Source organism: Panthera leo, chromosome C2, assembly GCF_018350215.1.
Source record: "Panthera leo isolate Ple1 chromosome C2, P.leo_Ple1_pat1.1, whole genome shotgun sequence".
NCBI classification, from domain to species: domain Eukaryota; kingdom Metazoa; phylum Chordata; class Mammalia; order Carnivora; family Felidae; genus Panthera; species Panthera leo.
The window spans coordinates 102,498,749-102,570,837 of record NC_056687.1 but is presented as its reverse complement, the minus strand read 5'-3'; positions in this window follow the sequence as shown (position 1 = coordinate 102,570,837).

Genomic DNA, 72,089 nt, shown 5'->3' with positions numbered 1-72,089 from the left:
CCTGGGCTTTGTGAGGTTATGCGTTTTCTGTTGCATTACTTTATCCTTTTCCAGTGCTGTTTTTTTACAGCAAATATAAAGAGTATCCTGGGAGGTACTCCTTTGCTGTGGTCAGTCATCATGGCTTCATTAAATTATAAAACTCTGTGAAGTATATGGCATTATCTTTTATAGACACGTCTACCTTTGTTTAGTCCTAAAATCCTGAACTTTCATCATTGGCAGGAACCCAATGCAACAAATTTATGCAAAAAGGAAATATTCTGATTCATGAAGCCGGGGAGGATGTGGGAATAGCTCAGTACAGGTAAAAGAGACTCAACTACTGGAACAAGGGTCTTAATGCACCAAAAATCTTCTTTCCTATCCCCACTTGGATTAATTTTGTATAGTTTCCGTATGCATGGCAGGGACCATGACAATTGGCAGTTTCAGGTTCTTACTATTCCAGCAAGTTGCCTCTGAGGGAAAAGAGTATCTTACTCCTAGAAAGCAGATTACTAACTTTAGAGGACAATGTAATTGAGCATATGTGGGTTAGTTGGCAGTGGACCAATTAGAATAACAGCAGTCAGGGGCGGGAGAATTTTCAGGTGACCGTTCTTATAACCTAAGGAAACAACCCCACCAGGACCATAAAAAATGAAGAAAGTCTTTCCCAAAAGAAAGTTCCACTGTTTAGAACACAATCAGGATGAGACCACCACAGAGCTCCCCAACATTCTGCTCTATACTCTCTTCCCCTTCTATAGACTCCGATGAGTCTCCTCATGCCATTAGTACATGCTTCTAGCGAATTCCAACTTTCACCAGCCTGGGACAACAAATAACAAAATAAACATAATGCATATTTCATTGGCTTCAAGCCTCCATCTGTCAGCTCAGCAAATAGTTTAATTTTCTTTCATAGTTTTTTGGGGAAGAGTTTATAGAGGGCAGAGAAAAGCCATATGGGTTACGGTAATTGAATATCCATTACATGAAAAAAAAAATCAGAAATGGTGAAAGTTACTTCTGTGGCATTTCTTTAATGTCTAAATTAAACATTTTGTCATTCCATTTCACACAAACAAACACAAGATTATATCAAACCTCTTCTTTATGCTTCCAGAGCACTGTTTTCATGATGTAAAGAAAGATGGAGAAGTCTAGCCGCTTCCCCTGCCCACTTACAGAAGGCTGATCAAATTAAGCATTGCATAAAACCAAGGCCCCCAAATGAAGTTTAAACAACAGATAAATCATAATATCTTCTCCTTTACCTTTAGTCGTGTGAGAGACTTATGAATGTATCTTATTAGGCTTGGTGTCCTGTAGTACAGAAATGGTGGAAGAAATCTTCTTGGACTCATCTTAATTGCTTAGATGTTATAGGATAACCTTAAAACTTTACTTAGGAATATTCTAAAGAGCAGTGTCTGGGTGCTTTCTGGAATGAACATAAAATACCCATCAGTTCAGTGTAATGAAGAGTGTATGTGGTTTCAGTGCTGATATGTGACCTGGAAATTATAGGCAGTCCCAGATTAGTTAAGGGGTAAAGCCTCTGGATTTCACTTTTGAAATTTTGTTCAGGGGGGTGAGGAGGAAAGTCTAAAAACACCTTTCTCATGAAAATTTACTTGACACATAATCTCTCCAAGCCATGTCCATTTATCCGCACAAGCCATTTAGACACGTCCCAGAGTCAGGGTATTACAAGGCATTCAGTGGTTGGTTAACATTTCCCAAGTACTGCTTCGATCATGAGTGAATCTAAGATGTGTAATCATAATCTATTCATAAGAAGAGACCCATACATGATTCACTGGCAATAAATAATAGGGCACATCTCAGGGTTAAGTATTTTCTGTGATTATTTTATTCCTTGACAACCTGGTATATAATCTTATAGTAATATTTATAACATTCTTATAAATATATGTGTGTCCTTATGTGCCATGAGCTAATAACAAACATTTTGGAAACATTTTTATAAAGGTAATATGTGTACATATTTTTGAAGGCAGTAATGTATTCACAGTTAATATGAAGAGTCCTAGGCTTATGTTAAAGACATAAGAGCAAGCTATTGTGCCTTTTTTTTTTTTTTTACCATTGAATTCTTATCATTTCTCATAATGACTAGGTCATAGATTAGTAGGGTTTTTAATAGATGGATGATTTGTTATTTATTTTTTATCAAAATAAGATCATGGGCATACTCAGAGTTAACCATAGTGTGTTCTTTGGGTCTCTTTGTATTCTTTTAATAGCAGAAAGCCACCTATGCAGTCCCTTCTATAGGTCAAACTGAAAACATCTTTAAGTGACTCTCAAAATGATTTGTAATAATCGTTAGGGCTTCTCAAAAACATTCTGGTTCTTTCTCTTCTAGATGCGGTAGAATTTCCCCGCTTCTTAGAATATACATAAGGGCATGAGACTTGTTTTGACAGTAAAAGATGAATGTAGGTGATATATGTGATTTCAAGTGGTGGCGTTAAGAGCTTGAGCGTACAACATGATTTTTTAAGTTAAAATGAACTTTATTATAGAAACAGTGAAAATGAGATAACCAATCAGTATGGAATATTAATAAAAAGATTAAATTATGAGTAAGATTTAGAGAAATGGACTTTTTATGTATTTATTTTTAATTTTGTATGTGAGTATAGTTGGCATACAATGTTACATTAGTTTCAGGCGTACAAGATGATGATTCCGTGTCTCCATACGTTATGCTATGCTCACAAGTGTACCTACTATCTATGACACTATTACAATATCATTGACTATATTCCCTATGCTGTTTCTTGCATTCCTGTGACTTTCATTCCATAACTGGAGGCTGTATCTCCCACTCCCCTTCACTCATTTTGCCCATCCCCTGCCCCTCTTTCCTCTGGAAAACATCAGTTTGTTCTCTGTATTTATGGGTCTGATTCTGCTTTTTGTTTGGTTATTCATTTGTTTTGTTTTTTTGGATTCCACATATAAGTGAAATCATATGGTAGTTATCTTTCTCTGTTTGACTTATTTCACTTAGTATAATACTTTCTAGGTCCATCCATGTTATTGCAAATGACAAGATCTTATTCTTTTTTTATGGCTGCATAATATTCTAATACATAATACAATATAACGTAATATAACTTAATATATATGTATACACACACACATCTTCTTTATCCATTCATCTGTGGCTGGGTACTTAGGTTGCCTCTTTATCTTGGCTATTGTAAATAGTGCTATAATAAATATATGAGCGCATATATCTTTCAAACTAGTTCTTTTGTTTTCTTGAGGTAAATACCCAGTAGTCAAATTACTGGATCATATAGTATTTGCATTTTTAACTTTTTTGAGGAACCTCTATACTGTTTTCCATAGTGGCTGCACCCATTTACATTCCCACCAATGGTACACAAGAGTTCCCTTCTTTCCACATCCTTGCCAACACTTGTTTTTTGTCTTCTTGATTTTAGCCATTCCAACAGGTATGAGGTGACATCTCATTGTGGCTTGGATTTTCATTTCCCTGATAGTGATGTTGAGCATCTTTTCAGATACCTGTTGGCTATCTATCTGTAGGTCCTCTTTGGAAAAATGTCTGTTCAGGTCCTCTGCTAGTTTTTAATCAGATTATTTGTTTTTGGGTATTGACCTGTTTAAGTTCTTTATCTACTTTAGATATTAACCCCATTGGTATACCATTTGCAAACAGACACAGTTAGTATTTATTAAACCCATAATCATGCTTTGAAATTATAAATAGGCTTTATGTTGTTTTGCCCTCCTCAGACACAGAGACTTAAGTTGTACTAGGCTAACAATAGCTTCTTCTTCTAGCTCTTATGAATTATGTACCTTTTTAGAATAATGTATAGTGTTTGCTAGATTACAGATGACCACTTCATTATTCATAATACTTCGGTTATCCATTACTGATAAAAGTTTCTCTTGCTGCATAAGGTCTTGTTGATAAAATCTCTCTTGCTGTTATTCCTTATATTTATAGTTTTATTTTAAGGTTTTTTTTCCTTTTGTTGTATTTCTGCTTCTTTTCACAAAAAAGTAAAAGGAAAAGATCTGTTACTCAAGATTCCTTTTCAATTGTATGACCATCTACCTTCAATAAGAAAACTGTTTTCTGTTCAACTTCAAGCAAAAGCAATTTCTATTATATCTTTCTATTATATCTTTTCCTTAAGCTCTCTCCTGATGACTCTTAACAAATAAATAACGTGTTGTCATACATTATGTTTTTTCATAAAGAAATCTAGTGATATTTAATCCACTCATTTTTAATTTCCATAATGGAATATTTAAGAAAAAGATCTTCATAAGACCCATTAACGTACCTTGGTGTATGTATGGATTAAAAAATAAACTCTTCGTAATCCCAGGAATTTTTTAAATCAACTTATTGTTCAATATGTACTTATAACATTTGTTCTTCCTGTGTTGATTTCATGTCCCTGATTAGACAAACTTTTCCATCAACTACATACATACAATTTGTTTCTCTCTAGTAGGTAAGAATTATGTTTCTTTACTTTTCCAGGACTACTTCCAAAACCTGTTTTCTAATTCTGCCGTACACTTTACTGTTTGTCTCCCTAACAACAAAGTTATAGACAGCTTGGAAATTGGGGCACCGTTTTAGCTATTAATTTTTTAAAGTTGATGTGGTTGTTAATGAAAAGATCTTAGAGCAGAATTATAAAATGTTGTTGAGAGTAATTAAAGACTGATCCCCTTTAACATGGTGTTTCCTAAGACTACTCCCACGTTTTATAATTCCTTAGAAGGACTCATATGACATAGCATCTAGTCAAACTTATGGCTAAAATATAGTGAAAGATACAAAGAAAGAGCACATAGGTCAAATTCCTTCTGAAACTGGGCACAAGCATCCCAGAATATGTCCCATTGGAGTTTTACAAGCTGTGATTAAATTCCTCCAACAAGTTATGACAATACATGAGTGTCTTCTGCCAGAGAAGCTGATTAGAGACTCAATGCCAAGTTTTATTGGGTCATGTAGGCACTTTTGGCCTATCACATACCAAAATTCCAGACTCCCAGAAGCAAAGTTAAGTACTAGGGTGAATCGTATTATTTGTATAGTTTATACACAATGAGACACTCTTATCATTACGGAACATTTCATATCAGTGTGGGTGCCCTGTTTACCAGTCAAGTTTGCAAATGTAAGCCGAGAACCAACCCTAGTGGCTGGCCTATTTAATGAAGGCAGTCCAGGTCTATGCTTTTAATTTTTTTCTGTACCCACATTCTGCCCTTTTCCCTACTTACAACTCCCTTGATTTGTTTCCTACATGTTTGAATCTATGTGTTTGTCCTCAAGTATTATTTTTTTCAGTATCATCATCAACTTTTTTTTTATTGTTCCTACAAAATATCTTCTGGATACAAGGTTTGCTTTTGGGTAACAAAAATGTCCTGAGGAGTGCCTGGGTGGCTCAGTCAGTTAAACGTCCAACTCTTGATTTCGGCTCAAGTCATGATCTCATGGTTTGTGAATTTGAGCCCCATGTGCTGTGAGCACAAAGCCTGCTTGGGATTCTCTCTCCCCTCTCTCTCTGCCCCTCCCCTGCTTGCACTCTCTCAAAACAAATGAGTAAACATTTTTTTTTTTAATGTTCTGGAATTAGTGGTGATGGATGCACAACTTTTTAAGTACATTAAAAACCACTGAGTACTATACCTTAAAAGAGTGGATTTCATGGTATGTGAATAATACCTTAAATATTTTTAAAGACACCTTTTCTTTCGGATGTATTTGAAAAGTTTCCTTGTTTGCTTAATGATGCTTTTTTTTTTATAACAATACCATTATACTTAGTTCCCCTGGTTCCAGACTAAATGTTTTCTAATCCAAAGGGTTTCAAAGAGAAAAGTATTCATAAAACTTTGACAGAAGTAGTACCTTAATTTTGGCATGTATTTTGTACTTCACAAAGGATTTATGAACATTATTCAACTCCATCCCCCACAACCACTCTCTCTCTGTTCATTAGGCAATTGGAAGACCAAACACATGATAGTCTTATCTATTAATGCAACGGTTTGTTCACAGGGCATGACTAGACACTTGTCACTTAGAGAGGTCTTCAGAGTCTGATGTCAAGACAGGTCTCCAGCTTTGCACAGAATTGTGTCAATTTCTTTGAACAAGCAGTTGAGAGTTCTCCCAGTTGGGTACAAGGAACAGGTTACCCAGGCTGCTGAAAATGACACAACTCTGTCATTCTGGTTATTAATCGCCGCAAGATACACAACCCCAAAACTGAGTGTCTGAAAATAATAACCATGTTATATTAGCTCAAGTTTTTTGTAGGTCAGACATTTGGGAAGGGCTTGACTGGGTGATACTTCAGACCTACATGGCGATGGCGCAGTAAACTTGGTGCTATTCAGTGCCAGATGGACTGATTTGGAAGGCCCCTGTCAGTTTCACGTAAATGCCTGGCATCTTGGAGAGGAGAGAAGAGGGACTGCCTGCAGCTGCTCTCTTCTATCTCTACGTGTAGACTTCTCCTTCAGGGTGGTCAGACATTTTACATGGTAGCTTTAAGCTCCAAAAGAACAAAACAGAAGCCCTCAGTCCTCTTAATGGCTGGGCCAAGTGTTTCCTGGTGTTACTTTGGTTATACTCTCCCGATCAAAGCAGTCCCACCCAGCCTACCTTCAAAAGAAGAGAGCACCCACTATGTCACAATGCAGAGCGTCAGAGAATATGTGGTCATTAGAAATCCACCACAGTTAATTCACACGTGATTTTGTGACCTCAATTATGCTTACTTTCAGGGAATCTCAATGCCTTCTTCTAGATCCTTAAGCATTCAGCAGCGGTCTAGACTTGACAGCCTAGAATTTTTCTAGCATATCCTTGGTAAGTAACGGGGTACGAGCATGTAAACTGGTGAACAAATCACCCAGAACCATTGCTGAAATAAACCTTTAGGATCCCCCACTGCTGCTTTTCATGGTTTCCCTTGAACCACACTTCCAGGCACGCATGCCAAACTGCAAGTGAAAATTTAGAATAAACAATTCAGCAAATTTTTGCTTATGTCCGGTTAAAAGTAAGGATTTATCAAAGATCAGGAAAAATATACCTATTGCACTGAGGGAGCCACTGTCTCTGCAGTGCATGAGGGATTCATTTAGCACATGACCTCTTTGGAGCCCTCGTTCAATGAGATAAAGGGTGAATATACTTTAAAGATTTGAAGAAAGTTGAAGTACAGATTTAGAATCCATGAAAGTTAGAATTTCAGGTAAAAAAAAAAAAAAGAGCAGGAGTTAAGTTCTGTGGTGTCCAGGACAAGGCATTCGTTAGGAAATTGTTCTGAGAGAACGGCATCACAAAGAGGCAAATATTTACTTTACACTTTTACACTTTAACTATGACATTCTCTGCCTGTGGTCTGAGGTAAAATACTATGACTTAGTTTAAATATTTATATTCTCTGGGGCACTTGGGCAGCTCAGTCGGTTAAGCCTCCCGCTTCACTTCAGGTCATGATCTCACAGTTCGTGGGTTCAAGCCCCATATCAGGCTCTGTGCTGACAGCTCAGAGCCCAGAGCCTGCTTCGGATTCTGTGTCTCCCTCTCTCTCTCTTTACCCTTCCCCTGCTCGCACTCTGTCTCTCTCTCAAAAATAAGTAAACATTAAAAAATATATGTATTTACATTCTCTAACTTTTCATGCTTTGTAAATGGGGATGTGATCTTCAATTATGACTTATATTAGGAGTTTTGCAGGTCTCAGAGTCAGTGAATATTGTTGAGTCATTGGTGTTTCACCATAAATTATTCTAGATATCCTTTCAATATTTCCCAGTATTAACCTTTTCTATAATTTATTTAATATATATTGAGCCCTCACTATGTGCAAGGCCCTGTAATTAAGTTGAAACTGGAAATTATCAGTGTCTACACCTTAACCATATAAATAGTTTCTTTTCTTTCTTTAGCATTCTTTCTATATTTGTTGTAACTTTAGAATAGAATGAGGCTTTGAAAAAACTCTTTGACCTTCTTCAAGAGGTTTTTTTCTCCATTAGAGAGACCTACACTTCATGGCTGATACCTGTGACTGTGAATTATGCACTTGCCTAAGGTGCTAGAAATATTGTCATGTCGTGTCTGTTAGCATTTAAAAATAAACATGGTCATGTCCGAACAAGTGGAAAAAATAGCTATTCCTGCTGTACTTCCAGCCCTCTTCTCTGTTTGCTGTCCAGAAGCTCTGCCTGAGGTTGAAACGCTGAATGGTTCTCAGATATGTCTAAACGCGTTCCTTGCTGTGAAGCAGGATGGAGACTGGATGCTTCTCGTGGACTGAATTTCCTTGCAATGTTATTAACTTTTTCAGCTTTTTCTCCCAAAGGCCATGATAGAAAGTAAGCAAAGAAATAAAGCACATCCTTTGGCATGTAGCATATTGTAGCTGCTCATTTCCACGTCTTTTGCTGTGACTCCCTATGAATCTGTGACAATATGCTCTTTCCGGAAAAGTTCTCCTGGATGTTCTGTCCTAGAGTTACTTCACTCAGATCCTGTTACAGTATTCTACTGCATGTGCCATGTGCCCCTCTGAACAATATTTTTATCTCCTCTCTGTTATAAATTATTGGAGGCCTTGGAGTTATTATTTCATGTCAATTTTTGGTAATTGGTTATCTAGAAAAAAGAGACGGCATTTTTCAAAGACCTTTGCTGTATATTTGAAAAAAACAGTTTTTGAGCTATAGCTATGGATACTTTTAAAAAAACAATTAGAAACCCATTCACCACGAGAATTCTGTACACACAAACACACACACATACACACATACACATACACACACTCTAAGATAAGATACAAATAATGAGTCAAGAGTTAAAATTGTTCAAATCTCTAAGTATGTGTAAAATCTAATATCAGTTTAATGCAACGATGAATAATTGGTGCTGTAAGAGATAAGGCTGAGGTTATTAAATGCCTACAGTCTCTACATAATGTCTAGTCTCACATTCATGATTGATTCCTAGCCCTAAATTAGCAGCATATTTGGAACTAATTGTCAAAGTTCAGAGGGTAAATACAAATTGCATTGTTGCTATATAAAACCGTAGATATGATGTTGGAGATATGGAGTAATAAGAAATGGAGAAAAAAGCAAGTTTTAGTAGGGAAAGTCCTGGACGATGGAAGTGACACCACTCTCTGTCTCCCTACATCTACTCCCCTGTTCTCCTGAGCTGCCCGCATCTGCAACAGCCAGGTTCCAAGGAGTTATGCAAAGCTCCAGTTCAATTTCAGGCATGTGTCAATATATAAGAAAGATCTAATTAAGAAACTAGTCAGGAGTGTGACCTTATGATTTCTGGAAAGTAGTGTGACTCTTTATCAATGCAGATAATGTTGCTTATCGAGGAAGCCAATTTGGTATGAAATGAGAGGGACTAGAAATTAGATACAATCTCCTAGGAGATGGAATTGGCCAAAGTGAGAGTAGCTATCCATAGTCCAGAAATACAGAGAGTCGAAAACTTACAGCTATCCTGCAAACACAAGAATGAGGATACCCAATATTTTAAAATTCTACTCATATTTATTGTCGCAGGCACTACGCTAACCAAGTATGAAGGATGAAGTAATAAAGAAGACAAAAATGCTCCATCTTCTATTGAATGCTAATTCTCACGGGAGACACAGACATTGAAAATATAAAGAGATAAAGTAAAACTTTAATATATGACAGAAAACAAAAATATAGCAAATTATCTGAAACCATGAAGGAGAGTTATTTTTTGTTTGTTTTTCATTTACCTATGGAATTGGGGAAGGGGAGGTGAACCAGGAAATGCTGCTAATGTTGCAAGGTATCATGGAACCATTGCCTTTCAGGTGACAAGCCTAAGGCCTGGAGTGGTTTCTGTCTGTTTTTAAGCCCCTTTTCCAGAGCTCGTGTTCTGCCCAGCTAGACTTCCTGGGTGCTGGGGAATTGACTGTCTGATCACTCATATATCTGCCACAGACTTAAGACTGAAGATAAAATTACATCGTTGACTGACTCCACAAAGAAAATCTGATTTTCTCATGGAAGAACTTTGTCCAAGGTACAACATATGATTGCAGTAGAGAGGGAGTCTGTTGAAGGTTGCTGTTCTTTCTCCTAGCCTATTTCCTATATCCTCCTTCATTTCTTTTCGTTCTACCAGCAATACTCATTCTTAAGTCTATCACGACCAATGATAAATGACTTACTAATGATTCTTGGGCATTTAGAAAACATTCAGAGTTTGCTGTTAAAATACCACGCAGACATTGTGGCTTTAACCACAATTAACCAATTAACCAAAAGTTAATTTCAAAGACACTTTTCAAGGTCTATAACATAGCTGTTAAACTGTTTAAATAACCATCATCTCCCTGTTAAATTAATCTAAGGTGCTAGTTGGAATAACACGCTGCCTTTGTTATGCTGTCTACCGCTATTTAAATTGATAAGGTAATAGGTTTGAGGCATTCTGTAAGGTAACATATATAGGTTAACATTTTGACTAACTTGATGTTAAAATATATATATATATATATAATATATATACATATATTATATATATATATATATTTCTCCCTTAATATTTAAATTTTCAATGTCTCTGTTATTATAAACTATGTTTCCACCCTCCCTTCCCCTTTGGTATGTGCAATTAACATTTTCAGCCAGAGTGAAAATAGGAAATTGTCATGGCTAAATTGCTTCTTTCTAAAGTCACCTTCCATTCCAGAGTATGTATAGTAAAACCTCAGTGTGCTCAATCATCTCTGGGAACACAACCACTTTATGTTTTTCATCCATTTTCTTTCGGAATTTTGCTTTGATTAACCTGAAGGTGCCTGAACACTGGTTTCAAAACTGTCTCAAGTATCTTATGTCACTGGGGTATAGAAATGAAATATACACTTTTCATGTTATCTTAAAATGCAGCATCCAGATTTTTAAAGTCCCAGTACTTCTGTGATATAGCTGCTGTTTTTGTCAGATTCAGACATCTCTAAAATCCACAAATAAACATAGCTAGATTTCCAAGTGAAGGAAACCATTTGAAATATGACTTCAGTCTCTCATGACTGAAATATATTTGTAGTGTTTTAAAGGTTTGTTATTAAATTTTCATCCCGAAAACTGCTATTCTGCCATTTAGTCAGAATGATTCTGCTGTAGTGAAATAATTACATTTACTATTTGATCCTTTACGCATATGCTCCCAGAATTACGTGGCATAAGCTTAGGTTTGCTCAACTTTATCAGCCGGGCTCTATGTTTCTCACCTCACCTCATTAGCTACGAGACTTATGCAAGTTCATTAACCTACCTGGACCTCAATTACTTCGTTTATAAGAGGAAGGATTCAGATTAGAAGTCATCTATGTTCTAATGCAATACTGATGTTCTATGATGAATTGTGGCCTTTTGGTTAATAGTGAACCTCTTTCAGTATTCTGATTCTAAACAATTGCCATACTAAACAAAATTGCCATGCCATACAAAATGCCATACAAAATAGTATATAAGGTATAGTTTCAGAACATCTCAGTAAGTTACAAATTTAGGGAACTTAGCAAACTATATTAGCTCATTAAGTAAGGTAATATTTCAATATTCTGAATATCTATAATGTATTTTTTTCCAATCTAAATAATTGGCATGCTCATATAAAACTAATTTGCTCACATGAGTGATGGGAGTTCTGGGGGAGCCCATTCATTCACCTTCCTCTACTCCAGAGACTGAACAATTGAACAATACATTAAGGAGCTAAGTGGGAATTAAAATACTCTGAGCACTCCATTGCTCGTAAAGCTGTATTTAAGCACTTGGCGTGGACCTGAAGCTCATGCTTTCTCCCCTTAAATGTGAACGTTAGGACCTGCCAATAAGAAAAAAATTCGGTCTTGGGCTTCCCAGACACAAGGAGAATAATAACTTGTAATGACATTGTAGAAGAGCCCTTTTCCAGTGAGGGCATAGTGAGGCAAGAGAAAAGTAAGTGTGTGTGTGTGTGTGTGTGTGTGTGTGTGTGTGTGACAGAGAGAGAGAGAGAGAGAGAGAGAGGGAGAGGGAATTCTTGAAAGTCTAAAAGGACAAGTAACTACTCTCCCCATCGTAAACTTAAGAAGGCACGAGAATGGTCTGATTTGTGCTGAAGTTGGTCAGCACCCACACTCATTCCCACACTCTGCTGGCATTGTGTCATCCCTAGCAAGTATGTCTTACAGGCACAAAATAGACCTGTATTGCTGCATATGTCACAGCTACTAAGCAAGCCTCCACTTGACCATTAGATGCTATCTTACCCTTTGCAAAGAGAAGAGCATTCTCAGCAATCAATATGATTCTAGGACCTGTGGGTAACCAGTGTAAAAACAGATGCAGTCAAATGGACATTGCTTCACTTTTTTGAGGTGGTAGTCTATGTAAAAAATAGAAAAAAATGTATTTTGCAATACATTTTCATGTCAGATTTAGGATATCGAAACTAATTCTAATCCTAGTTTTTCTTCTGATAAGCACCAGTGGGGAATGGGTTGGACCATCCTGAGTACATTGCAGCTTGATCAGTAACATCCTTGGATGTACCCCAACAAAGGGGTTGCTGGAAGGCATACAATCTCTGACCAGGGTTGTGGATAGATCAATATGAGGTAGGCATAATCTGTCCCAGTGTCTCAGTGATTTAACTTTTTTCATTGTGCAATCTATTGAACAAGCCTAGTAATAAGTGCTGTCAGGTTCCTTCGAAGAGAATGGTAGTTGCCTCAAGCCATAGGGTTCACTGGTAGGAGAGGTCAACCTTGTCTTCACTAGGCTAACAGACTCCCCTTAACCAATCTGAAGCTTGGGAAGCACACTGGGAGACCCATTACAAGTTGAAGTTATGTTTTCATAAAATGCTTTTACTATGCAAAGATTGACTTTATAAAATGACCAGGTTAAAATGCATGTAGATTGAATTATATTTCTCAGTGAACAATGCTGCAGCAAACTTGCCTTGGAGCAATGCCTGAGCAAGTATTTATTTATAAGTGAAGTTTTTTTTTTTTTACTTAGTAACAATTTTTAATATATTTAAATATATATTATATAAATGCATCTATCATATTTATATTTAATTGCAAGTATTATATGTTATAAAATATAGTTTAATAAAATAGCTTAAAATGCTGCTTAAGTTAAGCAATATATTAATCTTGACAGTGGTTAGCCTACCTTGATATGTTAGCTTGTTGGAATTTAAGAATAGTACTATTGGGGCGCCTGAGTGGCTCAGTCGGTTAAGCAGCTGACTTCGGCTCAGGTCATGATCTCGCGGTCCGTGAGTTCGAGCCCCGCGTCGGGCTCTGTGCTGACAGCTCAGAGCCTGGAGCCTGCTTCGGATTCTGTGTCTCCCTTTCTCTGACCCTCCCCCGTTCATGCTCTGTCTCTCTCTGTCTCTCTCTGTCTCAAAAATGAATAAACGTTAAAAAAAAAAAAAAGAATAGTACTATTATTTCATGAAATGGGACGGACTAGGGTGACCATTAAGACCAATAGCAACAGGTACAAAAGAAGAGTAAAGAAAAATATTAATGATTATATTAGAGTTGTCTCGTTTTAATCTTTGCTATCATTTGGGAAAATATCTTAAGGCATGCCATCTTAATAAAAATTAAGAATGTTTGAAATAAAGGATCTACAATAAAATGAAGCTGATGTTCTGAGTGAAGGACAAGAGGGCCATAGGAAAAGTCTAGCTTTTAAGCATGAAGATTTTATTTTCAGGACTAGCGTGGAATAGGTTGAATGAAAGACTTGAGACTCTACTTCAAATGGCAGGACCATTAATTTCTGTTTCCATTATCCCTGCCTAGGTTGTACTTTAATAACATGAGCTACGATATTCAAAGTATGGTATATTGAACTTTCATAAGTTTCACTTGTATGGGAAATAAAATTGGGAAGTGTGTAATTAAAATACATGTATATTTTTTTCTCTTAACGTATTTTCTCTTTTTAAGTAAGAATACAGACAAGGAAACTAGAGTATATAAAATCATTTATTTTAGTAAACACTGAAAAATACACAAGATGAAGGAACAGTTAATAAAAACTGAAATAATTTAATTATAGGGGATTTAAGACTTTTTTGTGATTTTCATTTTAGAGATAAAAAAAGTTATCTTTTCAGAAAAAAGTGCTATTCTCAGGAGAAAAAAAGGTACTGATAATCAAAGTCCCTATTATAATGTGAATTACAGTAAGACATACATGCAAGTAGACATTTTATATAAAGAATCACAAAATGAGATGAAATCTCTGATTTCAACTGGTGACTTCTTTATCAAATCCTTAAGTCTACTCTTTCATATTTCAAGTTTTTATTTAATTCCAGTTAGTTAACAAAGAGTGTAACATTAGTTTCAGGTGTAGGATTTAGTGATTCATAACTTACATATAATACAAGTGCTCTCCTTTTTTTTAATGTTTATTTATTTTGGGGAGAGAAAGAGACAGAGCTTGAGTGGGGGAAGGGCAGAGAGAGAGGGAGACACAGAATCTGAAGCACGCTCCAGGCTCTGAGCTGTCAGCACAAAGCCTTACACAGAGCTTGAACCCACAAACTGGGAGATCATGACCTGAGCTGAAGTCGGACACCCAACCAACTGACCCACCCAGGCACCCCCAACAAATGTCCTCCTTAACCCATCACCCATTTAACCCATCTGCCTGTCCACCTCCCTTCCAGCAACCCTCAGTTTGTTCTCTATAGTTAAAAGTCTGTTTCCTGGTTTGCTCTCTCCCCTCCCCATATGTTCATTTGTCTTGTTTCTTAATTTCCACATATGAGTGAAATCATATGGTATTTGTCTTTCTCTGAATGACTTAGCATAATAGTTTTTATTTCCATCCATGATGCTGCAAATGGCAAGATTTCATTCTTTTTTATGACTGAGTAATTCCATTGTGTGTGTGTATGTGTGTGTGTTTGCATGTGTGTGTATACCACATCTTCCTCACCCACTCATCAGTCAATGGACATTTGGGCTGTTTCCATAATTTGGCTATTGTTGATAATGCTGCTATGAACACCAGGGTGCATGTATCCATTCGAATCTGTATTTTTGTATTCTTTGGGTAAATACCTAGCAGTGCAATGGTGATATCATAGGGTAGTTCTATTTTTCACTTTTTAATGATCTCCATACTGTTTTCCAGAGTGACTGTGTAAGTTCGCATTCCCACCAACAGTGTAAAGGGTTCCCCTTTTACCACATCCTTGACAACACATGTTGTTTCCTGTGTTAATTTTAGCCATTCTGACAGGTATGAGGTAATATCTCATTATAATTTTGATTTGTGTCTCTGTGGTGATGAGTGATGTTGAGCATCTTTTCATATTTCTGTTGGCCAACTGTAGGTCTTCTTTGGAAAAACATCTATTCATGTCTTCTGCTCATCTTTAACTGGATTATCCTTTTCTGGTAAGTTTGATAAGTTCTTTATATATTTTGGATACTAAAACTTAACAGATATGTCATTTGCAAATATCTTCTCCCATTCTGTAGGTTGCCTTTTAGTTTTGTTGACTGTTTCCTTCTCTGTGAAGAAGCTTTTTATTTTGATGAAGTCCCAGTGGTTTATTTTTGCTTTTGTTTCATTCGCCCCAGGAGACATATCTAGAAAAAAAGTTGTTAACAGCCGATGTCAAAGAAGTTACTGCCTCTGTTCTCTTGTAGGACTTTTATAGGCTCAGGTCTCACATTTACGTCTTTCATCCATTTTGAATTTATTTGTGTGTGTGGTATAAGAAAGTGGTCCAGTTTCATTCTCCTGTGTGTTGCTGTCCAGTTTTCCCAACACCATTTGTTGAAGGGACTGTCTTTATTCCATTGGGTATTCTTTCTTGCTTTGTCAAAGATTAGTTGACTATATAGTTGTTGGCCCATTTTTGGGTTTTCTATTCTGTTCCATTGATCTATGTGTCTGTTTTTGTGCCAGTAGCACACTGTCTTGATGATTACAACTTTGTAATATACCTTGAAGTTCAGAATTGAGATGCCTCCAGCTTTGGTTTTCTTTTTCAAGATTGCGCTAGCTATTTGGGGTCTTTTGTGGTTCCATACAAATTTTACAATTGTTTGTTCTAGCTCTGTGAAACATGCTGTTGATATTTGGTAAGGATTTCATTAAATGTGTAGATTGCTTTGGGTAGTATGGACATTTTAACGATATTTGTTCTTTCAATCTATGAGCATGGAATGTTTTCCCATTTCTTTTCAATTTCTTTCATCAGTGTTTTATAGTTTTCAGAAATACAGATCTTTTACCTCTTTGGTTAGATTTATTCCTAGGTATCTTATTGTTTTTCGTGCAATTGTAAATAGGATTGATTCCCTGATTTCTCTTTCTGCTGTTTCATTATTGGTATATAGAAATGCAACAGACCAGATTTCTGTATGTTGATTTTGCATCCTGAGACTACTGAATTTTCCGGTGGAGTCTTTTGGGTTTTCTATATAGAATATCTCAAGTGTATTCTGAAATATTATTGGAAAAGAAGGTTCAATATTCAGATAATAATAACTCCATAGTTGAATACCATTTTTGAGGATGTTCCTCCTAATATTTATGCTAAATATTTCTGCTAGGAATGTAATGTTGAAAGAGTAAAATTCCAATACAAAACATTTAATATATTTCAGTTCAGGTGCTATTTTTGAAATATGTGATAACAATCTAAAGAAAGGAAGATTTTCCCATAAATTTAGAACCAGAAATATGGATGGCTGTGTAAAGGAAGATGTATCATACAAACACCAGTTGGCAGCAATGGGAGAGAAAGAACAGCAAAGTTCTGGCTCTTTCAAGGTTCTAACCTTGAGAAACATAATATTGTTGACACCTCCTTGGAAGATGACTAACATTAGGGTTACCTACAAGGAAGGACTGCTCGGGATCAGTTCAGGTTAGACTAAAGCCTCTGAGATTCCCCATATTACAGTGTAAAATTTTGATAATGAAAAGTGTTGGCATTTCATTTTGATAATGAAAAGTGTTGGCACAGTGTTGTATCCAGAGTCAGGAAAGATTCCCTAAAAGAGGATATGGGTGGAAATGTGGGTGTGGTAAGGAAAGGTGGTTGTTGTGGGATGAAGGTTTTACCGTTGTTTTGTTAGTGTTTTGATTTAATAAATCCAGTCTGAACGTGTGTATTTTGAATCTTCTCAGCGGCTGCAAGGCCTCTTCACAGGCCCAAGAACCACTCACTGTAAATAAATCAATGGTAGCACATTCATATTGCTTTGACTCCTCTACTGATTTGAGTTACTACAAACATATTATGCAGGGAAAAGGCAACCTTTACTTCCTTAGCAGGGCTTTGTGGTTGCAGAGATTGTAACAGCTTACACCTGCAATGGACCCACTTTCTCTTTTCCTCACTGCAGGAGTGCCAGGCCATCTTCAAAGGGAAAAAAGAGTGAGTAATGAAAATCCAGGTTAAACTGATCCTCCCTCCATTAGTTTCATACACTTTGCAGTCTAATAGGTCACCTGAAAGATATTAACTATGAGGTCACATCTTAAGCTAGGATGACATCTGTGCATGTAATGCCACCAAGTGACACTAGCTGTGGCTTGAACAATGAAAGTAACTGAGTTTTTTTTATCCCCAAAGTAGGCGTAGTATATTTGTGAGGCTCTAAATATTAAAAATTTCTTCTTTATTCCATAATGTTCAATCCTATCTTACTGTAGCTTTTATCTTTCATCCTAATTTCAATCCCTATGGCCAAGCACTGTGAGTCCAATTTCTCTGAAGACATATTTCTCTGAAGACAAATTTCTCCATATTTGTCCGCCTGATTAAGTGCCTCTAATTCCTCCAAGCAATAACTTCTAATATGATAGGGTTTCTATTTTTCTCACCACGCTGCTACCATCTGGCAGGTGTCATTTGATCAATATAGGGTATTTTGAGGAGTGAGCATCTCTGCTATTGTGTTGTTCTCCTTTATGGTTCCTGGCTCACAACACCCATGATCCTTGGAATTTCCTGAGCAATGAGGGCAATGAGGACATCTTTTGTCAGAATATTGTCTCTTGTCCTCAATTCCTTATACTGCTTTATAAGGGTGCAATAGGTTTCTTGTTATTCATAACATGTCCCTTTTCACCACATCTGGGTTTGTGTCAGTGAGGCAGCTTTTGGAAAGATGGGACTGGTTGCCAGGAGAATCAACTATGAATAGAGAGTTGGAGCTTTCATGCCTAACCCCTGCCTTCCAAGGACGGCAAAGAGTTGGAGGTTGAATCATTCACCAATGGCCAGTGATTTACTCCATCATGCCTGTGTAATGGAGACTTTAAAAAACAAACAAACAAAAAGTGAAAAGGATGGAGTTCAGAAAACTTCTAGGTTGGTCAGCACATCCACATCCCAGGAAGGTGAGGCATCTCTACTCCACAGGAATAGAAGCTCCGGCACTTGGGACCCTCCCAGACTTCGCCCTATGTATCTCTTCATCTTGCTGTTTGTATCCTTGAATAAATGGGTAAATGAAAGTAACTACTTCCCTGAGTTTTGTGAGCCACTCTAGCAAGCTAATCAAGCCTGAGGAGGGGGTCTTGGGTCTGTCATTATCCAGCAGACTAGCTTGAGCTTATTCACATGGTGGTGGCAGAGTTCTAAGAAAGTATGTGGATACTCTCAAGGGTTGATGCCCTGGCATAAACCTGGCCCACTGTTACTTCTGCTACATTCTGTCTCACAGTTCAAGGGATTGAGCCCCACAGGGAGACCATGGGAGACCACCATGAGACCATGACCTGAGCCAAAACCAAAAGTCAGATGCTTAACCGACTGAGCCACCCAGGCATCCCCAGATTCTTCCTTATATTGTTCACAGAAATGTTTCTAAATGTGATAGTCTCTCGGAATAAAAGTAATCATTATAATTAATAATAATTTTATTGACATCTGATATCTTGACTTCAATAACAAAACCAGTTGTCCAAATATTCAGCTTTTGTCCTATATTAATAATAAGTCCTTTATTGGTAGATGTTTCACTTTTATTATTTTTTTGGTTTAGTATTTTCCACACACAGCTTGCAAAACGCTTAATGGCAACATAGCACTTATAAGTAAAATAATATTGAAAACTGAGTATATGGTAAAATATAAATTAGGAAATAAAAATCAAAGTTTTTGTTGTTAATAAATCAAATTTGGTAGGAGAATATATTAAAATTTTATAAGTTGAGTTCTAAACTTTTCTTTTTAGTCTCACATATTTAGACCTAAAGATGAAGGAAGAAAAATTTTGATGGTAGCAATTCACATTGGAAAACCAATGTATGAGTGTAGCACACATTATTATTCTAAATTATCACCTGATATGAACTTTTATGGCAAACATTTCTGTCCTCACCCTTTGTGTCCTTTAAGCTTCCTTGAAATATTCAATAAATTTCCTTGACTATGCTGGATAAAGCATCCATAGTCAAAGTGAGGAGAAACTGAACACGTGCCTTTAAGGAAAAGTTAAACTACAGTTTCTAGTGTTATGGAGGAATATGGCTGAGTTTTCCACTGCAAACAACTAATATCCTGGATAATATATTTTTTTCATGGAAATGCTTAGATAAACAAGCAACAAAGTATGGAGTTTTAATATCTAAAATCTAAATAGGTAGTCAGAGAAGTAGAGCTCTGAAGCTGGCTTTGAAAATTGAGAGCATTTGCCAAATTAAACTAAAGCGTTATATTTTGTAGCGTCACAGGAATTAGGACCCAGGAGGAAAAAAAAAACGCATGTAGTGCAGGAGCCTCCCTTCAAAGTACATTATCTGCAAAAGTCTATACCTTCAGTTGAAGGTTAAGTAAGAACATCCAGCCAGGGGACATAAAGGAGTCAAAGTATACCGAGCGGTGGGGAGACAATGACCACAACGGAATCACCACCGATGAATGGCAAACACAGATGGTCCCTCCCTTGAGTTTATAGCCTGAAATCATCTAATCTAGCTAGTTCCAAAACTAATAAATATTAGTATTTAATTTAGAACTATGACAGACACTACTGGTTTGTTCCATTTTGTTGTGCAAATTTCTTTCCGACAGTAGAGTGCAGTGTTTAATTGCTTACGGGTGACTCTCGAATGAGCGTGCCTGAATTTAAATCCTGGTTCTATTTTCCTACTACCTATGTGATTAGACTAAATTATATAATCCCCCTTTGCTTTGTCTTCCTTATTTGTAAAATAAGAATTAAGCGAATTATTATTTGAAAAGTTTTTAGGACATTGCTTGACACATAGTACATACCACTTAATTGCTATTTCAAAATTTAAGTATATTTATATTACAAATAATGCATGCAATCACGGAATGAATAGTATTATAATCAGGAAAAAAATATGACAGAAACTTGAGTTCTGGACCAATTGGCTTGGCAAATTAGTTTTTTATTTTAATTGATCATGAAACTTAATATGACAAGAAGCATCTTTTGTCAAATCAAGTATTTGAAACATTTATCTGATAATATTTCATCTTAAACTTCACTATTGAGTAAGGTAGTTATATTATTTGGTTTAATCTAAGTGTTTATAGATTACATTTAGTTGACGAACTAATACCAGAAATAATCCATTTAAATAATTTTCTGAAAGGTAAAAAATTATGCCCACAGATTATTATTAAAAAGCAATTAGAATATTATACCAATGAAGAAAAAAATAATTTAAAATGTTGTTCTGTCAAAATCTTTATTGAATCAGCAGTGAAACAAAAGTATATACATGCATGATGATAGTGTAATTAGCAATTTAAATATTGAATTTACTACTACCAGGAATTAATTAATGAGTTTAGCCTAGAAGCAATAGTAGAAGACTTTATAAAGTTGTGGAAATGAAAAATCCAAGTGATTTAGATTCCTTTGGAAGACCATATGTTTGCATTTTAATGTCTCTTGAAAATTATACTTGAATGACTGTTGCATCTATATACAGGAAATGAAAAACTTCATGAATCAATTATAATACATTGTTACATAATTAAACTTAAACTTATTTCAAAGTCTGCTTTAAGAATAATCCTTAAAGCTTATTTAGTTAATATCATTACAAACACATTGTAACAATCAGTTCTTATGAATAGTTGAGAGACAACATTCTATGGATAAGTACTTCCATTTAAAAAGAGAACCACCTTGGGGCATCTGGGTTGCTCAGTGAGCTGAGCCTCAGACTCTTGATTTCAGTTTAGGCCATGATCCCAGGGTTGTGGGATTGAGTCCTGTGTCTCCTTCTGCACTGAATGGGGACCCTGCTTAAGATTCTCTTTCCCTCTGCCCCTCCCCTGGTCACATTAGTATGCTTACAAGCTTGCCCCTTCTTGTTCCCTCTCTCTCAAATTAAAAAACAATAAAATAAAATAATTAAAGAAAACACCTAAGAGTGTTGCTTTTTGAAATCCTACAATTCACTAGGTTACTGTTTACAAATTGGTTAGACATGTGGCAATATATGAGAAGCTAAATTTATATCATACTGATTAAATAAACAAACCTCTCAGTTCTAATGAACAATTAATTTCTTTCTAAAGTAGAAGAAAGTGGAAAGAGGAACAATTTCCTATGTGGTTACAACTGTAACAAAATACCATAAAGTTGCTCTTAATATAGTTGAATTCCCTTAATGTCTTCTTTCAAGTGCAATTTACAATATGAAACTACTAATGATTTTAGAAAGTATAAATTATAGGCTGATGTAAATTCTTGATTCTAAATAAATGGACTTTAGATTGTATTGAAACTGTTTTGATATCATTGACAGGAAAACTAATCACTTTCTGTTTTAATAGCAAAATATAAACTAATTGGAAAATGTAAAATGTTATTTGCAATTAAATTAAATTTTGAAAAGAATACATTTATACTCTATGATAGATAACTCACAGGAAATTTAATATCCTCATAAATACTGATATAAGTGGCATATCTTTGTTTGCTGACAGCTTAGCCTTCAGATAGAAAAAATAAGTTATTCTATCAGACAAATTTCGTCCTAGCCCTAAGCCATCTTTTTCCCCCCTTTGTTTAATAATAGTAGCAATACTGTTGAAGGACATGGAATGAATGCATTCACATACCATTATGGTCCCAAATCAGAACTGCTGTTTTCCTAACTTGAACTCTTAGAATGTCAGGTTTGTTTTTTTTTTTCCAAATATGATTATAAGTAGCATAAAGTTACTGAGTTCAGTGGTGTTTGTTTTTACAACAATTTTTGGGTGAAGGGTGACAGGAGCATAGCAGTGATATTATTTTTCTTTTTAAAAATTGGTGTGGGGAAATAAAATGTAAACTGGTTAATAAAATCCAAATAGAACAACAAAAAAAGAAGTGCATTTATTTTAGCCAGACCCTTTTCCCTTCTCTATCATAATATGACATTTGCTCTGGTGTGAAGGTATATTCATATATATTTATATGTATGTTTATGTATATGCACATTTATAAATTTTATATATAGTTATATGTTATACACATCTATTCCATAATCAAATAGGCAACAATGTTTAGAGATATAGTTTAGCCTCTTTAATTTTTTTTAACATTTATTCATTTTTGAGAGACAGAGAGAGACAGAGCGTAAGTGGGCGTGGGGCACAGAGAGAGGGAGACACAGACTCTGAAGCAGGCTCCAGGCTCTGAGCTGTCAGCACGGAGCCTGATGTGGGGCTGGAACTCACAAACAATGAGATCATGACCTGAGCCGAAGTCGGACTCTTAACCGACTGAGCCACCCAGGCACCCCTGGCCTCTTTGAAACATAGACAAATTGAATAGGAATGATAGTACCGGCTGGGAAAACTACAAAGACTGGGGGAACAAGGAAATTTTTCATTTTTTTACGCTAAAAATCAAAAGCTCTCCAAGAAAAGAACATGTAGAAAGGCAGAAATAGTAGTAGAAAATAAGAACCATCTGGAAGCATTCCATATCAGTATCTTGGGCAGCCAGAAACTGACTTTGATTGAAAGGTGAGAGGAGAACCTTGGGATCATTCTAGTCTAAGGGCAGGCAAAAAGACCTAATCCTCATGTCCTTGTTGGAGGAACAGGGCAGAAAGGCGGAAGCTCAGAGTCCTGGGAGAGTTTCTTGGATTGATAATTGGACCAAAATAAATCTCAATTTAGCAGAGCTGGATAAAGCGGTGGAAAGTAGAGGAGAGGTACACATCACAGTATTAAACTAAAGAGCTCAAAGGGTGCCACAGATGGTGACAGGCATTGTTTGAGTAATCCCGGAGTTTTGTCCAAGTAAACCAGGCATAACGAGTAGAGCAAGTAGAGATTTACACACACACACACACACACACACACACACACACACACACACTTCAGTAATGTGTTTCAGTAGGTGGAATGTGAAAAACAGGTTTAAATACTTTTGCATCTATGGAAAACTCTGTCTTACCCTCTAGGCTAATAATCTGAATGGGAAGGCCTGTTGTGCAGTGACAGAAGTGGTGGCTAGGAAATGTGCACACGGAGTTCCTGAGAGGAAATGACCTGTGTCTAGGACAGCAACTTTGCAAGCTGATGGGTTCAGAACAGAAAGACATAGCATTGTTTTGTTAAAGGCCAAACCGAAGAAACCAAAGAAGTCATAGCCTTGCCTTCTCTTTGCACATGTGAAGGATTTTGTGAACAGTGTGGCTTTCCTCATGTAAGTTAAGCCCTCAGTTTTTTCCTTTAGTAGCTATGTAAACTTGGATGTATTACTTAAACACTGAATCTCTGCTTCATCGTCTGTAACTGGGGATAATGATTCTCAGAGTTTTTGTAAGATTTGAAAGTGCTCAATAAATATTCTTAAAAAACAGATTTAAAGAACATAAAGTATTGTTATATTGTGAAACATGAATTATAAATTAATGCAATTTTAGTATATGTGTTGCTGACACGAACACTAAATTAGTACAACTTACAAGTAAGTCAGATGGAAACATTTTCTTTCATGAAAATACTCAGGTATATATTTTGTATAATTCATCAACACTCCTCTTTAGGCCATGTTTTACACCAATCAAATTCATTGTATTGCAATTTAGTCTTAGAATGGGCCTGGGATTAATTTTTCTGTGATCATAGAATTTTAAACCCAATTATGTGTTAATTTGCTTAGCTTGATTTATTTTGTGAATAATTGCTTCTGCAAGACTTTTGTTTCATTAATGCTCGGTATGGGCAGTATTTTTTATTCCCTAAACCCTTAGCTGACTGAGCCACTCAGGGGCCCTATCCCTTGGAATTCTGATTTAATTTTTCTGATGGTGATGAATCTAATTAAATCAGTCTTGAAGAGTAGGTCCCAAGATTGGTGTTTTTCAGTGCCTCCTGTATAGTTCTAACGACCAATCGGGTTTACAAATCACATTCTGGGAGAGGTCCTGAAGGTAACCATGTCTGGCAAGAAAGTAATAATAGCACAGCACTGGCGTGAAGTGAATGGTTATAAGCTTCTGGGTTCCCAGATCTCGTGTTGCAAGGATCCAGATGTTCTTGTATACCTGACAGAGGGTGTGAAAGTATTGAGTGGGCTTTGATTCTACAGAGGTCCTTCCTTCAGAGGATAGGCTTAGGCAGGATCCTGATGACCAATAGCAGGTATGGCAGGAGATTAGTAGTAGATGCCATTAAATGTCAAAGAGAAGAGAGATCATGATTTGGAAGACCTAGTCTAGGATATCCACCCAATCCAGGGCTCAGACTCACGAATGGTGACATCATGACCTGAGCTGAAACTAAGAGTAGGACACTCAACCGACTGAGCCAATCAGGTGCCCCAAAGATTTCAGTACTCTTAAAATTTTATCTAGACATAGTACTTGAAATTTTCTCTTTGCTTATAACAGTAACCACAGTATTGTTACCTGTGGATGTGGTATTATATTAGCTCACACATAGATCAATCATTTCAACATTTCTTAATCTTTGTTTATAGAAGTAGAATTAACTCAGTGTGTCTCATTAGGGCTTTATTTTTTTTCAGAGAAAAGATTAGGTAAAGGCTTAACAGATGTAGAAAATCATGAAAGGTTAAGTCTCTACTTCTAAGTAATTTGTAGATACATTCCCACAGTTTTCAAAACAGTGTGTGTCACAGAAATTATTATACGGAATCAAAGTGTGTTAGAACCATAAGGGACTCTCAGATTTGGTCCCATATAATCTCCTCAGATATTTAATCAATGTGTAATTACAGATAGAAGGATGGAGTAACTTCATGGAAGTCACAGAATGTATTAGTGACGGCATTAAGTCTTTTGGTTTCATCCATTTATTTGTGCGTATATTCCTTCATTCAGTTTTATGTTTATTTATGCTTAAGAAATAGGATACTGATGTCACCAAGGCCTTTGAAAATCTCTGTGTGTCCATCCATTCACAATCAGATCCCATGCCTTTGACTCCAAGGACAATCACTAATTTGAATGTCGTGTTAACCCCTTGTTTTACTTCGTAGTTTACTATATATTTATTTACTAGTAAAACATATGTTAGTTTTGCAAGTTTGGGAACTTTATGTAAGCAGTGTCATATACATTGTATCCCTCTGAAATTTATTTCATCACTAAGCATCATATTTTTCAGATGCAACTATAATAACGAATAGGATGCAGTCCACTTTTACTGCTGCACGGTATTCTGTTTATGGATACACCACTATTCATTCTTCCTTCTCCTTTCAATATGCATTTTGGGGGTTGTTTCTAGTTTCTTGTCATTAAAAGCACTGCTGTTATCATTCTTGTTTAGGTCTTTGGTTAACAAGGGCAAGGGTCTCTCTAGGTTATACACATCGATGTGGATTTGCTGGGTCAGGGTATGATCTTGTAAAGTTTTACTAGGTTATGTGACATTGTTTTCCAGAGTTACTGTATCAAGATTCTCTCCCATTTGTAATAAATGATTTGCAATAAACTGATGCCCTGTATCCTAACCTAATCTTGTCATTGTTTAACATTTTAATTTTGTCAACACGGTGTGTTTGTAATCATTTCTTACTGTTGCTTTAAGTAGCACTGCCCTTAATTTTAATGATATAGTTCCTCTTATATTTATTGGCCATTCATATTTTGTCTTCTGTGGAATATCTATTTGTTTTGCCTATTGTACTGCTTAATTTCTTATAGATTTGTATGAGTTATGTATTTGCTACACAAATTATTTGTTTGGTTATTTATATGGTAAATATAATCTCCTTATCTTTGCCTTGTTCATCAACACTTATAAGGATAATCACATTTAAAATACTCATTTTATATGAATGAAGCATTCTTAAATAGGCCTTAATTTAAAAAGAAATTATATGCAGTTGATAAGCAGGGTAATTTAGGAAGGAAATAAACTTTCACTGCAGGAAAGCCTATACTGATATCTTAAGGCAAACTTGAAACTGTTAACATTAACTGTTCCATTTTGTTAAGGTTTAAAAATTTTTGCTTTGACTATGTTTAATGCCATAACTGTACCACATTTCTAAATAAGGAGCAGTCGCTGGGAATATAGGTGCAATATGTTAGTAGCCGAATCTACTTTATGAAAATAATAAGGTGCTCCCTAATATCTCCTTTAAAGGAGAATTTTGGTGTGTCCTGTTTAATTTTTCTGATGAATGCGAGTGGGAGAGATGAATGAGGGAATCTCTGGTTATTGGCAAATGTTCAGATGGAAGATTTCCAGGTTTGCATCTCTCTTTTTCTGGGTGAACTGTTTACCTATTTTCATGTTTCGCAGCATTTCGCTCCACCCCCTCACCTCCCCGCCCATAACACATGTTTACATCCTGAACATGTTTTTTCTGTTGTTAAAATATGGAACTTTTGTTAATTTTGAACACTTGTTTTTCTCTATACTTTTCTGGTTTTGAGAGGAGAAGACCTGACCATCACTTTATCTTTTATTTTGTAACAGACATTTTTGCAAAGATGAAAATGCTGATTCCTATTGTTTTGTGATTTAAAAAGAAATAAACTCACTTAGCTGTCAGACAGTAGTAATCTTCAGTCAGCGTTAGGCCAACAAAGATTCAAATTTGTGACCTGAAGGTGATAATCTTGAGTTTCCTTCACCCCGTAGCAATCCCAGGAATTTATATCTCTATCATTTGATTGTCTTAAACTGAGTCCTAACAGTTTCATTTTTATGTCAAATCTTATCTTTTTTTTTTTGGTAACTGAAAACCTTAAGTCAAGTAAAACTATTTTTTAAAATTGTATCCTTTTGTAAATAAAACTTTGTATCAATGTATTTTAACTTATTTAGGGAATGGTATTCATTATCATTGCTATACATTTTATGGGGAAAATATTTTCTTTGTGAAAACATGGGAACATAATTACTTAGAAAATAATTAGTACTTCTGTGAATTAAGTATACATTATACAATGCTTTGATTACAACACTTTATTTTATTTATTTATTTATTTTTTTAAAACTTTTTTTAGCATTTATTTATTTTTGAGATAGGGAGAGACAAAGCATGAACGGGGGAGGGTCAGAGAGAGAGGGAGACACAGAATCTGAAACAGGCTCCAGGCTCTGAGCAGTCAGCACAGAGCCCAATGCGGGGCTCGAACTCCCGGACCTCGAGATCACCTGAGCCGAAGTGGGACGCTTAACCGACTGAGCCACCCAGGCGCCCCCCCCCCCTTTTTTTTTTTAAATACAACACTTTATTTTTAAAGTTTATTTATTTTGGAGAGAGAGCGTGTGTGAGCAGGGGAGGGGCAGAGAAAGAGGAAGACAGAGAATCCCAAGCATGACAGCACAAAGCTCTACCTGGAGCTTGAACCCTTATACAATGAGATCATGACCTAAGCCCAAGTCAGACGCTTAACCACTTAACCTACGGAGTCACCCAGATGCCCTATGATTACAACCCTGTTTCTTGAATGAGTTAAGCCTGTGTACAAATATTGGCTCCCTGCATTTCACCTTTATGATCCTTAGAAGTTAATTTCTCTGAGCCTCATTTCCTAATCAGTAAAATGGGCTTCATAGGGAACAGCATCATAGAGTGCTTTTGACCATTAATCGGATACTGGTTATGAACTGAAAGACTTTAAGAAAGGAGACTTCTGCATTTGGTATCAATACAGGGCTGTAGTTAGCAGTTTGCCAGCAACAAGTTAGGAACAACTTAAATGTCCATCAGGAAGGGAATACACATCTAAAATACCAAATTTTATGCTATGGACTACTATCTGGCAGTTGAAATGGAAGACATATTCTATATTAACACCAGAAATAGAAAAATATATATAATATTAAATAGGAAGGTAAGTTAATGAGAATAGTCACAGGAACGTACACACAAAAACTCTATATATTGTGTCTGAATATATTTATATGTGGCAAAAAATAGGAACTAGAAGGTTCCTTGCTAAATGCCTTATGGTAGTTCTTTTAGGGGTGTTAATGAAGAAATGGACTGGGGGTGAATGCAAATAAGACTTCAATTTTTGTGTGTATAATTTTTTTTTTTTTAAAAATTGGAAGCAAAAATATACACACGTGTATATATTCTAAGATACATAAACATACACATATATACTAAGTGTGTATGTGCATATTTATATGCATAACAAAATAAAAACATAGGACAAAAGAGATTTTGAGATTAAAATCTAAAAATGATAGTCCTAAAGAAAAGACTCATACTTGTCTCCTCTTTCTCCTCCCCTCTTCCCTCTCTACTTCACTCTCCTTACCACTTTGACTTTTTAATTTCATAATTCATTTTCAAAGAGATGGTGTATGTTATTCTATTTCCACACTGGATATAGTCTTTTGAATCCAATCCTTTTAACTTTGAATAATATACCCTCATTTGAGTTCACCACTATTTATGTATACCTTTCCTTAATAATAAAATTTCACTGCTGTCTTCAATGGTGCACCTGCTAAGCCTGATTGTGGAAAGGCTAGGATACTTTCTATATGATGTTAGAAGTATCTGCAAAGTGATTGCACCTGTTTATTCCCCCACCAGTGGGTATGAGAGCTCCCGTTTTCCTCACATCCTCACCAACACTAGGTATTATCAGTATTTTCATTTGACCACCCTTATTTTGAGACATTACATTTATCTCCTTGTTTTTATTTGCATTTCCTTAATTAACGGTGAGTCTGAACACATATAAGTTTCTTATGTTTATTCACCATTTAGCTTTCTTCTGTAATTTGCCTTTTAATATCCTTTTTCCCATTTTCATTTTGAGTTAATTGTATTTTCCAAATTGGCTTTGAGGTCTATTTAAAAGACATCTTATAAGCTCATACTTTGTCTGTTACATCTTGCAAGTACTTTCCATCTGTGTCTTTTTTTCAAAACTTTGAGCAGTTTTTCTTGTTTTATATCACACCGGTACTTTTAAGTGAACAAATGTATGAATGTTTTCCTTTAAGATTTATAGCTTATTTTCCCTTTTCAAAAAAATAATTTTATACATCTGGATGATAAAGTCATTTTGGTAGTTAATTAAAATGTTACAAAGTTTTATTTTTTACAATTGAATTATTAATATGCCTGTAGTTTGTTATGTACTTGTTAATACATATGTAATTTTTTCATTGGGAAAAATATTTTGTACTAATTCATTAAATTAATAATCTGTCTTCCGTACTGTTATGAATACATTTTTACCTGTAAGTGTGTAATTGGGTCTGCTTGGGAATCTATTGGATTCCATAGATCTGTTTGCCTATATGTTACTGGTATCATACTATTTTAATTATCGTTTTCTACTTAAATCTTGGTGTGTCAGAGCCAGATCTATTCAGTATTTTTGTTTCAAAGTTGACCATTCATGGATAATGACTCTATTTCACAAATTTAGACTCAGCTTCTTAGTTCCATGAAAATTCAATTTAAATTTTTATAGTAACATCAATGAATTTATAGATTATGTTAGGGAAAATCGGCGTGTGACTATTATTTACTAATACAATAGTGTCTTCAGTTGTTCATAGTCTGTACTATGATCATTAATAATTATATATTTTCCTTCATAAATTTATTTTGCTTATTTAAAAAATGTAATACAAGGTGCTTGTAAATAGTTGCTGTTATTTTGTCATATTTTTCTATTACGCTTTCTAATTATTATTGCTAATGGAAAGGAATGCCATTGATCACACAGATCTTCTATAGTGCAGTCTTGCTCAACTCTATGGTCAGCTCTAATAGTTTGTACATGGATATTTTTTCTTTCTATCTTTAGGTCTTTATTTATTTTTCATGGCCAAAAAATACCAGAAAATAATAAACATAACTGGAGATTGTGGACAACCTTGTCTTTACTTGAAATGGAATTCTGGTTTTATATTAACTTTGCTATTGATATTTTAGGAAAATATCTTGTATCAAGTTAGCAAAGTTTCTCTCTATTCCTAGTTTGACATACATTGCTTTTCAATCAGAAATGGTTATAGATTTTAAAAATTGAGCATATCATAGCTTCTCCCTTAATGTTCTAATTGGGATAATTACCACATTGATAAATTTTTACACTGAACAATTTTATGCATGAATGAGATTTGCTATACTTACTTATGTATGGCTTGATGTAATTTGTTGTTATTTTGTTTAGGATTTCCACAGCTTCATTCATAAACAATAGTAGCCTATAATTTTATTTTTTTGTGATGGCTTTTCTGTGAGGGTTACTGTAGTCCTGAAAATGAGTTAAACAGCCTTACTCTTCTTTTTCTATTTTCTGAGTTCTAAAGCTGTTAGTATGTAAAAAGGACCTTCACTTTTTGGATAGATTTGTGATAGCAGAATCATGAAACACCTGGATCCTGGTGTTTTCAGAAGGGAGAATTTAGACAAAGGATTTAATTGCTTTAATAGAAATTGTCAGAAGCACTTGACTAGCTTACTTGGTAGAGCATGTGACTCTTGATTTGAGGTTGTGAGTTCAAGCCCCAGGTGAGGGATAGTGTTTACTTAATTTAAAAAAAATTAACAAAAGGAAATTGTCTATTCATATTTTTGTATCAGTATTGAACATTTTAATAAAAATATTCTTTCTTGTCTAAATTTTAAGATGCAATGGAAAATTTTGCTCAGTATATGTACATATGATTTTTTATTTATTTGCTTTTTTTGGCCATATCCCTCATATTCTTCTTAATGCTTTGTGTGTATCTTCTTTCTTTATAGCAAGATTTTATCTATGTTAATAATTGTCTTTTTTTTTTTAACATTTATTCATCTTTGAGAGACAGAGCACATTGGGGGAAGGGCAGAAAGAGAGGGAGACAAGGAATCCAAAGCAGGCTCCAGGCACTGAGCTGTCAACACAGAGCCCCATGCGGGGCTAGAACCCATGAACTGTGAGATCATGACCTGAGTCCAGGTTGGACGCTTAACCAACTGAACCACCCAGGTGCCCCAATAGTTGTCTTGAAAGACCCCATCCTATGTATTTTTGGTAATCTCTGTTGGGCTTTTGTTTTATATTTTATTCATTTTTTATTATATTAATTTTTCTCTAACATTTCATAAGACATACTTGTTTCCATCTTATTTATTTTCTTATAATTTTATTGTATAATGTATGCAAATAAGTTTTTAAATCTCTCCCTGACTACCATTTTAGGTGAATTACACAGATTTTGAGGCATAAAGTGTTAAGATTTTCATCCAAACTGATTGATACTGTTAGTGTTCAATCAATTATTATTATTATTATTATTATTATTACTATTATTATTTTACTGGTCAGTCACACAGAATAATTCAAACATACTTAAAACATTTTATAGTTACTTAATAGAATGAGATTAACAATAAAAATTAAAATAAAAAACTTTCATCAATCTTTCCAGAAAATTCCAAGGCTACTTTTTTTAAATTTGTTTTTTATTTTTTTAATTCAAGTAGAATTATCATAGTGTTATACTAGTTTCAAGCGTATAATACAGTGATTCAAAAATCCTATACGTTACTCAGTGCTCACCACCATAAGTGAACTCTGTGCCCCAACACAACTCCCCTCTTGTAACCACTGGTTTGTTCTCTACACTTAAGAGCTATTTTTGATTCGTCTATTTTTCCTCTGTTCATTTGTTTTGTTACTTAAATTCCACATATGAGTGAAATCATGTGGTATTAGCCTTCCTCTGACGGACTTATTTCACTTAGCATCATACCGTCTAGGTCTATCCATGTTGTTGCAAATGGCAAAATTTAATTCTTTTTTATGATGGAGTAATATTCCATTGTGTGTGTGTGTGTGTGTGTGTGTGTGTATACATACATACATATCACTTTTCTTTATCCATTCATCTATCAGTTGGCACTTGGGTTGCTTCCATAATTTGGTTATTGTAAGTAATGCTGCAATAAACATAGGGTGCATATATCTTTGAATTACATTGGGATATATTTTGGGTAAATAGCCAGTAGTGGAATTACTACATCTTATGACAGTTCTATATTTAACATTTTGAGGAACCTCCATTCTGTTTTCCACAGTGACTGGACCAGTTTGTGTTTCCATGAAGAATACAAGAGGGTTTCTTTTTCTTTGTATCCTTGCCAGCATTTGGGTCTTGTGTTTTTGACTTTAGCCATTCTGACAGGTCTGAGGTACTATCTCATTGTGGTTTAATTTACATTTTCCTGATGATTAGTGATGTTGAATATCTTTTCATGTGTCTGGTGGCCATTTGCATGTCTTCTTTGGAGAAATTTCTATTCATGATGTCTTCTGCCCATTTTTAAATTGCATTATTTGGCTTTTTGGTGTTGACTATAAATTTTTTATGTTTTTGATACTAACCCTTTATCGAATATGTCATTGCAAATATCTGCTCCTATTTAGTAGGTTTTCTTTTTGTTTTTTTTTTTTAATTTTTTTAATGTTTATTTATTTTTGAGACAGAGAGAGACAGAGCATGAACGGGGGAGGGTCAGAGAGAGGGAGACACAGAATCCGAAACAGGCTCCAGGCTCTGAGCTGTCAGCACAGAGACCGACGCGGGGCTCGAACTCACGGACCGTGAGATCATGACCTGAGCCGAAGTCGGCCGCTTAACCGACTGAGCCACCCAGGCGCCCCTAGTTTTGTTGATTGTTTCCTTTGCTGTGCAGAAGCTATTGGTTTTGATGCAGTCCCAATAGTTTATTTTTGCTTTCGTTTCCCTTGCCTCAGGAGACATATATAGAAAATGTTGCTACAGCCGATGTCAAAGAAATTACTGCCTGTGCCTTGTTCTAGGATTTTTATGATTTCGGGTATCACAGTTTGTCCTTACATTGTTTTGAATTTATTTTTGGGTATGCTGTGAGAAAGTTGTCTGGTTTCATTATTTTGCGTGTAGCTGTCCGGTTTTCCCAACATCATTTGTTGAAGAGACTTCTTCCCATTGTTGCCTCCTTTGTTGGAGATTATTGACCATATAGTTGTGGGTTTATTTCTAGGCTCTCTATTCTGTTCCACTGATCTATATGTCTGTTTTTGTGCCAGCAACATATTGTTTTGATTACTATAGCTTTGTAGAATATCTTGAAATCTGGGATTGTGGTACCTTCAGTGTTCTTCTTTTTCAAGATTGCTTTGGCAAGTCAGGGTCTTTTGTAGTTCTGTATAAATTTTACAAACATTCATTCTAGTTCTATGAAAAATGCTGTTGCTTTTTTGACAGGTATTGCATTGAATGCATAGGTTTCTTTGGGTACTATGGACATTTTAATATTAATTCTTTCAATCTTTGAACATGAAATATCTTTTTATTGTGTTATCTTCCATTTCTTTCATCATGTTTTATAGTTTTCAGACTACAGAACCTTCACATCCTTGATTAAGTTTATTCCTAGGTATTGAATTATGTTTGGAATAATTATAAATGGGATTGTTTTCTTAATTTCTGTTTCTGCTACTTCATTATTAGTGTGGAGAAATGTGACAACTTTTGTGGTGCCTGGTTGGCTCTGTCAGTTAAATGTCTGACTCTTGATTTCTGCTCAGGTTATGATATTAGGGTCATGAAATCAAGCCCTGCTTTGGGGCATCATGTCCATTGTGGAGTCTGCTTAAGATTCTTTCTCACCCTCTACTGCTCATTCTCTCTCTTGCTCTCTCTCTCTCTGTAAAACAACAACAACAACAACAACAACAACAACAACAAACAGCTTTCTGTATATTGATTTTGTATCTGAAACTTTACTGAATTCATTTATTAGTTCTAATAGATTTTTTTTGGTGGGGTCTTAATGGTTTTCTATATATCTTATCATCTGCAAATAGTGAAAGCTGTACTGACTGTCCTTAAAAAGAAGACAAGGTTCTCTTATAATTGCCTTAAAATATGCCGTTTCTCTGTTACTTTTATGTCTGGATGGCACAAAAAAGTTGGCTTAATGGTAAGTTCAGATCAAAAGAAAGGAAAATGTCATAACTCTGTCCACCTCTGATAAGGACAATGTAACCAGTGATTCAGTATGAATACCTTTCAAAAACTATGTTGTCTTTCTGAAAAGAAAAATTTGTGTTAGTATTTCATCTGTTTTTGCTATATACATTAAAACTCATTTCTATAATCAGATCGTAAGCTTTCTTTTAAACCTGTCTTTAAGAATTGGTACTTACCTCGGTTTCTGAATCACACATCTTCTTCTCTGTAGTCTAATAGTGAAACTATGTCATATGTTCATTATTTGGAATTCCTAGATATCTAGATATTCATAAAAGCAGTTTTGAAGTTTTGGTATAATATTTCAAATTGTCAAATGGAAACAATAGAATTCATAATAACCCATCCATACCAGGTAACCAATTTGACAAATGCTACTTTTGGATCTTTTATAAATACAATGTGATATCATTTAATTAATTCTATTTGCCTGAAAGTTATTTTTAACAAGAATATTTCCTTTTACTAAAATATTGGGGAAATATTTTCACTTTCCATAGATTAGTTATGTTATGATTCCATTTAGAAAAGAAGTTCCATGTAAAACTTTTCTATGTATTACATTTATAAAATATAAGTACATGAATATTTTGGGTTTTGCTTTTTATCTCATGCTGATTCTTAACTTGTGACTTCTGGACTTTGAAAGATTATGTTTCATGATCTGCCTTTAGAGACTCTTTCCCCAGTAACTCAAGTTTAAGCAGAGAATTGTTGTTAACTTTATCTTAAATGCAGCTCAATATTGTATGCAGAGGCCATTAATACATCACTGTATCATAAAAGTTGAATGAAAACATTATTTTAAAAATGGCTATGACATGATCCAAAGTCCTTTAATTCGTGGTTTTACCTTAATGTACTCCTTAAGTGATAAATGCTTTTGTTTTTGTTTTTGTTTTGTAAACTTTAAGAATGAAAACAACACAATTTTTAAAGGAACATAATTAATTTTAATGGAAATGACATTATATAATATCAAAGCAAATTCAGGAAATTCATCATTTATGTCCTCTGTTTTTCTTATTTCTCATCATTAGCTAGGCATAAGGCCTCAAATGAAATACATTCTCATCAGTCTTTCACTGACAGGCCACTTTTATCAATTGCATGCTGTGCTTGTATGCAATAGATCAGTATGTGTGAACTTGACACTTTCATCACAAGATGACTCCTGTTGAAATGTTGTCTCTGGGAGTCACAGGAACTATATACTAAAATTACAGCAGGGGCTCTGACTTTTGAGAGTTCACCAGAGAGATAATTGAATGAAACTGTTCACCTTCAAAAAGGAAATTCTATCAACATTTGGAATGGAGGCCAATAAACAATAGCATGAAACTTAGTTTACTTGGCATTCTTTTTTTAAAATATTTATTTATTTTTGAAAGACAGAGACAGAATGAGGGAAGGAAGGGGAGGGGCAGAGAGAGAGAGAGGGAGACAGAGAATCCTAAGGGGGGTTCATGACCTGAGCTGAAATCCAAGAGTCAGATGTGCTTAACCAATTAAGCCACCAGATGCCCCTACTTGGCATTCTGATAAGGATAATAAATGCCCTTTTTTCTTTGGAAGAATTAAAATTGAAGTGATGAGATAAGAATCATATAAGCACCAGCTCTTTTTCTAAACAGGCTAAGGATTCTTAATATTAAGTTCTATCAAGTTATATTTTATTAATCATCTATTATATACCAGGGACTCTGCAAGATTCTGGGATACAAATATGACCTGTTCCTGTCTTAAGAGAGTTCATAGTCACTTATGATAACTATTTAAAGAGATATTAACTGGGGCGCCTAGGTGGCGCAGTCGGTTAAGCGTTGGACTTCAGCCAGGTCACGATCTCGCGGTCCGTGAGTTCGAGCCCTGCGTCAGGCTCTGGGCTGATGGCTCGGAGCCTGGAGCCTGTTTCCGATTCTGTGTCTCCCTCTCTCTCTGCCCCTCCCCCGTTCATGCTCTGTCTCTCTCTGTCCCAAAAATAAAAATAAAAAACGTTGAAAAAAAAAATAAAGAGATATTAACAATTAGTTGTAATAAAAATTTTGACTAATGAGAGTTGAAACATACTATGTATTCGTGTGAGAACAGAGAAGAGAATGTTCCAGGGCTTTAAGAAGGGATGATGGAAAGCCTTGTGAGAGAAAGGAAGATTAGGCAGACACATGAAGGACTTTCTGTCAATACTTACAAGCATGGAGCTTAACATTTCTGAAGTATTCAAATTAGTCTGCATTTGTGATATCCCTTTCCTCTTCTCCTCCTCCCTCCCTGGATTCAAGGAATTGGTTATGCTGTCCATGAACTCTGCCACATGGATCTAAAATAAAACTCCTGGATGTAACCTGCTTTTGGAAAGGGCTCTTGGGCACATTCATGTCATTTCAAGCCTGAGGTGGAATGTGATGTGGGGACATGTGTGCTGGAGCTGTTCTTTTAGTCTTGTGAGAGCTAATTACTAAATATTTAGGAATTTAGCAAGCCAGTTTGGGGAGCCTGAAATTTACCATAATTGTAGTATTTATACCATGGAAGTTGGTGCATTGCTAGAAATCAACCTCCCCATCCTTTCCCATAACTGATTTACCAGCATACCACCAGATATATCAAATGGGCCAGAATTAATGGCCTAGGAAGGATAATATTCTGGAATCCACTCAAACCAGTATTCTTAATTTTTTCAAGATTAATTTAGTGGAGCCATTAATGGTAGGAATGAGAGGAATGGAAAAGAATACATGTTATTGACAAGCTTGGACTTTTCTATATTAAGCAATGTGGCACTTTTCCAGACTTTCTTATTTCGCTTAAAAAAAAAAAAAAAGAAAAAGAAATAAAAGAAAGAAGGGAAAGAAGGAAATGTTGCTTACTGTATTGACCCTCTTTAGAAGACAGTTTAGCAAAATCCATAGTATCTAAAGCAGCATCTCGAATTTTGCTTTCTAATGAAATAGTTTCTCCTCTGAGCAGAGTTCTGGCACATGCCTTTATCTGCATATTATTCTACTTCTACTCCTATACTTATGGTCCAATGATATTTTGGGCCGTTTATAGAGCTGATCCCAGAACTAGTCAAGATGGTCCCCAGATTAATTCCTCTCTGTTAAGAGATATCTGGCAGTGAGTAATGAGTCACGTGGCCTATCTGCTAGAACTGTCTTGGCTGCTGGTGACTATTTTAAATGATAAATATTTAAAATTAATTTATAATGTTAATTGAAATATCTTTTATTTTGCCTTTTCTATGCTTCTAATTCAATGTTGCTATGCCTTTAATTCAATGTTGCCAGATAAAATACAATGCACTATTTTTTTGTTATTTATATGAAATTTAAATTTAACTGGACATACTGTATTTTTATTTGCTAAACTTGGCATTCCTACTCCTCTCTAAATTTCAGTCTGACCCTTAGACAGCAAGAGAATTTTGGAAAGTGTATAAACTTCCCAGATTTATAAATAGAAGGAAGTGGACATGAGGGAGGAGATGATCTTTTTAATCTGCTAGTTCTCTGGAAAGTTGCAGAGGCTTACAGGCTCACCTCTAAAATTCCTGTTTAAGAATGTATTTCTAGTATACTTTAAGTTTGGAAAAGGAGAACATCAAGTTTAAATTGGAAAACATAAACATCTTTCTCAGAAAGAAAATAATTTTCTTTTTTTTAATTGTTTTTATTTTGAGAGACAGAGACAGACAGAGTGCCAGTTGGGGAGGGGCAGAGAGAGAGGGCAACACAGAATCTGAAGCAGGCTCCAGCACAGAGCATGTGTCAGCACAGAGCACGACGCGGGGTTTGAACCCATGAACTGTGAAATCATGACCTGAGCCGAAGTCAGACGCTCAACCAACTGAGCCACCCAGGCCCCCCCCCTCAGAGAGAAAATATATCATAATACTTCCCCAAACAAATAAAACATAGGAATGAAAAAGGAAATAATCTAAACATATAAAAATGCTTTATTTGGAAGGGAAATTTCTGGGTCATGATGTGTGATTTAATGAAAAGTGTTTATACACTCTGCATTCATGTCATTACAAGAATTCTGATATATGAGGCTTGGAACTGATTAAAAATAACTTTTGTTTCAGTGTCCGTAAGGCTTGTTCCATCGGGGTGGTACTTTGCAGTGGTAAATTGCAGGTTTCAGGCTCCATCTGCACGTGAATTCTCTCATTTCCCATCCACTTATGTGCCTTTGTGCAAATGACTTAATTCTCTGGGTCATGTTTTGTCATCTCTAAAATAGGGTAACCGAAGCAATTTTCTCACAGAGTTCTTGTGGAAAACTAGGGTGTATAAAGCACTTAGAACACTGCCTGGACCAAGATGTGTACTCAGTGCTCAGCAGACGCTATCATCGATATTACTTGATAAAGTAAAGCATAGGTACCAACCAACCAACTGAGAAAAATGTGGACCTGGTTAATAAAGAGTGATTACGAACATTTACTATTTTCAAACAAACATAGGATTTTCGTGATTTATATTAGTATCTTTGCAGTGAGTCCATGAAATAAATCGGGAATCAGGTGAAAAGTGTTCCATCCATTTGTTTCCGACAGCTTTCATGGAGTCTATCTTTTGTGGTGGGTGGTAATCAATTAATGGAAAGCCAAAAGAGTGTACTTGCAATGTTAAATTTTTTTTTCTTGATTGAGTTCGATTAAAAAAATATTAGTACTAAGGATTTATTGAAATGTCTTGATCAGCATATTCCTTCCACTTTAATAATATATTTATAGAAGAAATGGCTAAACAGTCTATAATATCAGTACATTTTGTGTATTAAAACTGTTCAACAATACCAAAGTAAAGATCATGAATTGACTTAATTAAGAATAAAAGGGAGGCTTTTTAGCTGACATTTAACAATCACTGTTATTTTAGAGGAATGGCCCTATAGAGGTTTAGCAACCTGGTTTTTGTTCACCAACAGTGTTCTTACTTTAGCTAAGACACATTTGCATCGGATCCCCTTGGTGGAGAATGTACTACTTCTTTTCATTCAGTGCACATACACAAGATACAAGCAAGTATATTTTTTACCACTGATGAGAATACTACCACTGTCGCTTCTTAAACAATACTAGCAACCACAGGGACACCGTAACATGTATATGATTATGAAAATAAGCATGGTGATTTCTCAATATGGGCCTTTTTAGAAAAAGGGGTGAGCCTGTTCAAGGTCCTCCTCCCTTTCTTTGGTAATTATTGGGAACATTTCTCCATGAGTTGTGGAGAATTACAAGCACAGTCCTGTACTTTTAATTTAGAAGGTTTTTGCGTGGACCCAACATAATTTATTCATTAAACAGTTAAGGAGGAAAAAAGGAAAGGAAAAAGAAGGCTGGCTTATCCTAGCCCCAAATTGAGTGGGTGTGTCATTCAAAATATATTATAGCTTTTAATAAAATGTCTTAATCAGCCTTTGGCACAATTCTCAGTTTCTATGCCAGCTTCCGTTCATTTATTTTCATTTCTTTCACCCCACATGGCCCTATCCTTCTTTTCCTACCCTAATTCCATTTGCTACAAGTTGAAAAGGTCTGGTGAAGATTCTATTTCTAGTAATTTTTTTCCCTCATATTCTAGGCTATAAAAAGCAGGGCTGGGCAAAAACTGACTTTGGTTCCTTATAATGAAAATGCTTTGTACTACCTGGTTGCATATAGAATTATTTTAATTATCCTTGTTTTTAAAATATTATTAGAATATTATTTTTCTATGAAATATTTGTAAGGTTAATTTTTTCTTGTTTAGTGCTGTACCTAGAAGAGTATGTATCCCATAGGCTGTGCTCAATAAATTTGCTGAAGTTATTAGTTGAATAAAACTATGTATTTGTGTTTTTGTTTTCAATCCATGAAAAAATTTCCCCAATTAAGTCTTTAAGGTTCTTTTTTTGTCTTTGTTAACTTTTTAAATAAGGATAATTTATTTTACAGAAGAACCTATTGACATTTTCTGCCCTCAGTATGAATCACCTTTTTCATTTTCCATATATGTGTTCTTTTCCTCTATATTAGAGATTGCTATTTATCCTCTAATATCATTTTTGTATTTCTTAATGTTTTGTGAACAATTTGAAACATACATAGAGTAAGAGACAATGTTACAGAATGAGACAGAAATATTATAATGGACACCCCTGCTGATAATCATTCACCAGATTCAACAACTAACATCATGATGAATTTTGTTTCACTTAGACCACCAACCACTTTTTCCCACTCTATCAGTGGATTATTTTGAGGCAAATCACAAACCTCATCTCATCTATAACAATTTCTTATGAATTTCCAAAAAGTGGAAACTCTTTTTGAACATAGTTCCAATAACATTGAGACACTTAGAATATGAACAGTAATTTCTTAATATCATCAAATATTGATTCATTGATCACATTTCCTCTGATTCTCTGATTTTTTTTTCTTTGTTTCAGAAGCTATTTTTCTTTTCAGTCAGTTTTCATCATAATACAAGTACCACAATGCCAGAATTGTAGTTGGACTATGTATAGATTCAAATATTTTTTAAATGAGTATTTCTTAAATACATATTTCAGTATTAAGTTTTTAGGTGTTCCTGTTATATGGAGGTTTATGTTTTATTCGTTTTTAGGCTTTATGTTTTTTCTAATTTAACATTTATTTCTGAAATAGCAATTTCTTTTATTTTCAATTATGTCCTGAGTCCTATCACCACACTTGCGATTATTCTAATTCTGACCTTTCTTTAATATCTTATATCATTTTCTTAATGTCTCTTTGTTTTTATAGGACTTGCTTTTCACAAATTTTTGAGCATGTTTCTGATAAGCTTGTATTGTCTTTAGGAATGTGTTTTCCTCCTGTTCATTCTTTCCTTTCCTTTCCCTTTCCTTTCCCTTTCCTCTCCTCTCCTTTTCTTTCTTTCTTCTTTCTTTCTTCTTTCTTTCTTTCTTTCTTTCTTTCTTTCTTTCTTTCTTTCTTTCTTTCTTTCTTTCTTTCTCTTTCAAGAGGGCATGTGCACTTGAGCAGGGGAGGTGCAGAGAGAAAGGGAGAGACAAAATATCAAGCATGCTCCACACAGGTATCGCAAACCATGACACTATGACCTGAGCTGAAATCAAGAGTCAGATGCTCAACCGACTGAGCCACCCAGGTGTCCCTATTCTTTTTCTTTTAACAGCAACTTTGACCCACTCCCTGTGTTATCCATTTTTACAAGCAATTAATTACCTGAATTAAAAAAACATATTACAGAATTATTTTTCTAACTTCACATTTTAGAATTATGAGATCAGAGTGCTCTGGGCCCTGCAAACCTTCCTGTGGAACTATACAGAATGCAACTCTTCCCCTGCCAGCTGCCATTCTCCCGTTGGTTATCCAAGCTTCACAGTGAGTACCTCTTAGCTTTTTTGAACCTCTTGGTCTAGTCAGATGTTCCATTGCTCCTTCTTGCACAGTTGTGGGAAAAACACAATTCCTGCTGTTGTCAGTGTTTGCATTCTCTGATTGTATTTTAGAGCTAAGGGGAACATACTGAACTAGCTTTATTTTTGATGTTGTACATGGATTTTTGTTTTGCTATCCTCACTTCCTACACCGGTCATTAAATGAAGGGATACAGGTGATTGTTAAAAAAAAGAAAGAAAGAAAGAAAGAAAGAAAGAAAGAAAGAAAGAAAGAAAGAAAGAAAGAAAGAAAGAAAGAAAGATTGTTGCTTTTGTCTTCCCAGAATCCCTGCCCCTTACGAAATTTATTATGAAATGTGTTCAGATGCCTAAAACACATTTTTGTGATCTAAGAAAGAAATTAAGAGGCTGAATTTTATTATTATACATTATTTTTAAAATATTGTGAAAAGTTGTAAGTACAAAAGGTATAAAGAATAATGCCTTAATATTCATGGACCACTTCTCATTGTAGAAATGTATATCCTAACACAATCTTAATATTCTTATTTTCTTCCTCTCTGGAAATAAGTACTTTTTTCTCATTTCTAAGCATTGTTGTATTCTTTAAATCCCATATAAATGGGGTATGTTGTTTTAAATTTACCTGAAAATTGAGTTTTTAACTCATTATTTTATGGTTATAGCTCATTTATTTTCATTGCTATACACAATTCCATTTTTTCAATACACTAGAGTGTTAGTTTTCCTATTCATGTACCTAAGGTAGTTTCTGTTTTTTGTCTTTTCAAGATTCGAGTTATCTTTTCACATTCTTGTGCTTTTATTTATTATTCAGAAAACTTGAATTTTAATGTGATTAACTTCATCACTTTTTTTAATGTCATTTTAGAATTTAGAATTTCTTGAGAAATTCTATCTACCCAGAGATCATAGAAAAAATTCCCTATGTGTCACTCAGAAGTTTTAAAGTTGACTTTTCACATCTAGTTTTCTAATCATTCTGGAGTTGTTCATTGCATAACATAGGGATTCCTTTTTTTCCCTCTTTTATGAATAAGCAATTGTTATAGTATCATTTAAGTGTTCACCACTGATCTGTTGCAATCTAAAGTTTCATGTTTATTTGAATCTGTTTCTGCAATAGTAAATTAGGTCCATTTATCTATTTCTTTGTTGGTGTGCCAGTGCTACAATGTCATAATCATGTATGTCATAATCAATGTCATAATAATGTCTCATTATATAGTAGTTCAAGCTCTACAAACATATGTCTTTCCTTGTAAATTGACTTGGCTGTTATTGACCCTTTGTTGAGTCCTATAAATCTTAGAATTAGCTTATTAAGGTCCACATGCATATTCAAAAATCTTTTGTTACTTTGACTAGAATTGCATTGAATTGATAATATGTGGAGGACCTTTCAAGACATCATAAATTATTGAGTTTTCCATACATTAGCAAGGCATAGTGTCAATATATGTGGGTATTTTCTGTATTATGTCAAGACTTCTTAAGCTTCCTTTATTAATGACTAATTATTTTCAGACTGTCCATGCTTCTATTAAATTATTTAGCATTTTAAACTCAAAATCTCTCTATATCTTCATGGAGCCTAATGTGAGTTGAATTGTGTCCTCATCAAAAGGCATATTGAAGTCCTAACCCTCAGTACTTGTGAATGTAACCTTTTTTAGAAATTGAGTCTTTGAAGATGTAATCAGTTATGGCAAGGTCATACTAAATATGGATAGACCCAAAATCCAATGACCAGTGTCTTTACAAGAAAGATTGAGGAGATACAGACAAAAACACATACATAGGGGAGATGGCTACATTGAGATGGAAGCAGAAAGTGACAAGCCAAGTGCTAAGGATTACTGGTACCCACCAGAAACTAGAAAGAGGTAAGACAGGATTCTTTACTATAGCTTTCCAAGGGAGTATGACTCTGCTGACAACCTTGATTTCAAGCTTCCAACATCCAAAACTGTGAGAGGATAAATATATTTTGTTTAAAGCCCCCCAGTTTATTGTAGTTTCTTATAACAGACCTAGGAAACTAATACAAAGTCATATTTTTGAGTGTAGCCTTTCACTTGTTATTATAAAAGTATTATAATCGATAATAGTTAATTTCACTTTGATATTATTACTAATTTTATCAAGAGATTACATGTTATGTATGACAAAAAGTGAAAGACCCCTGGGGGTATTTTGTGTGTGCCCACTATTTGCTGAGATCTATACTAAGTGCTGTACATGGATTACTTAATATAGTATTCACATCAACTTTATGAGGCATTAACTTTTATAATCTTCTTATCCTATGGATGAAATGATCAAAAGAGAGGGAGATTTCATTTCCCCCCTAAAGCTGGTTGAATAGCAGGGCCATAATTAAATCTTAGTTCTGGCTATCCTTGAGGGTTCTTAAACACCTACCATTACTACCTTTCCTTAGAAGGGATTCAAAGGTCATTACAAAGTAAAGGGGCAAGGTTGTTAATCATGCTTAGAGGTTTGATGAAAAAAATTGCATTCAAATAAACATCTCCCTAAAGCTCCAATGTAGGAAAGAGGGGCAGAATTTTCTGGAACTGTGTCTGCTTGTCCTAATCATTCCCACTCTCAGCCTTACTCCCCTACTGCTCTATGGCCCCATGAAAAGTCAAGTCTTTTCAAGTCATAGAATTGGAACTGACATCTTTGTTTTAGTAGTATGGAAAATGAGACTTATGGAGAAAAAGTGATTTTCCCACAATCGTTGTATCAGATCCTGACAGAACTGAGATCAATAGAAGTCCTACTGAGAAGGAGGAGACTAGCCAGCACTTTTTACAGCATAATTGATACCGGCCATCTGGGCTTCATCTTTTCTTCTCATAGATAAAATAGGAAGCCCAGGCATTACTAAGCAAACTATCCCACAGCTGCAGGCAGTACCATGAGCAGCTGTGAGCAATGTGCATTTTATGAAGTAATACAGATATTCTGCATTATAAATATTGCTGAGACATTAAATGCCATCTTAAATAGAGATTAATTACAAAGGTAATAATTGACGGTGATGGAGAATGTATGTCTTACCTATGTGTAAAATACATTATCTTCTATGTATTATGTGTTAGACATTGTAATATATAGTTTTTGTAGCCTGAGAAAGAACTAATGAATTTGAGCCAACTGCTGAAATTTTTCTTTTTCTTGTTCCCTTGCATCTAGTCATTGGGAAGATGCACTGATCGTAGGTGAGCATAAACAAACATCTCATTTTTTTTTTTTTGCCCAAACTTTTAAATATGTAGAGCTTTGCAGTATGGATTGTATAACAGCCTGGCTTCCCTAAGGTACATCAAGGCCTTCAAGTACCAATTGGCTATAAATTTTGCAAACTTCCCCATGATGGACATATGTTACCTAGAATGAGCTGTCCCTAACATACCCCCTCAAATGTCAGAATACCTCCTGTGGTCATATTTTCTGGAAATATGTTTGGGATGATAAATGGCTAGAAAAAAATAAAGCTAGACCTTGAAGATTTTGGAAAAAAAGCAAAATAATCAGGGTAGATTGAAATATATATCTAGATATGTATTACCTCTAATGCTATCAGTATATCAAACAATCAGATTTGTATTTTGTACAGATTTGTAACAAGCCACCAGTGATTGTCTCAATGTCTAACTGGTATATACAATAAACATTTGCAAATTTGTTTATACCTCCCTGAAATCCTCTACGTGGACAATTCGAATTAACTCTCTTGAGATGTAACAGGAGAGGAAGTCTATTATACCTGTGTGCTTTAAAAGCTTGTGCCTCAGACTACAGATAAGCTTGAAATAGCCTGATGTCAGCTTCTAGAAATCAGTGCTATTGTAAAAACTAGAGGGTTATTTTGACATATTGTAAATTTAACTCCTATTACTCTCATACATATTCTCAGATCATAATTAGACATTAAGTGTACTGAAAGCAGTTTTGCTCCTTCAAAATCTTAGTCCAGAGCGCTCAAGCTCAGATCAATGTTTGAAAAGTCCTGCTTGGTCCTGTCTTGGTTATGAACCTATAGCCCTGCCTGGTCTGATGGGAATTGGGAACTTTTTTCTATTTAAGTCAGTGGGATTTAGACAGAATCTTTTGCCCAGTGCCCTGGGTTAATTTATGTGGTATTTAAATACTCCTGGAATACAATAATAATAGTTTTGGAAGAAAATTTATAGGAGAACATCTTTGTTACTTTGAAGTAGGCAACATTTATTAAAATGAACACAAAAACACTAACCATAAATGAAAAAAAAATAAGTTGAATTATGTTAAAATAACATTTGTAATCAAAAGGAACCAATAAATTTGTGTCACCACATACAGAGGAGGGAGAAATATTTGCAATGCATATCTGAAAGGGGATTTTCTGGAATATATGAACTCTTAATAAATAAGGAAAAAGACTAAAAATCTCATAGCAAAAATGGGCAGAATATTTGAAGACACAATAGTGAAAAGATTCAAATAGCCAACTTCATTCGTTATTAAAAAATGCAAATCAAAAGTTCCAATGTGATACCACCAGAATGGCTAAAATGAAACAGAAAAATTCAATTATGATGAAGATGTATATCCAACAAAAGTTTCCTACTTTCCTGTGGGTATATAAATTATTACAACAAATCGCAAGCCTGCACTTACTAAAGCTGAGTTGCATACCTCATGATGAAGCAATTCTACATCCATGGATACACCTAGAAGGAATATACATTTAATGAAAGATGTGAGGTAGAATGTTTATAGCAGCAGTATTTCTATAGAAATCCTTTTTTTAAAGTTTATTTATTTATTTATTTTGACAGAGAGAGCAGGGAAGGGGCAGAAAGAGAAAGAGAAAAAGAGAATCGCTAGCAGGCTCTGTGCTGTCAACATGGAGCTTGATCCCATGAACCGTGAGATCATGACCTGAGCCAAAATCAAGAGTTGGTTGCTTAACTGACTGAGTCACCCAGGCTCCCCATAAGCAGCACTATTTCTAATTGCTTCTAGCTAGAAATTACCCAGGTACCCAGTAAGAATAGTGGATATATGTGATATATTGACAAAATAGAATATTATTCAGCAATGAGAATCAATCTTAGAAGTCAGACTAATGGAAACTTTTGGAAGACGGTAACAACTGAAAGGAACTCAAAAAACCTCTAGAGTCCTGATAATAGTCTGTTTCTTCTTATGAGTCCTGGTTACATAGGTGTTTTATTTGCAAAGCTATCCAGCTGACACTTACAATGTTTGCACTTTGATTTTATAGTACAATTCAATAAAATGTTGATAATATACATGTGCGAGTTACCTACACACTCTTCTTTCTCTCCAAATCGCACCTCTTATTTTCTGGCTTAACTTCTCTGTCTTGAGATTCCGCTTCATGTTTATCACTTAAATAAGGGTTTGTTTCAGAAAGTCATGCGTGTTGCCTAGAGCTCTCGCCATCCCCAGAGTTTCCCTTGTTTTCCTGGACTGGCTCATGCTTCTAATAAATCTTGTACATCACTTTGATGGCCTTCTCTCAAGAGATAAGTAGCTGCCACCCTGACATAAAGTTTTCCTCCAGTCTTAACAGTCTCTCCTGGTTCTGGGTAGAGACACGGGCACTGAGGTCTGCTTGGGGCATGGGTTTTCAAGAATTAATGATTTGGGCTATAAATTTCTCCCACAAAGAGATTAGTCCTTATTTCTTGGTTACTTTATTTCAATCTATCTAAGCCACTTCTAGGACATTCCTTCTCATACCCCCCCCCCCCCACATACATACTCAGATATACCTTTTACACCTCAAACACTGTAAGAAGACCCCCTGTAGCCTAGCTATGCATTTGAAAACTTATCCAGGTACATTATGTTTGGAATTTAAATTGTAAGATATATTGAACTGGTTCCTATTTTAAAGAATTGAGGATTTATAATTTGTATGATGCTGAAACATTTAAAATTTAATACATTTTATATGAAGCATTTCAAGGCAGTATCAAATAAGAATAGCAGTTCCTTTCCTTTGAGAGTATGAAAAATTAATCTGTATTAGAAGAGAGCTTCAAAATCATTGGTGAATTGCTCTGATAAGTTACCTTTCACAGTTCAGCACATTTCCCGTTTAACAGGTTGTGAGTAGGCTGAAGTAGAATTACTGTATTTTTTCTGGCCGCATATTTAAAACAGTTGCTAATTTCCTGCCTTGTAATTGACATCTTGGGCAGACCCCATAATATTCTGTTTACTTTCAGACATTAAAGCAACTTCATTTTGAGGAATTAAAATTTAAGGCAAGTCTAAATCAAAGCTCGGTTCTCACATCTATTTCTAGTTTTCTCTTGAGCCCTCAGCTCAAGCCTGATCTACTTTTTTAGGACAGGCAATAATAAAGAATGTTGTGGTCTGTTTGGGATCCTCTTTGTTCCATTTAATTCTTTCCTCAGTCCCTCACTCCAGCTTCTGGCTCAAGTAGAGGTGGGCTTGTAAAGCAGCATGGAAAGAATAAGAGCATATATTTCTCTCTTTAGCTGATACCTGCAGTTTAGTATTAGCCAGTAAAGCCTCTTTTTCAAAGCAGGTGTTCTAATGTGCGATTATTAGTCCATTCTTTCAAAGACTGTGTAAAGCCCCCTGAATCTCACTGTCCCCAGTTATGACAATATGCTCTCTTGGTTGACTTCTTATTTATCAACCATTAGCTGTTATCCTGTAGTGGAACCCCGTACAGATTATTTCTTCTGGGAAACCTTTTGCCCCAATAGATGTTTCTCTTGGAGAGTATCCTTTTAAAATATATCCATTCTAGCTACCTTTGTGGTATCTACCTGGCCCTTAGGTAACTGAGGCAAGTTTGCCCACCAACCACAGAAGCATAGTTGTTCCCACTGTACTTTCTCTCTCTCTCTCTCTCTCTTTCAGGATGCTCAAGGCAACCACCTGTCCTCAGACTATTCTAGACAAACGCTATTATAGGTAGCTATGCCCTACCTCTAACCTATATGTGTAAAGCTCTCCCAAGAGTGTTCTTGACTTATGCTCTGGTGGCTGCCCCGGAGAAGCTGAAGAGTTTAAGAAGCTCAGACAGAATCCTCTCAGATAGTAATATAAAAGTTTCTCTTGCAGCATCCCCAGACTCTGAAAGTGTTCTCTTGGTGCCTCCTTTACTTGTCTTAAGTAGAGTGAAGGAGGGGGAGGATCCCTATGCTCTCCACTGTTGGGATAAAGATGAAATGATGCAGCGTTCTATACTCCTGCCAATTTCTTTGTTGTAGCTCCCACTATCCAATAATGAACACTCACCATGCTTGTGTACCTTGGAGACTGGTGTTAGTTACTAAATCTGTTTTCCTTATTCTCAGTCCTGAATTTATGTGTCTAGCTTTCCTGTTCAGAATTTTGTGTATTTGTACCTCTTTCACTTGAGCTTGGAAGCTGTGATGGAATTCAGTCCCAATTGACATGTTTTTGTGTATCTAACATTCTAACCCATATTTAGAACATGTATTCCCATAAACCTCTAAACTCTGTGATCCTATAGACTAGTGTAGTCTTATAGGACCATAATGCAAGCCAAAATGTAATTTTAAATTTTTTAATGCAACTATTAAAAAATTAGAAAGAAGCAAGTGAAATTAAAACAGAATATTTAATCCTACATATTCAACATATAATCACTTCAACACGTGATTAGTATACAAATATCAACGGCATATGTTGTATACTTTTTTAAAAAATCCAAGTCTTAGAAGTATGGTGGGTATTTTACACTTATAGCCCCTCTCATTTGTATGTAGCTATATTTCACATGCATAAGCGTACACATGCCCTAGTGGCCACCATATCAGATAGGACAGCCATAGATTATTAACTCCTTAAAGGAATGATCTAGGCCTTCTTTATCTCTTGATGCATGTGGCACAGGTAAGGAAGTTGGTAAATATTGGCTGAATACATACATGAATTGATTAATGGGTATCTCTAAGAAAAGTTAAGGTATCTGTCATCATGAAGAAAGTTATAAGAACCTTTCATCCAAGTGTCCTGGTGTTTCTTCAGTATGATGAAAGAGAAATATTTAAAGTGTTCACTCATTAATATAATTAAAAGTAAGAGGAAGGAATAATACTGAGATGGAAACTATTGGATAAAATACCAAAGAGTTTGCTCTTCCTTAAAATATGATTTAGAGGTTGAATTTAGTCTTTGAAAATAAATTCTTTTCAAAGAAAAAGCAAAGCAAATGGAAATTTTCAGTAGTTTAATATGGTTAAGCATGTTAGTAGTGATCCTGGATCCTCCACTCCTGAGGCTAGGATCCTTCACCTAGTATCAATTTATGCTAATTCTAGTTCAAGTTTCTAGGAGGAAAATCCAATATTTTAAATTAGTCATTTGGTCTACAACCAACAGTGAGAAGCACACCAGTATGTCGATTAAATGTGCCTTTGGTAAAAAGAAGAGGGCACAATTGACTCCGTCTTCCCTTTACTTGCTATTCGTGGACACGACTGTTTTAGGACAAGACTTCCCACCTCTCATGTATTCCATTTTTGTTTCACTTAGTAGAATTTTGAAGTTACATGTACATATAGTCAAGTTTTACTGCCAGGCAAGCCTACCCAGAGATCATGACCTTAATATTCTATTAAATCCACAGGGGGCTGTAAATGTTTTTTTATTGCATTCAAGTGAAACTTGAACATATCCTATTGACATCAATCAAATAATTTTTAAGAACAATGTTAAATGATGACCAGAATTAGTGCAAGGGTTATTTTGAGATAGTCTATGTCATTTTGTTTTTTCCAGAATAAAATAAAATATATTTGTAGAGAAAGTGTGAGATTTAGAGATTGGTATTCCTAGATTCAATCCTACTTGAACTTGTATCACCTTGAGCAAACTACTCTAGGATTCTAACACTTTTCTATGAAAAGTTAGAATTAAAAATAAAGCAGCAAGTGTTAGCAGATAGAAGCAACTCAGTAATTACCCATTTTTTTTTTCAAAATTTCAATCACTACCATGGTGTTTATGCAGTAATCCAAGTCCTAATAATATAAATTGCAGAATATCTTTAACATAAATGTGGAAGTGGATAGGCAAGTGATTAGATGAAATAGAGATTGACTTACTCTATTGAGGTGAGGTAGTAATTGGGAAGTTTCCACATTAGAGTTGGGAGCTGGTCTAGATAAATGGGTATAACTGTGATAGGTAGAAGAGAGGAGAAGGAAAAAAACAAAGAAACAGAAACACAGATGTAAAATGCTCTTACTGCAATTTACATGGCTGCCAAATGTTGAAACCTAAAAATTTAACTGAACCCATTTAATGCTCCTTTGGTCCTCCTTGTCCTTAATGCCCCCTTTTTTACTAATTTGTCAGTATAAATCTTGAACTATTTGTGAACAAAGCAAAAAAAAAAAAGGTTTAGTCTGTTATTTTTGTATTTGAGGCTGCCATTGAGATAATAATTGGAGATGTGAAAGTGTCTGTTTGTATTTCCTTGATAAAGTCTCAATGGTGTTACACCAATATCTTTTCTACTCCTTACTACACATTATTTTCTAGACACTCAAGCAGTACATCCTGAGCTGCAAAAATTATTGATGTTTACAAAATTATATGTATAAATAATTATCAAGTAGGTATTAATGTTGAAATAAAGATTGGGGAAAAAGCAAATATATTTCTCCTTTTCAATTAATGGTATAAACTACCATAAGTCTAGGTTTGAGCACAATCTGATTCTAAATATATGGATTCCAGAGTGAGCCGAGAGATTTTTAGGATGTGATTTCATTATCAGATGTTGGATTGCATTGTTAGACTATATCTGAAATTTATAACATTTCAGCTTAATTCTATCTGCTTTTAAAAGTCCATTGGTTATAAGATGTAAGACGTAGACTTTCAGTTATAGTTTTCTAAGGCAGTAAAAGAAATCATTGGTTTAATCAGGGTATTATATCAAATAATATATGTAATCATTTCCTGAATATTTAGATAGCATTTTAACATAGTCTTATAAAACCATAAGGATATACATTTAAAACTGCATTTTAGTTCGTCACTTTTATTTTATAAAGAATTGACATTGTATTAGGGAAAAAAAATGAGACTAGGGATGAAATCTTTATACTCCTAACCTGTTTCACTGTATTATCAGATAATGCATTTTTATAAAAAGTGAAGAAAATAGAATCTTTGGAATTAAAATAGAATCTTTGTAATTAAAATACTAAACTCAGCAGAAAGTAAAAGATGGTGGAAAATTGTTCTTATTTCCATGGAAAATTGCACATGATCTCATTTATCTCCCACAATCCCTCCCCCGTAAAGCAGTCATTTAGTAGATATATTTTATAGTTCTGTAAAAAAGTTTAGATTATAAAGTGCTCTGACCAGAAAATATTGTTGGAGGAAACAATCCTAAAGCTCTAGGCTAGAGCAGGATTAAGGTTCTTGAGAATGAAATAGCTATGTAATATTTTTGGCATTTGGGAATTTTCCAGACATTACACTGGTGTTAGGTAAAATAATGGAGTGATTTTCTTTTTAAAACTTTACTACTTTGCAGATATACTGAAAAATACAAAACAAAACAAAACTCCAACCACCAAATGGAACTTATATAATAAAGAATGGTGCTTATTTAGTTTTCCAGTCATGGGTTAAACCGCCCATGTCTTAAGACACTGACATTGGTTATTTTCTAGTGAAAATATCTGAAAAGTTAACTTCTTAAGGGATGTATTACTTTCATTTCTTTATCCCAGATTGCATGATTTGTTACAATACTTGCAATACATTTTTAGGCTGCTTGATCTGAAGCTAAGAAGAGTGGGGGGGGCGGCAAATCACAGCTCTCAGGTGTTTTAAGTTCATACTAAGTATGACCTGTGTACTTTCCATATGCTTCGTTAGTGTCCACGTAGCATTTTTGTCAGGAAGTTGCTAGAAGGAGAAAGGAAAACAAAACCCAAACCCAAAAATCTCATCATTCCTTCACTGCAAGCCTCATTACCTGTTTTATATAAACTAAAGAAAGAAACTGCAATTTTTCTTCGTTTCAAAAGTCTCTTAAGTGTGTCTCTTTACCTGGAGTTTTTCCTCTGATCATGACTAGCATATAGATTCTCTTGAAGAGCATGCCTTCCTCTGTTGCTGTATGCAAAACCTTCCAGTAATTTCTCTGTGTTTAACTGACTATGCTTAAACTCTTCGGGTTGTCCTGAAAGTCCTTCTTCAGTTGATGCAACGACTTCACCTTAATCTCTACATGAGTTCTCCTCGACTATATTTTGTGCTCTCCACTGACTCTGTTTCTTTCCGTGTTCCACACTACCTCTATCCTTCCCCTCGCTTAAATGTGCCTTATTTGGGGGCACCTGGGTAGCTCAGTCAGTTAAGCGACCGACTCTTGATTTCCACTCAGATCATAATCTCACAGTTTGCCTGCATCGGGCTCCCCACTGGACATATAGCCTACTTAAGATTCTCCCTCCCTCTCCCTCTGCCCCTTCCCCCCTTGCATGTGTGCCCTCTCTCTAAAATAAAATAAAATTAAAAAATAAATCTGCCTTTATTTCATTGATGATATATACTTTAATAAGTATTCAACTATGGAGTGCAAGAAAACAATTGCAAATATATCAAAAATCATTCCATCAAAAATAACATTATTAACACTAGCTGAACATTTTCTCAAACATTCTTCAAAGCATACTCAGAAAGTGTTAGATAACCATATAGGCAAGCAGAAAAGCAATTTGCCTTTACAGAAAGGGAAATCATCACAACTCTCCACAGACCCTCCATTTTATTTGATGCTATAGTTAGTGGAGCAGTGTCTAGATATTTTTTAAGAATAACTTTTGCTTGATGAAAATTTTATTTAGTTACATGATTATTCAAGTTTAATGAATATATTCAGCTATTTCTACCCACAAAAGATCTCAAGAAATGAGTCCTCCTGTACTTAACATTAAAGAACACCTACAATGAAATCAATTTTAAAATTTAATAATTTGCTTTCACTGGAAATTTTAAAAGTATTTCTTCTGATGTAACATTAATCTAAGGTTCATAAATTCCAGAAATATAATATTTTCCTGTTAAATTCTAGTACATGGTCATGTACTTACATGTAACATAGCCATAATTCTTAAGGGAAGATAAACAATGACTTGGAAAAATGGATGAAATGACAGTCTCTTAATGGTTGGAAAACTAGAAAGATTATTTGCCCAAGAAAAATAATGAATTTAGTCTTATTGAGATTGAATAGCTCATTCATTCACTTATTATTTGCATAGATTGCATCAAGTTGGTTTTTTGTTCATCTTGCTCTTTGTTTTGCTTTATTTTGTTCCATGTTATGCCAAAAGAACTCACCAGGGTTGTATTACCTGAATTCTTTCATCAGTGAAAAAATTTATCATTTGTTTTCACTAGTGAATAACAGCGTGGATCAGTGTCATATTCTAAGGTCAAGTTTTCATTACTTGAGAACTTTTAGGAAATTTTTCAAATGTCTACAGACTTTTACTTTTCTGATGAGGAGCAAGCTACCAGAATCTCCTTCCCCAAGTCTCTCCAACTACCACTTGTAGTCAATTATTGATTTGTTGTGAAAAACTAATATCCTCTTTCAATCTGAATATTTAGATTTTCTTTCCTCTCTTCTGTTTTTGTCTTTGAATATTTCTTGGTTCTATTTTCTACTTTCTACTTCATGGAAGCCAGTTATTTTTGTAAAGTTTCTTTTTCTCTCTAATTGTTTTACTCTGTCTTTTACTGTTATAATCTCAAGACTTTTTTCTAAGTCAATAGTTGATTTTTCAGCCATACCTATTCTTCTACTTGTGGTTTCCGGGTTTGTGTTTGTTTGTTTGTTTTGAGAAATAGAAAAGCAGACTACTAGTTTGTGGTATGGCTTGTTAGGAACTTGGAAGCTGCCACTCTGTTCAAAAAAGACTAAAAGCCTGAACAAACTTAAAATTTAACAACTCGTTTTAGATCTGTCAGAAGAGAGAGGCCATAGGGCTAACCGCTGCTCCCCAAATTTGAGAGCCAAATAGAATGGGTACAGAGAATCACAATGTACTGGAGCAGAAACCTGTGAATAAAAACTTGTGGCAAGCAGTCCCAGGTTAGGAAAACCTAAACTGGAACTGACAGATTTCCAGAAGCCTAATGTAGACAATGTTATATTTAAAAACTCCAAGGAAACTAGTCAAGATGAGGCCTCCTACCTGAGTTTTACCTTCAGAGGCTGTACCCTATATATTTTGTAGATATTGACAGACTAATTCTAAGATTTAAAGGGAAAGGCAAAAGACCTAGAGTAGCCAACTAAATATTGAAGAAGAAAAAAGTTGGAGGATTCATAATACCCAACTTCAAGATTTTTTGTAAAGCTTTATAAATCAGGGTAGTGTGGTATTTGTAAAAGTATAAACAAGTAGATCAGTGGAACATAATTCAGATATCCAGGAATAGACTCACATAAGTAGTCAACTGGTCATTGAAAGGGGAGCAAAGACAATGTAGTGGAGAAAAGGCAGGTTTTTCAATAAATGGTGCTGGAATAGTTAGAAATCCATATGCAAAGAAAAAGAAAGAAAGAAAGAAAGAAAGAAAGGGAAAAGATGTAGGCATAGACTTTACATCCTTCACAAAAATTAACTCAAAATGGGTCATCAATATAAAATCAAAAGCTATAAGACTCCTAGCAATAACAGAAAATCTAGGTGACCTTGGGTAAGGTATGACTTCTTTAACAGATCATCAAAGGCAGATCCATGAAAGAACAAATTGATAAGCTGGAGTTGATTATTATCTGCCCTGTGAAAGACAGTGTCAAAAGAATGAGGGAGTGGGGTGCCTAGGTGGCTCAGTCGGTTGAGCATCCAACTTCAGCTCAGGTCATGATCTCGCTGTCCGTGAGTTCGAGCCCCGCGTCGGGCTCTGTGCTGACAGCTGAGAGCCTGGAGCCTGTTTCAGATTCTGTGTCTCCCTCTCTCTCTGACCCTCCCCCATTCATGCTCTGTCTCTCTCTGTCTCAAAAATAAATAAAACATTAAAAAAAATTTTAAAAAAAGAATGAGGGAGTAAACCACAGACTGAGAGAAGATATTTGCAAGAGATACATCTGATAAGGACTGTTGTCCAAAGTGTTCAAAGAATTCTTAAAACTCAATGATATGAAACGTATTGACCACAAAATTGGCAAAAGGATGGAAAAGACACCTCACCAAAGGACATATAAATAAGCACAAAGATGACAAATAAGCACATGAAAAGATGTTCTACATCATATATCATTAGAGAATTCAAAATTGAAACAGCAATAAGATCTCAGGACACACCTATTAGAATGGCCGGAATTAAAACACTGACACCACCACATGCTGATGAGGATGTAGAGCAATGGGAACTTTCTTTTTTTTTTTTTTTCCATTGCAGCTTTATTTTTTACAGCACTTGCAGGTTCACAACAAAATTGAGCACAAGGTACAGTGATTTTTCCATATACTTTCTGCTCCTCATATACGACCAGCCTTCCTGCTCTCAAAATCCTACACTAGGGTGGATATTTGTTACATCAAAACCCTAGAGGAGAAAGCAGGAAAAGACCTCTCTGACCTCAGCCATAGCAATTTCTTACTTGACACATCCCCAAAGGCAAGGGAATTAAAAGCAAAAATGAACTACTGGGACCTTATGAAGATAAAAAGCTTCTGCACAGCAAAGGAAACAACCAACAAAACTAAAAGGCAACCAATGGAATGGGAAAAGATATTTGCAAATGACATATCAGGAACTTTCATTCATTGCTGATGAGAGTGAAAAATTCCACTTGGAAAAACACTATGGCAGTTTCTTATAAAAGTAAACATACTCTTACCCTATGAGCCAACAATCACATTTCTTGGCATTGACTCACATAAACTGATAACTTCTGTCCACACCACAAACTTCACACAGCTGTTAGCAGCAGCTTTATTCGTAAGTGCCAAAACTTGGAAGCAAGCAAGATGTCCTTCAGGAAGTGAGTGGATAAACCAACTGTGATACATCAGACAATGGAATATTATCCTGAACTAAAAAGAAATGAACTACAAAGCCCTGAAAACACATGGAGGAACCTGAAGTACATATTACTAAGGGGACAAATTCGATCTGAAAACCTTCATACTGTATGATTTCAAATAGTTGACATCCAGGAAAAGGCAAAACTATGGAGGTAGGAAAAAAGACCAGCACTTGTCCAGGGTTAGGAGGAGGGGGGTGGGGAGGACTAGGTAGAGCACAGGGTTTTTAGGTCAGTGAAAACTATCCTGTTTCTTACTTTAATGGCCAATCCATATACCATTATACATTTGTCAAAACCCATAGGATCAACAGTGCCAAAAGTGAACCTTAATGTAGACTATGAACTCTGATTGACAATGTCATGTTAATGTGTGTTCATCAATTTTGACAAATTTGCCACTGTCCCATGGAATGTCAATAGTGGGGAAACCTGTGCAGGTGAAGGCAGAGCATATATAAAAACACTCTATACTTTCTGCTCCATTTTGCTGTGAACCTAAAATGCTCTAAAAAATAAAGTTTATTGACTAAAAAGAAAAATCTTAAAAGTAAAAAGAAAGAAAAACAATTTCTGACAGACTGGAAGTGGCCTAGCATTATTTTAGACCCTGATATCTTTAGGAGATGGACTTGCATCTCAGCTTGGCATTAGAGTTCTCCCTTTGAACCCAAACAATTTCACAGAACACTGATATCAGCTGAAGTCCCTATGTGAACATAATGGATCAACACAAAATCAGATCTACTCTGTAATCATGTCTGCAGACAAAACATGGACTTCATCCACACAATAAAAAAGACTAAATGTTTTACTATCCTGCCTAATATAAATGACTGTTGCTTCCTTCCAATTACATGTTTAGTCTCACTTCATTATATCTTTCTTTCTGATAAAAAGTAAGATAATCATGAAATTACCCCACTTTCTGACAGTATCTAATCGAGAATAAAGTCTTGCTTCCTTGAAGTCTTTCCCAAAACACATAACACAAGCTCAAACCTTTTAATAAGTTCTTTCTAACATCTTCTTACTTAGACATCCCAGGGGGTCCCATGGTGTGATATCTCCATTATTGAAAGGCATCAGTAAGTTCAGTGTTCAACAATTGTGTCTCTAAGTGGTCTTTGAATGAAGGCCATTTACCATCAGTCTTATAACCATGTGGGTCTGATTTCCTTAACTTGTCCATCTCTGCTTTCCACCCTGTCTGTATGATCATATAATCACTGAATTTTCTATTTACTTGATTCATTTTCATATTAAATTATTCTAGAACACAAAACATTTTGAGAAGGATGTATTGCTATTCCGAAGTCTATGTTTTATTCCAGACCAGTGTGTTTTTCTGTTTTCTGTCTTGTATTTTTCTTTTACTTATTTTCCTATGGTTCATTTGCAAAAATTTCCCTTGCCATCTCCTTTCAAGTTGATGATGTTTCAATTGGCAGCATTATCCAAACATTTAATTTGTTCTTAGCTAGTATGAGTAAATTATTGTTAATATCTATTATTAACACATCTTCTCCCTCTCATAACTAGTTCAAGTAATGAATGCTGTTGTATTTACTTTTTGGTTGGAGATCAAATGTCGCAGGACAGTACAACTTTGGTGGGTCTTGATGCCATGTAAGAGGCGTCATTATACATATGTATATATATATACATATATATATACACACGTGTATATGTGTATATATATATGTGTGTGTATATATATCATTGGGTTTTATTCTTTCATTCTGGACAATATCTCTGAGTTATGGATAGATGTCTTATTTTAATAGTGAGCCTCTATACATAGTAATCCTTTGCATTTTTTTCTCTTCTGCTGAGATTCTGACCATCTTCAGTGGTTGTCACAGTTTGTTTTTCTAGAAATTAGATGATATTGAGTGGGAGATATTAGGATTTTATGTTAGGATTTTATTGGTGCACTCTCTTTTTCCATCTGGATAAAGGAGAAGAATAGAGTCAGCATACACTGAATCATGACTAAATCTTTTATTTCTTTTTCTTTTGTTGTAGTTCTTTTTTACCATATTTTCCATTGGATACAGTAGGAGATTTCCTTCTGCAGTTACCTCTGAATATTCTTTTTTTAAGAATTATTTTCTATTTCCTTAGTACTAAAGGAGGATTATCTGATTCAGCTATGTGTGTGTCTTTTTACTATTTCTACCAAGAAGTTCAAATGAAGCTTCCTTTATATTTTATTAACCAAAAGATATTTTTCTTCTCATGTCTTCTGAAAGTTTTTCATCCTGAAGATTTCCTGAGTTTAGCTGAAATAAATTTTCCCTCCTCTGAAATCTCTGGCATGGCATTTAAGCGACTGAGCAAATATGAACTGTTTAGGAAGAAAAGATAATATTTTATGATATTTTAATATTATTGAAAACCTAGAAAGATATTTACTATATAGGTTGTTTTAGGAGTATGTAATAAAGAATTTAAAAGTATGAACAAATTAGCAGGGACTCAATGCAACCACTGAAATGATAAAAATATATGTATTTCTTTAAAAAAATTAATAGTTTCCTCTTTATCTCCTCTGTTCTCTGATTTCCATGTTCATAATATAACAATGTTAATGCCCTGATCATTAGTCTCTACATCTTTTTTCGTACTCACATACTAAATATGTAATCATAAACATATAGTGACATATTCGTACCATGTTTCCTCATGAATTATTTTCATTTTTATAAAAAAGGATTATCCATCATACTTTTTTTTACAAGCTAGGTTTTATTCATTAATGCATTATGTACTTCCTTTCTTCCACGCATTCATCAATCCACTGTTTTCAATTGACTAATTTTTTAATTAAATGATTTTAAAGTATGAGTATGTAATTTACGGAAGGCTATTTGGATTCTTTTTTTTCCTCTTTTACTTTTAGAAATAATGATGTGATATACATATTTGATGCAATATTTATGTATATATTCTTTATTTCTATAGAATATTTTCTTAAAAGTGAAATAGATCAAAAGGCGTGCATATTTATAATTCTAAATTGCTAGAATAAAGCCCAAACAGCAGTAGAAATTCATAAATGCATGATTAACATATCATTAATGTACAGAAACACCTTGTTTTATTGCACTTCACTTTATTGTGCTTTATAGATATTGAATTCTTTGCAAATTGAAGGTTGGTGCTAACCCTGAGTCAAGCAAGTCTGTTGGTGACATTTTTCCAATAGCATTTGCTCACTTTGCATCTCTGTGTCACATGTGGTGATTCTCACAATATTCAAACTTGTTCATTATTGTGGTATTTGTCGTGGTGATCTGTGACCAGTGATCTTTGATGTTACTATTGCAGTTGTTTTGGGGCACTGTGAACTGTGCCTATATAAGATGGTGAATAAATTGATCAATGTGTGTGTTCTGACGGCTCCACCACTGGCTGTTCCCCATCTCTCTCCTTCACCTCAGGCTTCCCTGTTCCCTGAGACACATATTCTCTATTATTGAAATTGGGCCAATTAAGAACACTAAAATGGTCTCTAAATGTTTAAAGAAAAGGAAGTGTCTCATGTCTCTCACTTTAAATCAAAGGCTAGAAATGATTAAGCTTAGTGAGGAAGGTTGGCTGAGAGCCAACATGGGCCAAAAGCTAGGCTTCTTGTGCTAAACAGTGAAGGAAGTTGTGAATGCAAAGGAAACCTTCTTGAGGATAATTAAAAGTGCTACGCCACTGAACACATGAATGATGAGGGAGAAACAGCCTTATTGCTGATATGGGAAAGTTTTAGCAGTCTGCATAGATCAAACCAGCTACAATATTCCCTGAAACCAAAGCCTAATCAGAGCAATTCTATATGAAGGCTGAAAGAGGTGAGGAAGCTGCAGAAGAAAAGGTGGAAGCTAGCAGACATTGATTGATTCATGAGGTTGAAGGAAAGAGACCATCTCCATAACACAAAGTTTGAGGGTAAAGCAAGTCCTCATAGAGAAGCTGCAACAGGTTATCCAGAAGATCTAAATATAATTAATGAAGGTGGCTATACTAAAACTAAAGATTTCCAGTGTAGATGAAATGGCCTTCTACTGAAAGAAGATGCTGTTTAGGGCTTTCAGTGCTAGAGAGAAGAAGTCCATGTCCAGCTTCAAAGCCTCAAAGAATAGGCTGACTCTCTTGTTAGGGGCTAATGCAGCTGATGACTTTAATTGAAGCCAGTGTTCACTGACCATTCTGAAAATCCTAGAGCCCTTACCAATTATGCTAAGTCTACTCTACCAATGCCCTATAAGTGGAATTACTAAGCCTGGATGACAGCAATATATAGTCAGAGACTATATTCAGACCTACCATGTAATGACATCACAATAACATCTAAGACTATCTAAAAGATACCTTTTTTTTCTTCCTATTTTCTTTTACTGTATCATGAAAATAAAATTAGATGCTTTTTTCCCCTAGCCACTTGCAGGAAATGCAGGACTTAAGATGTGAATGAGGCCATGCATTCAACACATTTACTATTGAGGAGAGGTGTGATTTCAAAACAATTCACACCCAAGGTCCCCAAAGGTAAATACTCAGAATTACTAGGGTTGTTTTGCAATCTAGCTGTTTCTCACACATGCAGCTCAATGTGGCATATTCCAGGGCAAGTAGCAGCAGGGATTTAATTATTTAACAAAGGTCACCAATTCTCCAGAGCAACACCATCTAGGCCTACTTCACTTGCATATATGAGCATACTGACAAAGACATAGTGCAATAGTATAAAAGTATCCAAGTTGTCTTACCTTATGGCAAGCTGTCACAAACTCCAGTTTTCGCCTATAAAGTTAAAATCATACCTTCTCCTAAAATGAGATTATAAAATAAAACGTATGAAGAGCATTAACAGTATACCTGACACACTTCCTTTTCTCTTTTTTCTTGTATTCAAACACTTTCTTCCTTTTCAGCAACTGTCTTTTTTTTTAAGTTTATTTATTTATTTTGAGATAGAGAGAGAGTGCGTGTGCATGGGAGGAGGGGCAGAGAGAGGGAGAAAGTGAATTCCAAGCAGGCTCTACAATGTCAGCACAGAGCCTGATGCAGGGCTTCATCTCATGAACCATGAGATAATGATACCAGCTGAAATTAGATGCTTAACCAACTTAGCCACCCAGGTGCCCCTTCTCATATGGTGAAGGTATGCCCTACTGAGCTATAATTAGAGGTTCCTTCCATATAAAGGTCATAAATCATGGAACTCATGGCCCTATTGAGCTATAATTAGAGGTTCCTTCCATATAAAGGTCATAAATCATGGAACTCATGGCACTGGACCCCCCTTTATTAGCTTTTAACCAAATAAGTCAAATAATCTCTAACATACCGAAATATCTGAGGATGGTTAAAAGTTTGTGTAAAAGTACCTTAAGAGACATAAAAACTTACAAATATAGAACTGCTGAAATGAAAAGTGGGAGGGACTCACCACTGTAATAAAAAGAGTAATAGATCAGCATAGCAGAAAAATATACCACAAAGAAATGTTAGTATGTAAGAGGCAATTAGCCAACAAATAAACATGCCTCATGCATTAGGAAAAGAATGGTGTGCTTAGCAAACACTGCTAGCACTAGAGATCGTGCATCTGAAAGTCAGGAGTGACTGGAATCCTTCCTAATATCACCTCAGTTATTCTAGACTGCATCAATGACAATTTCAAATATAAAAGAATAATAAATTATTTTAGAATGGACTTTAGGACTACATCCAATCAAGAGACCCAGAAAGTATTAAAGAAGCAATGTAAATTTAACTAAGAATTTTAAAAAGTTAAAAAATAATGGCATGGGGAAACACGGGCATCATACATAAGAAATACAGAGTTAACATTATCATGCAGAAAGTTTATACTAATTTTAAAAATAAAAATGGAAATAATCCAGTAAAAAAATCTGCAAAGAACCAATAAATATTTTAAAGCAAGCTGAAATGCCCAGTATCCGGGGAAACATAAAGTAACAGTACGGTGTTATATCAGTTTTTCACCCATGAGATTTAAAAAATTAAGAAATATCATACAGAAGGATGGGTGAAATAGGTAATGGGGATTAAGGAGTACATTTGTCATGATGAGAACTTGGTGAAATATGGAATTATTTAATCACTATATTGTACACTTGAAACTAATATACAACTGTGTGTTAACTATACTAGAATTTAAAATACAATAAAATATAATAAAATAAAACATAAAATAAAAGAGAGATCAGAGGTTGAGGAGCCAACAAGAGAGACTGAGAAATAATGATCCACGAGGTAGTATACTCCACTCAGCCCTTATCAGTGTGTATTTTTGTTTGTCTGTCATCCTTTAGATACTAGGTCCTTTAGAGAGGGAAGCCATTTCATATTTTACCAAATAAAAGATGGTAAATAGGACAAATAAAATAGGATAAATAATAAATAGGATAATAAAAGATGATAAATAAATATTGCCTAAATGAATTACATGTTTTCATTATATATATATATATGTGTGTGTGTGTGTGTGTGTGTGTGTGTGTATGTATGTATATATATACACATACACACACACACACCCCAATGTGGGGCTTGAACTCACTAACCACGAGATCATGACCTGAGCTAAAGTCAGATGCTCAACCAACTGAGCCACCCAGGTGCCCCTATAATATATATTTTTGATAACTTTAAATAAGTTATTTCCCTATGTATTTGGTATACAGTTATTTGCTTATAACTTAGTACTACAATAGAGTGTAAACTTTTTTTTTTACAACAAAAGAAGGGACAGTTTTGTGTAGCAAAACAAACAAACAAATAAATAAATAAATAGAGAGAGAGAGAGAAAAGGAAAAGAAATCCTGCAGAAGCATACCTCAGAGATACTGTGGATTCAGTTGCAGACCACTGTAATAAAGTAAACATCAGAATGAAGTGAGTCAAATGAATTTGTTGGTTTCCCAGTGCACATCAAACTTATGTTTATGCTATACTGTAGTCTATTAAGTGTGCAATAGCATTATGTTTAAAAAATAATCTGCATACCTTAATTAAAAATACCTTATTGCTAAAAAGTGCTAGCTATCATCTGAGCTTTCAGCAAGTCACTCTTTTTGTTGGGGGAACATTTCCTTGATGTTGATGCCTGCCTTCTGGTCAGGATGATGGTGGCCGGAGGTTGGGGTGGCTGTGGCAATTTCTTAAAACAATAAAGTTTGCCAAATCAATTGACTCTTCCCTTCATGAACAATTTCTCTGTAGCAGGCGATGCTGTCTGATGGCATTTTACCCACAGTAGAACTGCTTTCAAAACTGGAGTCAGTTCTTTCAAATCCTGCTACCCCTTTGTCAACGAAGTCTATTAGATATTGTAAATCTTTTGATGTCATTTCAGTAGTCTTCACAGCATCTTCAGCAGGAGTAGCTTCCACCTTGGGAAGCCACTTTCTTTGCTCATCCACAAAAAGCAAATTAAAAAATATATTTTTAACATTTATTTATTTGAGAAAGAGAGAGAGAGAGAGAGAGAATGAGCAGGGGAGGGGCAGAGAGAGAGAGAGGGAGACATAGAATCCAAAGCAGGCTCCAGGTTCTGAGCTGTCAGCACAGAGCCTGACATGGGGCTCAAACTTACAAACTGCGAGATCATGACTGGAGCCGAAGTCAGACACTCAACCCACTGAACCCTCCAGGCACCCCACATTAAGTGTCACTAGAATAACAATAATATTTACCATTGGTGGCATTCTGGAGTGGCTCAGTATCCTCATTTGGTTTATTAAAAAAATTTGAGAAAGGGTAATTGAAGATACCATTATATAGTTCATAGAGTTTTACCTATGAACTACAGATAGAATATATATCACATATAATTATTTTTGTAATCATTGTTTGGTATTAAAAGTCATCTTAACCTGCATTGAGGTAAATGCCATTCATTCTCATTGAGCCTGTTCCTGAATTATGTGAACAAATGCTATAACATTATTTTTCACAAATGTGGAAGCTTGTAAAGCCTGTATGATTTAGTGCTTAGGAGGACTATCTTTGGTATTAAACATGCCTTCTGTTTGAATCTTGGGTTTGCTCACTTTTTTTTGAGAATTCAGGTTTATAGAGATTAAGTAAATGAGCTGCCTTTTCATCAGCAGAATGTAATAATACTTCTTACCTATACAATTGAAGGCCAGCATGCAGTTATGTTTTCTCAAAGTAGCATGTGCTTATTTTTTATAACAGTTGTAATTTTATATTTATTTATGATTTATGTCCTTCCTTATAAACTGGGAGTGCCATAAAGGTAGAGATCTTGTATCTGTTCTTATCACTGGAGCCTTATCGCCTTAAATCAGCATGACATATAGTAGGCTCTCAAAATTTATGTTAAATCAACAAAAATATATGAAAATGACTTATTGCAGTGTCTGACACGTGTTCTGTATTACTTATTAAAGATATCTATTCATTATAAAATACTTCATAGCCTGCAATATATTAAAATTTGGCCTTTGAGATTATACATGAGTACCTACACTATGAGGAAAAATTTCTTCTAATTCTTCAAATTTCAACTGATTAAAAATGAATGATGAAAAAAATTGTAGTTCACCTAGAAACTGGTTTGCTAGGTTTTAGCTGGAGCCCCCAAACAGATTTATTTCCAATCTTGTTGAATTAAAGTTATAAAAAATGGTGTTGCTAACAAGATACCGAGAGGCCATTAACTACAGAGATGCTAAAAGTCTACACAATAATAAATGAGCTCAGTTGAATGTCATAAGTGTTCTTCATTGATATGGCCATTTTAAATTATTGCAAACATACTGATAATTAATTACATTTCCTGAGACTATAAACTCATTTTCTATACTGAGAGCTGAAAACAAATCTGATATTTTATAGCAAAATGCCAAGTGGCATTTGTTGCTTTGTAAGTGTTCCCTGGAATAAGGCACTTGAACAGGATGAAGATAAAAGGGCAATGCCAAAAACATGATTTATTTCCCAATTGTTTATTCCTTTCCAGTAAGCAAACAACAATGCTACACACTGAGAGAATTCACTATATTTGACACAGAAAAGAAACCTGTACTTCATCATGATAGGTATTATTTTTTTAACACCACTTTTCCTTTCTTTCAAGAATTCAAGCAAATTTTGATATTTTGAATGTCTGGGTCATTCTGCATCTCTCTGGAGCTTAGCTTTATGCTTGGTACATAGTATATAAGTAATAAGTATCCACAGAAGTGCTGATTTCACTTTATAAATAAATGTAAAAAAATGAGTAGTCTCACATCATTAATATACAAATCTTGTTCAACAAACTCCTAATGCATAAAAGGACTACAAGCTATCTGATGCTCTTGTTTGATAAGAATTAGTACTGTGGAGTGTTCCCATAGCCGGAATGTGAAACCAAGATCAATGGAAATCAGTCTCTGATTTGGGGGTGACACAACACTTACTTGGCAAGAGAAAGAAATTCCAGATTTGGGTTCCCTTGGATCTGTTCAGCCTGGACAGTTCTTGTTTCATACAGAAATTAAAACCTCCATCAGCTTGTTCAGATCACTCAGATAGTTGATGGCAGAGCTCACATTAATATCCAGGTTTCTCTGCTTCTAATCTAATGACCCTTCAATACACAGCAGAGACGCTATTAATTAGCAACTTGACTTGAGCTGCTTTGTCAAGACAAATCATTTCCTTCGAGTCAGATGTTCTCCTTTTAATAAATCCACATTTACCAATGAGATATAGGAAAGTGTATTAACATTTCTTAAGTTTAAAATCAAATATTAATATGTTCTCCTGACAAAAAATGTTTTCCTGAAGTCATCAAATGATTATGTACCACAATTCAATCACAAATTTAACCTTGATTCATGAATAATCTAATTTTTCTTTCTATTTAAAATAATGCATTTATAATCTACTAGTCTAATAACAATATCAAATAGGAACATGAAGATACATATTTGGATTTTTAAAAATTTCAATATGTACCATTTATCACAACTGTAATTAATTCTTTTGTATTTTTTACTCAATTATTAATGTTGATCTTTGGGTTTCTTTCAGCATATTCTAAGTGACAGATGAAAACAAGCATAGGACAAGTTATAAGAAAATGTTAAATCAAAGCTGTAATTTAATTTCCTTTAAAACATTTTTATCACATGGGGTTGTTACCCTTATCTGTTTCTTGTACTAATTTTCCTTTTCTACTGGAACACAGAATGTAAAAATCATTAGTTTGTTAATTTTCCTTCGGATTAGAGCTTCGATGAGTGTTCTAAGCATATGGTGGTTCCCTCATATATTTATTTTGTTCAGAATGTGTACCCTTTGAACTAAAAAGCTGGCCAAGTTATAATGAAGTGTTTGGAGAATAATAAATTGAAAATACAACCAGAGGCTCCGTTATGTTCTCATTGTCTCACTAGTGCCATTATTTTGTCTGATAATACTGAGTTTGTGGAATCCATGAGGTATAGCCAATATATTTTACTTTTAAGCCTGAGGCACTTAATGATTTACAGTGATAAGTATCTGCCCACAATATTGCCACCTCTATTTTTAAGAAATGGTGCCAAATCAGGTGGAAGTCTAGTCTCACAGCCCCCTTAGCTTTCCTTTTATTTCTGCCTACCTTCAGATAATTTCACAGTATCATGGCAAGCCCCTTCTCTTCTTTACCCCAGACAAGAGCTAAAGATAGGAACAGCTACCAGAGACTATAGATATATTTATAAATTCATGAAAAAAAAGAGACTAATTCATTTTCTTGTAAAATGTATGCATTTTTTAAGTTTATTCTCCAGAATTTGAAAACAATTTGTGCTTTTCACGTTTTCAAAGACTAGTCTGCTGAATTTGTTGGATGTGCCATTTATTCGGTAGCCTATGGAAACATCTTCATGAGTGATACTAAAAGGCAGTCTGGCTGGTGTAGCTTAAAAATTAATCTAGTAAATGTGATGATAAAATTCAAAAAATAAAAATTGATACAGTACACGGCCAGGAAGGATAATCCTGAGGGTTGAACTCCTTATTTCCTTTCTGTTCCTTCTTTAGCTATTTCTGGAGTTCTGGTGGTGACTTTGTTTGCACCAGCTCTGCTATTTTGCCCCATGGTGAGTGAGGTTGTAATTACCCATCCCTGCATAACTAGGTGGATAGAACCTGTCCTCACGGTACTGTCATGTAGAATATCAAAGGCCAAATTTTAATATATGATTGACTATCAAGCATGTTATGACTTCTTTTTCTCATTATGTCTTTCCTATCCAGACCTGTATTGTCCACCTTCTAGACTATTGTGCTAACTCCCATTGTTACCTCTAAGACACATATGCATTTTACTTAGAGCTGGATTATACACATGGCTTGCTTTGCCTAACTACAGAAAATGAGTTTACTACAGCTTTTACACTCGTACTGCTTCCTTTGCTCCAACACATTTGAGCAAAATTTTACATACTGTAAAATGTCCTTCATTATATCATCGATGTTATGTTTTCCATTCATTGATAGTTTTTCTGTTTTTTGGCCATTTTAAGAGAGGCACCAAATGTGCCAGGGATATTGAAACAACCTAACTCTTGGCTACATGGCTACCAGGTCAAAACCTATTGAGTGCTTAAAAGGTATGCGTGTGTTTTGAGGGGCAGGGATTGGAGTTGCCCTGAGAGCTCCTGGCCCGTAGCCACGCTGACCAGCTTGTCTTACAATTTGTATTTTCCAGGCATTGTTATCACCATCTGCAGGTTTTCCTCACTGTCATCTTTGGGAAGCCATCAAGTCTATTCTCAGTAAAGAAGGGAGGTTTTTCTTACTTTTCCTAGGGAAACATCTCAGTGTTTTTTGTGTTTGTTTGTTTGTTTTTAAATTAGAGAATCTTTTTTGTGCCAATGGTTAGAGTACTTCTCCATGTAACCATAACTACGTTTTCTCTCCCCGTTTTCACTCACATCTTTCAATCAAATTCATAGGTTTGCAAATGTATGCTTACCCGCTAAGACAATCTGAAAAATACTCTTAACTCTTCTGATCACTGAGTTATTATTTAGATTCCCATCATCCCTGCCACCAAATGCATGCTATACACACACATACACACGCACATTCAGTTTCCCTCTATAGCTACTTTTTTTGCTAGAAAAAGTAACTTGTCCAAGGTCACAGAATCAGTAAGTGTTAGAGCTCACATTTGAACTCACATCTTTCTGTCACTAAGGCCTGTGGCAATTTTACAGTAGCATCAAAGACACAGTGCTCTAGCAGAGGGCGATACATTGCTGGCCATTCGATTCCCTAGACCTGACATTTCAGCAGTGTTTTATAGCTCACAACACGTTGTCATCGATCTGGTCCCCTCTGAGCTTCTCAGCTGCAGCACAGGCTGTGAATTATCTCTCCAGTTTAGACAAGAGAGAAACTGGGGGAACTAGGGTTATGGGCTTCGAGAAAGGAGTCCCAGGTTCAATTGGGGGATTTGGAAGTGCTATCTAAAGTGCCCTTGCATTTTATGTTGAGACAATAACAGCTGAGGGATTCACTTCTGAGAAACTTTGGCTATTGTAGAGTGCATGAATGAGCAGATGAGCGGGTGGGAGGCTCTGGGTTGTGTCAATGAGGTACTTGTCTTCTCTGCACTGGATTTATTTTGTGCCTTCAACCCATGGTGGTGGGGCTCAAGTGTAAACAACCAATGAAAAACCTGGTGGATGAATTTGTTTTGTTCTCCTCATTCATCACTCTTGTTTTCCAGGTCTTTCTGCATCAGTCCTGTTAACACTGTGCATGTGCCCAAGGCCCTGTTGCTTCCACTGAAATGGTAGCATGCTCGAGTCAGCCTGCCTTGTGATTAGATATGTTATTCTGCCCCAAACCCATTCTACATTTTTAGTGTAACAAATTTATCCATGGTGACAAGCATCTACTGGGTGGCCATCCTATAATAGAGCTTCGTAGTGGAAAGAAATTCCTGGAAAAGAATGCCTTATCAAAATAGTAATGTGATAATAGTAATCCTTGTAAGTAACATTTCTCAGCATTTTGATATATTAGGCACTATGCTAAGCGCTTTAACATTCTCTTCTTTTAATCCTTTTCAAAAGCTGCGTGAGTTAAGTATGATTTCTATCTTTTTTCCTTTCTACTCTACATGCATTTTCTGATATTTAAAGAGATTATGGTTGCCTAAAGCCACATAAGAAGTGGTAGAAAGATTATTCAGAGTGATATGTTAGGTTTCAAAGTCTATATTTGAACCGCTACACTGTACTGGGGTGGTAGGCACTGTGTAATGAGATCGTATCTTCATTCGCCCCACATGGGGAAGAGTCAACTCCAATTCGTGGTAATTCTTTAGAGCTTTAATGTGGGTTTCCGATCTTTTCCTTTAAACTGCCACTGATGTTTATGTCAGCTGATTACTCCTGAGATTAGCTTTGTGTTGGGCACATGCATTTAAGGTGTGCACATGGCACAGAAACGATAGCATCCTAAAGTATCAGCACACTGCTGTGGGGCTACAGCAACGCACAGCATCACAAGTGGGGGCGTGTCACTGATGGACATTCTAAATAACCTTGCATCGCAAAAGGAGAAAATAATAACACGATAAAAGCAATCTGGCCTGCCGTGTGAGCTTCGTTCCCCCATACATGTATTCTGCGTACTCAAGTGTTTACCTTTAAAAGCACTCCAACCTGTGTGGTCCTGTAACCCACCAAAAATACAGAAACTAGATTAAGTTCCGTTGCCATAAAGAATCCATATGAGGCTTGAATCCATATGAGGTTCTGAAGGCATTGATGAATGAGGTCTGCCTTGCCAGTCTGCTGCTCTCAGAGTTAAACAGTAAATGGAGAAATCTAGCGGCGTGTCCTGCCCTGTCTGACATGATGTACGCATGGCCCTTTGAAAGCTCTATGTCTCTGTACATGATGAGGTGTCTCCTCCATTTCTCTACACCACCCCCTAACAAGACATTCAGAATCAAGAGCCTGTGCCGCGAAGACCTTTAATATCTGAGATCTTTGGAAACTGGCCACAGTATGACAACAAATAGGAGATGCCCTTCCCTCAACTCTTGTTGGCAGTGTCTTTCTGAAATACTCTCAGGTCCCTCCCTGTCCTAAGTTGTTCCAGATATTAGCCAAGTGACAGTGGCAGCCAGTTTTGGATTCAGTGTTTTGAGCCTTGGAAAAACATACTGGTTTCAGGCCATCATTTCAACGGCATCATCTCAACCACAGGCCACTAGGTGAGTCACTGCTTTATCATACTTTGTTGTCGTTTCTTCGCTGCACCCGTCAGCCTGTCAGACCTTGTTTTCCTGGTTCTGACAATCACTGAGCCATGGCCAGAAGACAAATATGTGCCGGGATTGTGTTTCTCAGGAGGAAAAAAAAAGCCGCCCTAATAGACTAGCTGTTTCTCACCCTTGAGGTCTAGCCATGCCACACACCAAATGGTTTCTGTCGAAGCAGCCGTTCTTCCGGTTTAGGCAAGTGCTTTCTGTTGCGCCACAGCTCACAAAGGTTTCTGGGAGCAGTACCCTCTTCTTAAATTTATTGATATAGCTTGGCATCAAATGAAAAGCTAAGCTCAGTTTCTGTGACCCTTGGAACAAGCCTGTATTGCAAATAGCTATGGAACTCCAAGCCAGGATTTGGCTTGGCGACCTGCTGACACTTCTCAGATGCAGATTGCCTGTCAGACTTCTGTTTGCTGGGCCTGAGTAAACACTGCCAAATAAAGGAGGCCTGTCACTTGACTCTTTGGGCATTTATCTCTAACTCCTCTGTATATTTGCGAGATTATTACTCTGGTCGTGTTCACTGTTTTCTTGTTCAATATTTCAGTCTGAAAGAATTCAAGTTAAACAATAGAGTGGCCAGATAGCTTTTATAGCAAAAAAAGAAACATTGTCCGTAAGATTTCTAATTTTGACTGTAACATGAAATAAAAATAATAAGTTGCCAAAAAATTTGGAAACAAAATCGAAAAGCC